This window comes from Melanotaenia boesemani, chromosome 17 (genome assembly GCF_017639745.1).
Source record: "Melanotaenia boesemani isolate fMelBoe1 chromosome 17, fMelBoe1.pri, whole genome shotgun sequence".
NCBI classification, from domain to species: domain Eukaryota; kingdom Metazoa; phylum Chordata; class Actinopteri; order Atheriniformes; family Melanotaeniidae; genus Melanotaenia; species Melanotaenia boesemani.
Window position 1 is genome coordinate 9,102,460 of NC_055698.1, and position 71,488 is coordinate 9,173,947.

General features: G+C 39.4%; 4 protein-coding genes across 15 annotated transcripts; 2 read left to right on the top strand and 2 right to left on the bottom strand.

The window, feature by feature from the left end:
• Positions 1-12,240: 12,240 nt before the first annotated feature.
• Positions 12,241-14,811, bottom strand: LOC121656285. Of its 2 annotated transcripts, XM_042011317.1 has the most exons (5): positions 14,393-14,811; positions 14,242-14,258; positions 14,028-14,142; positions 13,765-13,938; positions 12,241-13,214 (listed from the first exon to the last, which is right to left on the bottom strand). In XM_042011317.1, the coding sequence occupies exons 1-5, from the start codon at positions 14,402-14,404 to the stop codon at positions 12,588-12,590; spliced, it is 945 nt and encodes a 314-aa protein (XP_041867251.1). In that variant the 5' UTR covers positions 14,405-14,811; the 3' UTR covers positions 12,241-12,587. The 2 variants fall into 2 exon arrangements, with proteins under 2 accessions (XP_041867251.1, XP_041867252.1); XM_042011318.1 differs by lacking the exon at positions 14,242-14,258 and having other exon boundaries at positions 14,028-14,144.
• A 5,460-nt stretch (positions 14,812-20,271) lies between these two features.
• On the bottom strand, positions 20,272-36,230 carry LOC121656283. Of its 10 annotated transcripts, XR_006013380.1 has the most exons (9): positions 36,044-36,230; positions 35,196-35,240; positions 32,969-33,006; positions 32,771-32,866; positions 31,889-32,175; positions 31,668-31,798; positions 31,378-31,462; positions 26,256-26,408; positions 24,232-26,149 (listed from the first exon to the last, which is right to left on the bottom strand). XR_006013380.1 is itself a non-coding variant. In XM_042011315.1 (8 exons), the coding sequence occupies exons 4-8, from the start codon at positions 23,288-23,290 to the stop codon at positions 21,160-21,162; spliced, it is 981 nt and encodes a 326-aa protein (XP_041867249.1). In that variant the 5' UTR covers positions 23,291-25,315; positions 25,413-25,509; positions 25,982-26,149; positions 26,256-26,407; the 3' UTR covers positions 20,272-21,159. The 10 variants fall into 10 exon arrangements, 9 of the variants coding, with proteins under 9 accessions (XP_041867249.1, XP_041867247.1, XP_041867248.1 ...); XM_042011315.1 differs by lacking the exons at positions 31,378-31,462; positions 31,668-31,798; positions 31,889-32,175; ... (2 more) ...; positions 35,196-35,240; positions 36,044-36,230 and adding exons at positions 20,272-21,825; positions 22,643-22,819; positions 22,933-23,047; positions 23,125-23,144 and having other exon boundaries at positions 23,288-25,315; positions 25,413-25,509; positions 25,982-26,149; positions 26,256-26,407; XM_042011313.1 differs by lacking the exons at positions 31,378-31,462; positions 31,668-31,798; positions 31,889-32,175; ... (2 more) ...; positions 35,196-35,240; positions 36,044-36,230 and adding exons at positions 20,272-21,825; positions 22,643-22,819; positions 22,933-23,047; positions 23,125-23,144 and having other exon boundaries at positions 23,288-25,315; positions 25,413-25,509; positions 25,958-26,149; positions 26,256-26,407.
• A 6,186-nt stretch (positions 36,231-42,416) lies between these two features.
• Positions 42,417-46,369, top strand: rpl14 (ribosomal protein L14). Its single transcript, XM_041967120.1, has 6 exons — positions 42,417-42,562; positions 43,108-43,209; positions 43,296-43,390; positions 45,260-45,359; positions 45,976-46,029; positions 46,274-46,369. Exons 1-6 carry the CDS (start codon positions 42,560-42,562, stop codon positions 46,331-46,333), a joined length of 414 nt encoding a protein of 137 aa, XP_041823054.1. The 5' UTR covers positions 42,417-42,559; the 3' UTR covers positions 46,334-46,369.
• A 1,834-nt stretch (positions 46,370-48,203) lies between these two features.
• LOC121656930 (SNF-related serine/threonine-protein kinase-like) lies at positions 48,204-67,241 on the top strand. Of its 2 annotated transcripts, none has more exons than XM_042012166.1 (8): positions 48,204-48,447; positions 51,332-51,704; positions 52,011-52,229; positions 53,737-53,983; positions 60,069-60,210; positions 62,266-62,478; positions 62,656-62,790; positions 64,564-67,241. In XM_042012166.1, the coding sequence occupies exons 2-8, from the start codon at positions 51,582-51,584 to the stop codon at positions 65,864-65,866; spliced, it is 2,382 nt and encodes a 793-aa protein (XP_041868100.1). In that variant the 5' UTR covers positions 48,204-48,447; positions 51,332-51,581; the 3' UTR covers positions 65,867-67,241. The 2 variants fall into 2 exon arrangements, with proteins under 2 accessions (XP_041868100.1, XP_041868101.1); XM_042012167.1 differs by having other exon boundaries at positions 51,467-51,704.
• The last annotated feature ends 4,247 nt before the right edge of the window (positions 67,242-71,488 follow it).

Sequence of the window (71,488 nt, forward strand, 5' to 3'; positions counted from 1 at the left end):
TTAGCATCGTGCTATAAAACTTACAGAGTCTTAGAAATATTTCAAAGACTAGATTTTCCTTAACTTTTAAAGACACTAAGATGACTTTGCATGCTTTGACTTGATTATGGTTGGATTCCCGTAACAGCAATTTTACCCTGGACCCTAGACAGACTGAATTCTGCTGCCAGGGTTTTTAACCAGAATGAGGAAGCACAACCACTTTATCCTCATTTTAGCATCATTAAACGGTCTGCCAGTACATTTTAGGATTGAATTTAGGTTTTATTCCTTTCTTTAAAGCAGTCAAAGTTTTTTTTGTCCCTGTTATTTTTCTGATTTGTTAATACTATATGCTCCTGTATGCACCTTTCTTCAGGAGGAGGTCTTCTATTTTTCAGAAACTTGGCAAAAAACATAGAGGTACTGAGCTTTTATAATTCAGGTCCCCTACCTTTAAGAAGCTTCTTATGGCGAGCTTTTACTGCCGATCTGTTTCTTAATTTTTCAGTTACATTGTCTTATTTAACCTTCTTTAACTCACTGTTGGGTTACTGGAATTGTGTTATTTTTTTGGTCCTGTAAAGCACTTTGTGACACATGTTTGGAAAAGTGCCCTATAAATAAAGATTATTGTCATTATTATATTCCAGACTCCAGCCCATACACAGCACATGAACAGCCCAGTCTTTGGTTTTGGAACAAAAAGTCATCACAGAGAATCCAGATTTATTACTTTGTCAGGCCCAGCAGGACTTTTCCGTTTAAGGTGGCGAGGAGAGGTCAAGCTGGGGCAAACCTTTAGAGTGTGACGTAACATTTAAGACTGTGAGTTTCTGTGAGTGTGTACCGTGCGACTGTGATGGGATGACCGGTACCAAAACCCTGCTGACAGGGTCTGGAACATTCCCTTTTAAAAGTCAAGTCATTTTTCTCAGAACAGCAGGAAAAACTCAAGTGGAAGAGGAGGGGAAGGAGGAAAGGAGGTGTGTGTTTGTGTGTCTTTCTGTTCATGTGTGTGGATGACAGTGTCTACTCTGCAGGGATGTCTGAACTTCTAATATCTGTTGAACTGGCAGTCCTCCAAACCCTGACACATCTGTCCAAAAAAACAGGAGAAAAAAAAGAAGGGAGGAGAGGAAGTTCATGTAACAGAAAGACACAGTGTGTTTTTTTATGTGCGTTCCAGTATATCCTCCTGAAAGTGTTTGGAAAAGCCTACAATACCTACAGTCCTGTGATTGCTTCATACAATAACAATAACACACTGTACTGTACGAAGCAAGCCAAGCATGATGGATCTGCGACCATGTGCATACACCCACAAGTGCTCAGTATCTGTGGTGACCAGGGTTTGGTAAACAGTAGCGTTGATAACCCTGGAGTTAACCTGGCCAGTCTGATTGGCTTATCTCTTCAAGATGGTTTCAGAAACCCAGTTTGCTAGCCAAAAAAAATATTGGAGGGAACATGCTGATCAGCTCAATGGCAAGAAAACATGTTGTGCTGAGACATGGCAAAGGAGTGAATGTGTGATGAATGTGACATATTGAGGTCTGCCGACTGTTTTTACTTGCTAGTCCTTGTCAATCCCCCTGAATATAGTGTTTATACACTAAATTATCCTTTATAAACTAAACTCAGCTTGTTTCTTATTTCTTGTTAGTTTAATCCTTTAATGCTAAATTCATCATATTTGATGCATTAAGTTTCTAAAACCTATTGCATCATCTTAAGGTAAAAACTTTGTTCAAAACCCTCTTGTATACAATTTGATACTTGTTATCTGCCCCCTAGTGGATACTTTGTTACACTACAATAATTCTTACTAACTATATGTAGGTGTTGTGTTTTAACCAACCTTCTTGCAGTCGTTTTAAGGAGCAGGTCCCAAAATGCCTTTTCCTTTTCATGTTAAGAAACCTGTTGTCAAGGGGTAAGAACAGACACTTTTTACTTCTCTGACCAGAAAGAAAAGCCTATGGTTATCTTCAGATAGGCACAAACACTGCAGCAAGGCTCAACTTTTACCTGGAAATAATATTTTAATTTTTAAAAATTATAGCTGGTTCTATTATTTTACTAATATATTTCTGGTATATCATAAGCAGTTGTATTATTCTTGGTATACTTGTGTGGATTTTATTGTTATATACCATCACTCTGTGGCTGTAGCTGAGGTGAAAGCACAAGACAAAATCCCCCAAGTGGGACGATGAAATTAATCTTGAATCAAAAAAAAATTTTTTCTTTTTTTTTGTGATATGTTTTAGAATGTTTTTTCTTTGATTGAATTTAATTTAAAATCACTTTGTGATGTTTCTCTAAGAGATGCTTTATCAATAAATTGTAGTTACATACTTCCCCTGTGTTTGAATAAAGAACAGTATACTCCTCTCATTATACACCCTGATCAAACAGGCTTTATAAAGGGCAGATATTCCACTGTTAACATGCGGAGACTAATTAATATAATAGATTATTCTACCATCAATAACCTGGAAACAATAATCGTTTCTTTAGATGCAGAGAATGCTTTTGATCGTGTTAACTGGAAATATTTACTAGCTACTCTAAACAGATTCGGCTTTGGCCCATCTTTCATTAACTGGATTAAAATCTTATACAGTTCTCCTAATGCGAGTGTTAGAACAAACGACCAGACCTCTCCAAGTTTTAATCTACAAAGGGGTACCAGACAAGGTTGTCCACTATCTCCCTCACTTTTTGCTATATTTATTGAACCGCTAGCCGCTGCAATTAGACAAAATAAAGCTATTAAAGGCATTTAGTCCAAAAATATATTTCATAAAATAAGTCTTTATGCTGATGACGTTTTACTATTCCTCCAGAACTCACAAACCTCTCTATCTGAAACAATCTCACTAATTAATAAATTCTCATCACTGTCGGACTACTCCGTTAACTGGTCTAAGAGTACAGTTCTACCCATCAACTGTAGCTTTCAAAATCTACCCAGCATCACCTTAAAATCAGGTAACATTAGATACCTGGGTGTAAATATTCCCTCCAGGCTCTCAGAACTAACAAAACTTAATCACACTCACCTTCTTAAGACTATAGAAGATGATCTTGCTCACTGGAAATCTCTACCCATTTCACTCATGGGGAGAGTCGCCACCATAAAAATGATGGTTCTACCCAAAATCAACTATTTGTTTTCTATGATTCCTATGAAACCCCCCTCTACCTGGTTTAAATCGCTAGAATCACACATCTCCCGATTTCTCTGGAAAAATAAACCATCCCGGATCAGTTTAAAAACTTTACAGAAGCCGAAAGATAGAGGAGGATTAGACTTGCCTAACTTTCAACATTACTTCCTAGCTAATAGATTGCAATATGTCCTAAAATGGCTCAAACCTAGTCCACTAGATGACCTGTGGATAGACATAGAACAAACATTTTGTGACAATTTGGAAATTTCTGATCTTCCTTTTTTCAGCTTAAGTATAAAAAAGCAAAAGTGCTTTAAAAGTGTCAACATCAGCACTTCTCTGACAGCCTGGTGGGAATTTCTCAATAAAACCAACTCCTCAATAATACCATGTAAACTCACACCCATCTGGAACAATCCTGATATTCTACTAAACAAAAATATGCTAAACTTTAACCAATGGATTAACCAAGGAATTAAATACTTTGAACATATTATCCATAATAGAAACATGTTATCTTTTAATACACTCTCATCACAATATGGGATTAACAGCAACAGATTCTTAGAATATCAACAGCTCAAAACCGTAATACACACAAATTCCCTCTTCACCGAACAGATCTGGAACTTCCTCCAATAGTAGCAGATTTTATGGACCTCTGTACCCCCAAATTACTTTCAAAAATATACAGATTAATGTTAAAAATAGATGACTCAAATTCCCTACCTACTTCAAAATGGGAGATAGATTTATCCATCAATCCTAGTCAACCATTTTGGTTACAAATATGTCTTAATGCCTTTAATATGACAGACAGCCCAAATTTACAACTCATACAATACAAAGTCCTCCATAGAACGCATTATACAGGACAAAGGATGTTCAAGATGGGTCTTAATCACTCCGATATCTGCACACAGTGCACAGGTAACACAGCAGATGATTACTTACACGCTTTATGGCTTTGTGCACCTGTCCAGAAGTTCTGGAATAAGGTCTGTGAGGATTTATCAACATGGGTTAGATGTAACATTCCGGGTGCCCCGGGGTCTGGGGGCTGCCTCCCTCCAGCTCGGTGGGCCCTTCCTGGGCCTCGGGGGGGCTTGGTTGCCCTGGGCATGCCATCGGGGTCGGGCTGATCCGATGCCGGGCAGGTACCCTTGGGATTACAATGTGTCCGTTGGGTCTAAGGGAGGGGTAGGGGGTAGGGGGAAGGGGGGCGGCGGGAGTCCTGGTGGGCAGTGGGGATGGAGTCTGCTCTCCTTCTCGCTCTCTCCCCTCCCGCCGGGGGCTCCTTCGGGGAGGATGGGGGCGCTGTGCCTTGGACCCGACCAGGATGCGTGTGTGCGGCCTGGGGCTCTCTGGTCCCCTGGTGTGGTGGCGTGGGCTGCCGGGGGTGGGTGGGCGTCCGGGGCACTCGTGCGCTGGGCTCTTGGCGGGGCCGGGCCTTTGCCCCTCTTCCCTCGGGTGGTCTTGGGGGGGCGGGGGCGCCTACAGCAGCCAGCTGGGGAGTTGGCTGCCTGGGACGGGGATCTCTCTCCCAGTTGTGCCCCTCCTCGGGCCCGGCTGGGACGGGGATCTCTCTCCCAGTTGTGCCCCTCCCCGAGCCCCTCTCCTCCCCCGCCACCCCACATCACACACACTACACATAGGGCACTGTGGGGCGGGTGGAGGCGGTGGGTTTGGCTGGGGGGTCCCCATTGCGGGATCCCCCGGTGGACCCCTGTGACTGCCTGCCCCACTAGATTTTAATCACAACCTAGACATTAATATACATTTAGGGCCTCGGGGGGATGGGCACATGGGCTATGGGTGGGCGGAAAGGAGCCACCGAGGTGGCCCTTCCTCCATCCCCTCCCTTTGTGACCTCTCTCCCCCCGATTTTATTTACATGTTAGACACTACCACATTTAACAGTACTGCACTACACACATAACACACACTCACACACACTGAGGGAGTCCTGAGGGGGTCCTGCTGCCTGGCAGCAGTGGGACCCATCACCATCTCATGGCTCCTTCCAGTTTTTAATTGCATTATAAATAGCCCATACTCATGCACACACAACTCAGGCTGGGGGGCAGGGGGGCCGGGGTCTTCCTACGCCCTCGTGTCCCGGGATGCACTCAGGGCTGCGGGGGGTGGAGGTTCGGTGCCTGCCTGGAGTCCTGTGTGGGGTGCTGCTGGGCGCCATCTGCCCTGGGGGCTGCCCTCGGTGCCGCATCGGGGGGCTGGTGAGACCCCAGGGAGAATGTATGTGGTTGTGTGGGTGTGTGTATGTGGAGAGGGTCGGGTCTGGGGCCCACCAGGCCCTAGACTCCCTGGGCTGCCCCTGGGGGGGGGGTGAATGGGTAAGGGTTGGGGTAAAGAGGGTTTTTTTTTTTTTTTTTTTGGGGGGGGGGGACCTGCGGACATGTTCTTGTCCCTGGGGTGCCTAGCCTTGGTGTTGGGTTGGCGTGGCCCACGATGGTTTTGCCTGGGGCGGTCGGGCCCCGTCGGGTTCCTGGGTGGGGCTTTGCTGGGGGGAAAGGGTGGCCCTTGGGCCTGTGGGGCGCCTGCCCTCCGGCGCAGCGCCCGGCGCCCGCTGGGCCTGCTCGCCATCACCCTGGGCTGCCCGGTGCCCCTGCCCCGTCGCGCCGTGGGTTCCGGTCTGGGGACCCCTCTGCTCTGGTCCGGGTGGGCCGCTGCTCTGTCTGCCTTGGCTGTCCCGGGCTTGGTACTCTGTGGATCTGCTTGGCCTTTGGGGCCTCGGGCTCCCCCCGTCCCCCGCTGATGCTTCGGGGTGCGGCGTGATCGCGGCCCCCTTGCGGGTACACATTTCCTCCCTGTTGCATGGCCACACATGCATATTAACACGTGCATGCTCACAAACGTGCTCGTCTCTCCATCCGCTTCTCACTAGATGTAGCTGATGTTTGTGTGTTGGTACGTTCATCTGCAGGTACGTTTGATGACTATTGTAATTTTTTATATTATCATCATTCTATCTTTCTTTCGGTATCATGTAGTACTGTGGTAGTTTATGTTGTTGTTTTTTTTGTGATATGTTCTGGGCAGCATAGACAACTGTTATTTCCACATTTTAATCCTGTCCTTTTCTCCCTTTTTTTTCTCTCTCTCTCTCTCTCTGTCTTCCTCTATCTCCCTGTAAGGTTCGGCACTGACATATAAGACTAAAGAAAATAAGATTACAATAAACATAATAAAAATATCAAGGGCAGCCATGTATATAACATGTCTCCCTTGGTAGAGCAAATCTGTCAAGCAAAATATGGCACACAGACCACCGTTCTGTATGTTAGGATGCTGGACAGGACAGGGTTAAAAAAGAGCAAAAAAGAAAAAAAGAAAAAAAAAAAAGAATAAAGAACAGTATGCTGTGCAGTGGCTGTAATACATTTCATAGATTTCTGTAATATATATATATATATATATATATATTTTAGCAGGAGATGTTTCCTGCACTAGTGAAAAGTCATTATCCTGCTTTCGGGGCTGGAGATGTTTTTATTGGAAGGAAGGTCCTGGTGGCAAGCTCTGGTGCTGCTTTAATGAGAGGTGTGCTTTGGACTGAGAATGTAGGGGAAAGGCCACAATGTCCGTTTTTACAAAAAGGTCAGCTTTAAAACTGCAAGAGTGTGTGTGTGTGTGTGTGTGTGTGTGTGTGTGTGTGTGTGTGTGTGTGTGTGTGTGTGTGTGTGTGTGTGTGTGTTTACTGGCTTGACCGCCAACACAATCAGCCATACCTTGAAGTATACAGACACCATCTATTTGACACGAATCATGTTATACAGCTTTAAAAGAGACAACTTACAAATTAAGCCTTAGCTGTAAAATGAAACTACCCACAGATCTTTTTATCTGACAGTACATATGCGCTGCAGAGGCAACTGCACAAATGAATACATCTAAAAGTGATTTTACTGGCACAGTTACATTATGAGCTGTTGTGGAGATGCATAGCTCTGTGCTCTTGGCAGGCTGGTGCATGCTGCCACTAAGACACACACAAACGTAGTCTTGTTTCCATCACTTTAGAGAATATTGACATTCATTTCCTAGAAAATTAGCCTTTAACATTCTCCACAGCTACCACTTGTAATCACCTTATTCTTACCTAAACCCCGAACTAATCTCACCCTAACCCTAAACCGAGTGGCTAACCTAAAACAGGATGAGTTGCAATCTCCATCATATGATGTGACCCTATGAGGAGGTTTATGCCCCTAAAACATGAGCAATGCAAGCAAAGTGAGCAGTTTTGACAAAAGAGTGCCCCTAAATATAGCCATTACAGTGTTATTATCACAGCAGGGGTAGTGCTCCGTTATCTCTCACCCCTCACTCCCATTGTTTTACTACTCCAGCAGATGACAGCTTCAGTGAGGCTGGGGCCCTTTTGCTCTGTGTTTGGCCTGTTATATAAGACTCAAGTGATGCTTGTTAGTTTGCTGCTTTTAAAAATAAGCCTTACAGTTTATAAATGATTTAATGTCATGTTTTATTAGTGGAGGAGAAAGAGGAGGAAGTCTTCCCATTTTGCACTACAATCAAAATCCCTGAGTTGATTTTCTATTTCACTGTTTCACAGACAAGAATAGAGTTGGCAATTATGCTCTGGAAACTATCAGCGAGGACCAACAGCTGATTACACAACCCTGGTCTTAGTTTTCATGAGAGACAGTCTAAGAAACACCTGGGCTCTGACTGTTTGAGAAGACCCAACTCTTTCCACACATGCCTACACACCAAGGGGGAGCGCTGCGCTGCATTTCCTCTCTTTGTTACAGAGCAGTGGCATGAAAATGTTCAATAGGAGTCACCTATTCAAAACTAGCCACACTGAACACCATGATTGGAAGCACTAGTCCGGTGGTCCCTCAAACCCCCTACTGCGTCAACTGGCCTCGGACTGCCTGGCAAGTCTGGGTAACTCATTCACAAAAGCTATTGTTAGCCAAGCCGAATGTGTGTGGCAAGCACTGGCCTGATTCAAAATGTCCCCACAACAACAAATAACTTAGTATGCAACTTTTTTTTTCTCAGAAGAGACACTGTTCTCAGTGATTCAGGGTTTATACCCAAACAGGGTTTTTTGTTTTTGAGAGGGACTGGTACATAACTGGTAAAGCTTAGCATTAGCACTGCTAATGGTGCTGAGAGAACACAAACAGCAGCTATTTCTAAAAGAGCAGGATTTGATTATGATGGCTTAACTTTTCAACAGGCTTTTAGAGAGCTGAAGTAAAGACCCAAATCCTGCAGCTTCAGAGGTAATATGGTCAGTTTTGGAAGTTGTTGTAACAGGACTTTAAAATTTAAACACTACAAGAAGCTTTGGTTGTATTTGTTTGGAAAGTAGGTGATTTCTGTTATGCAATTCCAGTCTTCTACTCTTCTCTAAATTCCTTTTATGCATTTGAATCCACCAAAACTAAACATTTAATTAAAGAATGAACAGGTATTTCACTGCTTTTAATCATTCAAATACCCACATACATTTGTTCCACTGGCAAAAACATTTAAATGCATTACAGAGCGATTAAACAAAGCTTTTCTTAGATCAGGGCTGATTTTTCAAATAAGCATGACTCAGATTTTCCAGACATGAAACACCTCAGGCTACTTCAGTAAAAATATTACAGTCTAACTGTAACCAGCTGTGTGTTTGTGTGCACGCAAGCATGATGCAGAATTCATTATCTCTGTTTGAGAGTTCAACCAGGGCGTCTGACTCCAGGTCCTTATGTCTCAGCAAAGCGGTGAGGATTGTCCGTTCACACACAGATTAGAGGCGCAAATTAAATGAGGTTTAAAGAGAAATTCACATTCCATCTCTTTGACGTCACCAAGTGGCAGTGTTTTCATCAGAATGGGCTGAGAGGTCAGACAGGATTTCCCTCTCCGGTAGCAGTTAGCTACACAAATATAGACCTGAAAACAAACATGTTGTTGGGGAGAAGGCCACAGGAAAAGCCAGACAAAGCACCTGTGACGTAGCAGCTGAAAATAAATCGCATTTCCCATCACTCACCAGACGTTAAAGCTTTCCTCAAGAAGGGCATTTTGTTTGGTTCTCAAGGTTTTGGATTCAGAAATGTCATCTCTGGCAACACAAGCAGTCAACACACTGGTGCAGACAGGCCTGAGGTTAATGCTTATTCTGTTCTTATAAAGCTTTTCCTCTCACCACTTAGTAAAAGAATCTATATAAGCCTGTTCACATGGTTTTATGTCACTGTTTTAGGGAAGGTTATTTATTTCAACATTGTACCCCCTCTTCAGTAAAACCTCATGACTGGACGCTTATTTTCTCTTCATATTGTTTCTGGACCACAGCATATTTCCTGTCTCTGGTGTCAAAGAAAACTGGCATTTCATGGATGAAACCAGTAGATGTAGTCAGCTGAAGAGGAGCATGGCCACACAAACAAAAGAGACAGTGTATATAAACACTCAGTTACTTAAGGCAAACTATTGCACCTAAAAGTTTAAATAGAGGCCAAAAGATAACTTCTAAATGTACTAAATGTACAGCTTACAGCTGCTTTGAAGTGTATGAGGTGCTCCTATAAATAATATCTGGATCCAAAAAGTTTAGGATCTTTGCCAGATGAAACCAATCCCCTACTTATTAATACTTTACTAAATCTTTACTAAAGGAGGCCCTGCTGAACTCTGCCTTCATACGCTTTCTGTGTGCACATATTACATAAGTTCTACATGCCGTTCTTACTGCAGTAGAGGTCCAAAGAGATTTCAATAGTTTCCATGTTTTTGATTCCTTGTGTTTCTGTGGGATTTTTTTAAATAGTTGTTTATTTTCTGTGATTTGTACCATCCCAATTCCCCCCAAAATTGGATGATGTGTATAATAAAAATGAAGATAAAATTACAATAATCTAAAAATCTCATAAACCTGTATTTTATTCCCAATAGAACATAAACAACGTATCAGATGTTGAAAGTGAGACATTTTATTTAATTATTTATCCTTTATTTAACCAGATAAAAAACCTCATTGAGATTAGAAATCTTAGGGATGTGACATGGCCAAGAAAGGCAGCACATCCACAAGTACACAGTTCACCACATAACAAACAGAGATCAACTTTTAAAACATAACAAGTAAACAAACGTAGCCGCCAACATCAGGTAAATTAAATACAGCGTGGGTTGAATACTACAAGGAGGTTTAAAAACAGCCACATTTACCAGGGGATTTTCCTTCTGGAGTTCTTAGATTCAACTTAAACTCCCCCAGAGAGATCAATTTTGTTAATTTAAAATCAGTTGAAAGTTATTCCAAGTGGAAGGAGCTGCATATTTAAAAGCTTTTTTCCCCCCAAGTTCTGTTCTCTCTCTAAGGACTGCCATCTGTGGACCAGAAAAAGAGCAAAAATGGTACAGAGGGTCTAGTCTTTTAACCAGAGGCATTAAAAATAACAGATCCAGCAGAGATTAAAAGAAGAAAAAAGAAAAAAAGTAGCTGATGTCAAATATTCTCTTGTTTTAAAAGAGAAATTGGATTTATTCCTAAAACAGAAATGCATCCTTACTTTCAGCATATATGCTTTTCAATGTGTGTCTCGAATGACAGATTCTGATAAATGGTAATACCTAAATACTTCACCAATATTTCACCATTTCATGGAAAATATTAGCTCTTTTTGAATTGAATGGAAAGAACACATTTTTAAAAATGAAAATGGGGCAACAAAAGGCTGAAAACGTAATTGGTACAAATCAAAAACAACTACAGGACTGTTTGACAGATAATTAGGCTAATCAGTAACAGGAAAGTAACATGAGCATTTCAGAGAGGCAGAACCTTTCAGATGTAAAGATGAGCAGAGGGTCACTATCAGAAATCACTATCTGTGAACACAGGTCCTGTGAAATCTCCAAATGCAGATTAAAGCTCTGTTATGCGAAAGAAGTCATAAGACAACACAGTCCAGAAACACTTGTGTCTTCTCTGGACCAAAGCATCTTTCATTTTGGAAACCATGGATGCTGCATCCTGCAGAATAAAGAGAAAAGGGACCATTCAGCTTGTTTTCAGGGAAGTCCAAACGTCTGCATCTCTGATGGTATGGGGTTGCATCAGTGTCTACGGTGTGGACATTTTCCACATCTGTGAAGCTCCATCTATGCAGAAAAGTACATGGAGGTTTTATAGCAGCATCTGCTCCCATCCAGACATCTTTTTCAGGGAAAGTTTAGCAGATTTCAGCAAGACACTGCTAAACCACATACTGCATCCATCACCAACAGCATGACCTCACAAGAGTCCAGGTGCTGAACTGACCTGTCTGCAGACCAGAACTTCCACCAATAGAAAAGATTTGAGCAGGACTATTAAATCTTGCATTAAACTAGAATGGGACTACATGCCTCTTCTAAAACTCCAGCAACTGGTCTCAGTTGTTAAAAGAAGAGGAGAAGCCACACAATGGTAAACAACACTTGTTCCAACATTTTACACATGTGTTGCTGCCATCAAATTAAAAAAGGGTTTCATATTTTCCATGAATCAGTAAAACATTTGTATTTGTTGTTTGTGTTCAATTGTGAATAAAATATGTGTTAATATGATTTGCATCATTGCATTCTGTTTTTATTCACATCTTATACAGCGTCCCAACTTTCCAACTTTTTGGGATTAAGGGTGTACTTATACCACCTTTGTTTCAGTTGTTGACACTGTTGGTGATTATATATATATATATATATATTTATATATATATATATTTATATATATATAATCTGATTATGCTGAAAGTTAAAATGTGGTTAAATGTGGTTGTGCTGCCATCTAGTGGTAAATGTGTGTACCAGGAAGCATAGAAAAAGTGCAATATGAAGGCACTAAGGATTTTGGATAATACAATTTAAATAAACAATTTTTAGGTTACTGAAATAATCTTTTTTTATCATTAAAAATATGATCAACACAGACATTTCAAAATCTTCATGGTCACACGCAAGTCACTGGATGTGTTGTAAGTAAAAACAACAAAAACAACAACAAAAAAAATAATAAAAACAAGATAAAAACAGACCCATAACAAGGAGCTGTGAGGCAAGTTGAAGCACGTTTATTTGTGTTTCACATTTCATGTAAAAGCCAATCCAAAGTGCTTTACATAAAACAATAAAAGCTTTACAGATGGTGCAAATAAAGCATTAAAAATTAGTAAATGGCAGCAATAAAAAGTAAAATTCACAATAAAATCAGAATAAAATCATATTAAAATCCAAAATTACATTTTAAAGATTAATCTGTAGCATGAACAGACTAAGATGATGAAACATGTTAAGTTGAATTTTATTCTAACAGTGAAATCCTCACTGATAATGAATCAGATTTAAACAGACATAATACCAGCTTGTGTTAAAGCATAATCTCTTTTTGGAAGACTATCACTGTGCTGTGTAGAATCCACCTTTCCAAGTTCGAAAGTTAACCATTTTTAGCACATGATTCAGCTTATCAAGAACACTTTCACTAGCTTTCTGCCTGTTCTCAGGTGTCCACTTCTCTGATGTTGGTTTAGATCGATTTTTAACTTCTTCCTCATTTGTAAACATGTTGCTCAGACTCTCAACCTCAGCACAGTTACCATAGGGCCACTCCTTTTTGACATCTGTGCTCAAACCAAACATATTCCCACATGATTTACAAGGATCAATTGGTTGTTCACTCTGGATGTTATAGGCCTGGCATGCCACATCTTTGGGTAGTTGGAAGGTTCCATCAAAGTATTCCTTCTTTCCTTTATCTTTCTCATGGCCCCGCTCAGGATAGTAGGTCATCACTGCACCAGCTACGTAATCATCCCAGAAGCTCAAGCAGGAGGCAGCAATCACAACTTGCCCAGCATTAGGACCAGTGGTGGACATGGAGACTCCATAGCGGCTGACTGATCTGTTGGATTTTGAAACGCAGAGGGTGGTGGAGACCAGAAACTGTGGATCCAGAGTTTGAACAAGAGATTGTAAACTGGTCTTAATCTGGTTTTCATTCTCTGGTTTCTTCTGCAGGACGATCTAGAAGCAGTGAACAGATGTTCAGTGTTTGAAGGAGAGTTGGTGATTTTACTCCAGGACTAGAATGAACACATTACTTTACAGGAGTCGCAGTTCAATGACAGTTTACAGAAAATGTTTACTTCACTACATCTCAGTGGAAACATGGATATTTATACTTAATAACAATTATGTTACAGCTTTTTTATATATATATACATATATATAAATACACATTTATGTTTGCTGACCAAACTTTTAAAGAGCTTTTTACATTTTATTATTTAACATTTCATTTAAACCTAATAACGCTGTATAGGTTTACTGTGTGGTATGTCATGATCCAGTCTAGTGAAATTACTATCAAGATATTGATTGGTTTGTCAGAAAGATTGTACAAATTACAGGGGAAGAAACTTCATTTCCTTTCCACCAAATTTATGATATTAGAAATGACTGTGGAAAGTTCGTACACCTGTTTTTGTTTAGATTTTAAAATTACATCGTGGTATGTTTTATGGTCATTATTTAACGAAGTTGCCATTTTCAAATGTTTTACTCTGATTCTTACCATATCCAGAACAAAAGAGAATGGGCTTCGTCTTGGAAGGTGAGTCAGATAGCAGTCAAAAGCTCGGCTGTATTTCTCCTTTAAGGCGTTTAACATATCTGGATCAGGGATAATGTCTTTAGGAGAAAACGAGACTGGGTTGATTTTTCCTAGAAATAAAATGCTGTGAAGCATCTGTTGAGTAAAAACACATTTGAGCTGTCAAAACAAAACTAGTTAGCCAAGATTAGAGGATAATTTTAAAAACCTTTAATTTAACTCACCTCATCCACCAGGTCTTTACTTCCAGGAGTTTTATTACACCAATCAACCATCTGGATAATGATCTTTAGCGCGTTTGTTGTGAAAGGCGCTTGAGATTTCAGAAATTCTTCTTTTCTAAAGCAGAAAAACAATAATACATAAATCCTATAACCCTCAAACACATCATAACTCTGACGTTGCCCATTTTTGGACGCTCAGAATCAGCAGACTCACCTCTTTTGATCATCAGCCTATATGATCGATCATAGAAAAGAGACAAAGGTGAACATATAAGTCAACATTTCATTAACATAAAAATGAAGATCTTAAAGCTGAAAATATCAAACAGAGGCTGAAAGGACGCCATCAGAAATCTGTGACTCACCCTTGCTGCCATGATTGCTGCTAAGAACGAAACTAAAAAGCAGTGAAACCTGTTAGCAGAGACAAAGCCTGAAACAAGTTGTCACGTGTTTTGCAGTAAAACTGACTACCGTGGGCTGAATTCCTTTATCGTTGAACTTGGGCTTTTCTTTGTCAGTCAAAGCAAACAGACTCAAAGGATGACGCCCATTAAACTTATAACTTCTTTTAAATACAAAACTAAGCCGTTTATGGAAATATATTCATATCTAAATGGTTTTCACGCCATTGCAACACACACCTTTATCGTGTTATATCTTTTAGAATATAATTTCATTTTTATAAATGAGACGTTTCTTGCTGACAATTGTAGCTAAACTAAATTCCTTTATGTAAAAGTCTGATTGAAGATATCTCAGTGGTTATATTATAATGTTATTATTTGCTTACCAGTAATGTTATTGTTTTCTTGTCTTTAAATACATCAATCATTAAGATAAGTGCCAAGCAGCAACCTTTGGCAATGGTCAGAGTGGAAAGAAATTTAAACTTGTGGGCTTCACTAAAAATGCTAGCAACTAAGAAAGAAGAAAAATCTCTTTACTGTAAGCACTTTATTGTGTCAGTCTGAACAAGTTTGATTATGAAAAAAAAAATGGGTTAGTCGTACACTCATTAAATCACAAGAATTTAAGACCTCCTGATTTAATCATTGCTGTCTCACACAACCACGTTTTCCTGCTGTCCTTGTTGTCAGAATACTTCAGTCTTCAACAGTTCACGGTAAGCAAATTAGAAATCCAGAGAGCACAACATAAGTCGTATCATGTTACATGCAGCTTTGACATATTGATATACAGTGGAAATATATTGATATCAGCATTAGAAACAAGTCAAAAGGAAAACATGAAGTAAAAAGTTGCTCTGATCAGTGTTTCATAATCATGATTCCAAGCCTTTTAAAGCATGTCCTTTATTTTGGGATACACCAGCATCTGTAAAGAGAACACCATGAAACATAATGAAAGGCATTACATCATCAGCCAAAACATAATTTATGTCAAAACCTGCATGGAAATTATATTTCTGCATCCCATGAACATAAGCGTCAAAAGCTGAGATAAATATCCACCTATTTTTGTGACTTCAGATTTTCCAAGAATGTTGACTTTTTTGATTCTGCCAGTTTTCGATGCTCTTGCTCCAAACTCTTCCCCACAGCTCCCTTCTTCACTTCCGCCCAGTCCCCCTCAGTCTACACAGAAAAAGTATAACAAAAAGAAGACATTAGCTATTAGATGCTGCTAGTAGGGAATCCACTCACTTCTCAGTAAATGACAAACATCCCACCATATCTTTGAAAGCCTCTCCATTGTAGTAGCTCTTGGATGCTGGGTATTCCAGTTCCTTCCCTTTAAACAGATTATCCAGGCTGGAAGCCACCAAATGCAGCTCCTCTCCATCATAGCCGTACACATTTTTGTCCTCACATGTCATTAGCACAAGCTGCTTACATGGGCATGATGTGCCTTCCACTACGCCTAAGACCACCATGTTTACACTGTTGGGGAGGTAAAATTTCCCCCAGCCATTAACCTCATCTGGTTTCTCACTGTAAATAGTATCATCAAGCTCTATGAATTTTAAAACAGCATCACATGGGTTTTGTAAGGCTAAACGTTTGTATTTATGTGAGGACACAAACTTTGACACCTTGCCCAGGTACTCTTCACCTGCAACACAGTCAGACAAGACAGAAAATATCAACGTGCAACAAAGTGTGACAGGTTTGACATTTTATGTGAGGTAAAGATGTGTTATTAACCTTCTGTCATCCTGCACCTCCCCAGATCCTGCATAACGAGTGGATCACGCACACTGGAGAATATAAAGGGGGGACAGAAATAAAGAATGTGAACAGCATTTATGTGAGGTTGCAATACATCTCCACACATGGTCCATAATTGTGACAAGGATCAGCTTCAAAATACAAAATGGCTAATTTCCTTTCTTTTAATCTGAGCCTCCATTAAAACAAAGGTGAAAAAGTCTCAGGTACATACCTCATGAATACAGAAGCCATCCTGGTTCTTTGTCACCTACATAAAAACATCCACATACTTTAAGCAATTTAAGAAAGCACTTAATTTCACTACTTCTGATTAATGTTATTAAGAATATTAACTTTAAAGTATTGGTACACATAATAACATAGACTTTATTATGAGTCTCACACCCTATTGTTTCTATTACAGATCAATAAAGCCGTTCATGTTTGCATAGACAAATAACTGCTTAAAGTTGCTCAAATTACTTCTAAGTTACCTGCAGGCCTGAAAAAGACAGTTCTTAACCTAAATTTAAAAACTACAGTACCAGTCAAAGGTTTGGACACACTGTCCCATTAAATCCAACAGGTAAACGTGTCCAAACTTTTCACTGGTAGCGGTCTTAAACAAGTTATTGTCTTTTTTTTTTAATGGAGACTTTAGCAGCCCCTACAGGAGATTTGAAAATGAAACTAACATGACCGTGACAAAGCAGGGCTGCTGTTTTTCATGATAACGTGACAATAATAACAGACCTACCCAGCACATAAACGTAGATTAATTAAACCAACTCTGTTTAACAAGTTAACCTGGTAGCTGCGTCAACCAATGAGTTAATATAATGTTAGGGTACATACCAGAGGTTTTTTCGGAGGCCTTTATCAAGAAAAGATAAATTCACGCGGATCAGGCGGTTCATACGTTTATGAAATAAGTCTAGTTGTCTGCAGTTAGCGTTCAAACACACACACACCGTCCTGTTAACACTCTGTTTATCTTCAGCTACGCTGAATCTACATTTTGTCTGACGTTTAGCCACTCCCCTCCGTGCTGCATTCACGTACTTATGTTTTATCCTGTTTCCTGCTAGGAAAATGATGTGCACATCAAGAATATCCACCAAAACAAGAAAAACTCCATCGTCACAAATGATGAAAGGAAACTTATGTTGCCCATAGATGAGTGAGCTGTCTTGCCCTTTATTTAATACCGTAAACGCATCAGTGGGATACTCTTGGGGCAAGCTTTAGTTTTCTAGCTACTATTAATAATAATAACAATTAAAAGCTCTCAGGTATTTATTATCTATTCATTCAAGCGTTTAAACACGGCATTCAGATAAACTAGAAAACAAAAGAAAATAAAAAAGAAAGAATTTTTTTAAAGTTATCAAATCTGTCATGGTTGCTGCCTGCACTTCACTAATCAGGCTCATCTGCTCCATCTGGAGCCTTGTCCCCTGTTGGAGCTTCTTGCTTGCTGCTTATTTGGATACGACCTCTGTTTCGGACTGACTATTGAACCCTGCCTGCCCCAATAAGTATCTGCCTCCCGCCTCAATGTTATGACCATTGCCTGCCCGACCCTCGCCTTTCTGTGGATTGTGGACCACCACTGTTTCCTCCTGGGATCCCCCGGTTCTGGATTCCTTGCCCTCCAATACTGACAGGACTCTACTGCCCCCTCCCTGCGTAACCACTACAATACTGCATCTGCATCCCTATTGTTCAATAAACCCTGTTTTTGGTCTTGCCTTTATTCTAGTGTGTGTGTGGCTGATTTCCCAGGTCTTCTAGAGTGAACCATTACACAAATCCAAATATTTCAATTTATTTCTCCAGATTTTTAAATTAAAGTCTTTGTCTTATTTGTGATTTCTACTGTATGTGTGGTATTCCTATATAAGTAGGCCAACCTTAACTGGAAATGAATAATGGTCATAATAGCTATTTATTTTCACTAAGTCTGAAAAATGAATTTGAAGTTTACCAGTTAGCCTCCAAATACTGAAACTTCATGGCACTGGTGTTAAAGGTTCGATAAAGTCTAGGAAATTACAGTTTCTGGGAATTAATAATAAATCAAAAAACAAAAGTAATGACTGCTAATGAAAAAGAAAAAGTTTACAGCCCATTGTGCTATTTTCACAAGTTTCATATGGCTCCCCATGTTTTATTTATCCATTCTCTGTACAACTTAATCCATGACAGGTTGCGGGTAAACTGGAGCCTATCATTTTAGCAGGTGAGAGACAGGGTACACCCTGGACAGGTCACCAGTCCATTGCAGGGCCAACACAGAGAGACAAACAACCAACCACTCCTAGGGAGAATTGAGTGTGACAATTAACCTAATATGCATGTCTGTGGATGGTGGGAGGAAGCCGAAGAACCTGGAGAGAACCTACGCATACACGGGAGAACATGCAAACTTCACACAGAAAGGCCACTGCATTCCAGGTTTGAACATCCCCCCAACGGATGCTTGAACCAGGGACTTCCTTGCTGTGAGGTTGCGGTACTAACCACCACACCATCGTGCAGCCCAATCCTTTTTTCTTTTTTTTTTCAATTTAGCAATTTGGGATTCGGTGTCTTGCTCAGGGACACCTCGACATGAGCTCGACAGGCCGAGGATCGAACCCTCAGGCTACAAGATGACCACTCCCCCTTAATGAGCTTTAATATATAAGTTGCATTTATAAAACTCATTCTGATGAGTAAAGACAGAATAATTATAAAGTAGGAAACAACATTTCAACCCTACCTCTTTGTATGTAGGCTCCAGGAGGAGGGATGTATTTTGTTTATAGCTTGCCAAGATTAGCATCCCCTGATTTATTATGCCAGTATGTAAGTTACATGTATGACTTGCACTGATGACTCCAAACACACTTAATATGATGTAGGAAAAAGAATTTTATCCAAACGTGTCTTTCAGCACAAGGAGGTGGAGGCATTATTTGGCAGTGTAAATTTGAAGGTTGCCTAGAACTGTTTGTGTGATAAGGGAACCTAATGACCACCTACATACCTTGTAAGTAGATATCATAATAAAGTCAAACGCTCCACAATTCACTCAATAACAACATACACACACACACAAACACACACACATTATATATTATATTATATGAGGCAATTTTGTTCTACAAGAGTCTTGGAAAATACAAAGTGGACTCAACTAAGGCACAAAAATTGGAAATAAGACAAAAAGGGTCAAGATGTATATCTTGAAGGCTAGTGTAATTTAGGCCTGTTACTTGGCTTATAAACTTTTGCCCTTTGCTAATTTGTTGGTTTTTCTATTCTCTACCTACATATATCGACCTGTTTATTACATTTAAAGTTTAGTTTGGCACAAGTATTATTTTCTAAGCTGAATATTTATTTAGAATTCCATGTTTGTTATGACTTAAATTGCTCTGGTCTGATTATTTTTATTTTATTTTATTTTACTGATTAGCTCACATGGTATCATACTGGCACGAATAAAGTTTTCTTATTTTGTAAAGTATCTTTTCAGGAGAATATTTGTACCATATCAAAGGGCTAGGAGGAGCATCAAAACAAAAGTGGGTTGTGCTGCAGAAGATGATAATGCCATTTTTATAGATTTTCATTTGAGTCCTACAGGAGCACATACTGGTTAGACAAAAACCAGAGATACAATTTGCAGACGGTTTTTCTGGGCAGGGATGACCAAAAACATCGACCAAGCAGGTAATAAAATCCAATATATTCCCATAAAAGCCTGTAAAAAAAAAAAGAAAAAAGAAAAAAGAACGAAAACGAGAGATGTGAAGTAACTGGTGTTTATTATGTTTTTAATGATTATATGTATTTTATGTATTTATTTTATATTGTTTTTTCATGGTGCTTGTGATATGATGCTAGTGGTGTTCAGAATATTCCTGCACACCCCAGAAGTGAACAAGTAAAGTGCTGCACTCGTCAGAAGCTCTTTTTTCCCTTTATTGATGCCAATGACCACTAAACTAGACACAGAACTATAGAACGGATGTCAAGATCAGTTTAACTTGGGGATATAAAACACATCAAGGTCAAACACGTAGTTTAAAAACATACTTTTTATTTGATAAAAAAAAAAGATCATCTTTCCATTGATGTTGTACATGTTACATAAATGGGTTACACAAACTGCCCCATTTACAGTCAAAACAAAAAAAAGTACAATAACAAAATAAAAATAAACAATAAATTAAAGCACTCGGAGACTCGCAGACCTCCACCAAGTCATTGTAATTTGTTTATTTTATTTTATTTATTCATTTGTTTTTTTTTTTTTTTGTCAATGATTGTGAGCATTATTTTTTTAGCTAGAAGCTCTATGGATCTCCCCACAGTAAAAAATCCTCCAAAAAGTTCCTTGATCCAGGTGGTGATCCGGATCCCCTCCAAAATCTAATCACTTGTTCCTTATTTCATTTAAAAACATTCATAATAATTCATCCATAACTTTTTGAGTTACAGACAGACAGACAAACTAACTCCGCCAAATACACGACCTCCGTCTTGGTGGAGGTAAATACCAGACAATTTGCCAATGTATGTACAAGATGCCTGAAACAACTTAAAAATTGCAGGTCCTTATGTAGCATATTCAATGATGATGGAGCAAAAATGGAGAAAGCCTTTTTCCTGAACTCTGTATGAACTGATGAACCTGAACTGAGACCCCAGACTATAACTTCAGTGACATATAATCCAATAGAGGGCAATGAACCAGAAATAGATCATGTGAAAATGTCTGTTTTCTGTGAGAACATGTTTATTTTCACTTTACTGGTGCTCCACCTTCATTAGCTGACTGTTCATAACATCAAAGCAAAAGAGGAAGAATATACGTGCTGCAGCAATGTGCAACAGTAGAATCTGTTTTTAATATTAAACCATTTATTCCTATCAGACCTTTAAAATAAAACAATGAACCTGTAAGTCTATCCATCTACTTCTTCAGTGGTTGTAGAAACAATGGTTTTAGCTCTTTGTGGGGTGTAGAAATTATTGTCCCATTCAAAGCCGACATTTTTCAGTAAATTCTTGAGATCTTTTAAAACACATTCTTTGGCTCTCTGCCTGCCCTCTTCAGTAAACAAGTTGGATCTTGGTTGTACTTGATCTCTAACTTGCTTTTCATTTTTGAGCAATTTGCTCACACTTTCAACCTCAGCACAGTTACCATAGGCCCACTTCTGTGTGCTCTCTGTGTGCAAGCCAAACAGATTTCCACATGATCTACACGGATTCATTCGCTCTCCACTACTGATGTTAACTGCCTGGCATGTGACATTCGAAGGAAGCTGGAAGGTTCCATCAAAGTATGGCTTCTTCTCTTTACTGGGATAGTAGGTCATCACTGCATCAGCTACATAATCATCCCAGGTGCTGCATAAACAGGAAGCAGCAACCATGATTTTCCCTGCAGGACGACCAAACGTGGACATGGAGACCCCGTAGTACCGGACTGAACTTGAAGTACGAGAGATGCACAATGTGGTGGAAAACAAAATCTTTGATTTTGTCTTGTCCATCAGCTTTCGTGTAAGAGCTTTGATTTGAACTATTATCCCCGCTTCATTCTCTTGCTGGATCAGGTGGACAATCTGCAAGTAAATGATGAGAAATAACAGGTTTATCTCTAAAACATGTGCTGTTGGTTCAGCTGTTGAAAACTTAACCAGGTTTTCCCCCCACAAAATTTGTACTTGGTTGAATCTATTTAACTAAGAAATTAAAGCAATAAGGAAATAAAAAGTTACAGGCAACCTCAAATTTAAAAGGTGACAAACTTCCTGGTTCGGTGTTTGAAAAAAAAAAAAAAAAAAAAAAGTGTCATCCTGTTTGAGTCAGTGAATCAGGAAGACACACACACAGACACACACTCATACACACACCGACGCTGCTGAAGTAGGAAGTACTCTACAACCGCAGCACAGACCTTCAAAGGGCTTTTCTTGCGAGATATATGCAGAATGTAAAAAGGTTTAGCAAACAGCACAGATGTGATCGTACACGTGACTGTCGGGCTTTGTTGAGATTTATCTCTCCTCTTCCTGGTTGCAGTCTTTTTTGACCCCTCATTTTGACATAATTTGGCTATTAGGGAAATCTGTCTGAGGACCTATAAACAGGCTTACAGTCAGTAATAGTGTAAGAATTCCCCAAGTATTCTAAAATTTGGGAAACACATTTTGTCTGAATTAATATTTTCCAATTAAAAATAAAATTGAAAATCTGCCATGGAGATATAAAAATGACTTAAATAATCAAACAACAGCCATGTTATTACCTACTTCATGCTCTCCATTTGTGAAATACAACAAATAGAGAATCACAATATAAAGATCATTTAAACTTAAGGAGAAGGTGTGTACAACTTAATAAGGAAGAAACATATTGTTTAACATATTAAAATCCTACCATGTCCAGCACACATGACAGTGGACTCCGTCGGGGTAGTTGAGAGGAATAGCGAATGAAAGGCTCGGGGTAGCGGTCATTCAAGTGTTCATATATCTCATCGTCATCATCTAAAAGACTTTTCAGGGAGCATGGTGGAAAGATGATGTGTCCCAAAAAGAAGATGCTGTGAAGAATCTGTAAAGTTCAATAACACATAAAGTCTATCATTTTCTGTCTTGTAAAATAAGTATCATCTGCTCTAAATAGCAGTAAATAACAGCAACATGTCTTGTGTTTATTAGACATACCTCGTCCACTAACATTGACGTGTCTTCTCGGGTCCGGTTACTCAGTTCCACCATTTTCTCAATAAGTAGGTAAGCATTCCTTCTGAAAACCTCTTCATCTTCTAGATAGTCCTCTCTAGAATCCATTATTTAAAGAGAATTAAAAAGCAGAAAACAACAACAATCTCACGTTCAGTAAATTAGTTGACTTACGTCATGTCCTGTTCGGCAGCCTGATGAAGTTGGAATAAACATGAATAATGAGTTTTTAAAGTATATCATTCAAGACTGAGCAATAGAATTAGAAATGCAGAAATAATCATTAAGATCTATTAAAAGATAATGTGAAAAATCAAGTGCATGAGCCGCCACTCACCATTGTGGATTTCCAGTAAATGAAACTGAGCAAAAACTTTGCACTTCCCTTTTAGTCAAATTAGCTCTCTGCTGTCCTTTAGGTGATGTTAACCAAGACTTAGATAACAGAAAGTTTAACAGCTACTTTGGAATATAAGCTCTACCTACATGCAACTGACTTATTTAAAATAAAACACATCCATAAAATGGACGGTGACAGATTTACTGTATATCACTTCACAAGTTTGCTCTCGACTGAACCGATCAGGAAGTGATGAGTCAAGTTTGCTAGGCGTGGCGACAACTCATGAACACACACAAGATGCCAGCTGCTAAACGTCGGGGAGGAGTGTAGAAACATGTTGTTTACCAAGAGCACAAAGTACTTTGGAAAATTCTCAAAGCTACTAACATGAATGCAAAGTACAGCGACTCTTTACAAGATTATCTACTTTAGAGAGTAAGTGTGATAACAGAAGTTCAAAAACAGACTTTTCTTTTAATTGTAGTTTTCATGTCACAGACAAAGTAACACAGGATTTAATGATGGCTGCAGTTTATTTAAAGCAGGTCTGGCCTACACCGATACTCAGCTTACCTGGAGTCAGCATCTAAAACACTGGTGTATTAATTAAGATATATTGTGTCTGACTGGGTAAAAGGTGGGATTTGCAAATGTATGATACCTTTAAAAAGAGAAATCTTTCTGTCAGGAAATAACTGTTTACTACAAATACAGCAGCCAGTGGCTTTTAAAATAGGTTTCATTTATTAATTTGTTCATTTTCTACACCACTTATTCCAATTCAGGGTCGCAGGGTTGGTGAGTTTAAACCGGATTAAATATTGTTTGTAAATTTTGCAGCTGATTGAGATTTTTTTAAAAAGTTGAATATATGGTGAAAAAAGTTTGAAACTTAAATGTAACGTAACTGTTCACTCACCACAGACAGATGCTCAGGGATGGATTAACAGTAAGTTTAATAAAATAATAAACAGAAAAAATATTGTTAAAGGTAAAAACAAAACCAGGTTTTACTCCAGAGCAGATGTGAATTGTCCTTGTTTAACACTAAGAATAATGTTTATTACGTTTCTCTGGTTTAAAAGCCATATGACATAGCATAGCCTAATTTATTGTTCATCATTGCACCCACAAGTGGAATCTATTTAATAACTTGTAAGAAAAATGCAATAATATTAACAGTATTAGAATATATGAGTCAAACAGTGACACAATTGCAGTTGACTGATATAACTCTTATAGAGTGCAAAACATACATATGGAAATAATAAAAATCACATGTAAATCTTTAATGATCGGCAATATACAAATTTAAGTGTGACAGCAATACAATGTTTACACGATAAAGTTAAATTATAACTACATAAAAAACAACAGTTTAAGTACAATGAGAGATGTAGTACTTAAAGTACAATTAGATCAGTAAGTATATAATAATGAAACTGAAATAATGCTAGGATATCCAAACAATACCAAGGCATAAACACACACGCACACACACGTACATATGTATAGCCACTAAGTGGTATAGAAAATGGATGGATGGAGGTTTCATGGTTCCTGTGTTGGGTTTGGTCTGTTCTTTTGGTTTGTATCTTGGTTTATAGTCTGGCGTTTGTCATGTTTTAGTTCTGTCATGATTTTGGTTTATAATTCTGGTTTTTGTCATGTTTAGTTTCTGTTTAGATCATGGTTTGGGTATTTGGTTTTGTCATGTTAAGTTAAGTTTTCCTGTTTTCCCTCGTGTGCTTTGTCTTTTCTGTTCCTGGCTCGTTAGTTCACCTCGTTTGATTTTTCATTCACTTAACCTGCTCCTAATTACTCCCTCTGTGCATATATACACCATGGTTTTCAGTTTTCCCTTGTCAGATCTTCATGGTTTCTCCCTGCTGTGTGTGGTTCCCTGTTCCCCGTTTACCTGCACCGATCTGCCTCCTGACCTTAACTGCCTGCACTTGGGTCCTCACCTCTGCCAACACATAACGGGAGGTTGATATATTTCACTCTCACCTGCTAAAAGGTCTGTTGATAAAAAAAATAAAAATTAATACATTGACATTTTATGTTATGTCCACGTGTGCACACATACATACACGTGACCGATGACATTTTCATTTACCCGCTGGTCAGTAAATTCCAACATTCTCAGCTTTATTTTACCACAGGAGAAAACAGCCGGAACAGATCCTTACATTGATCCAATCATCATGGAAGATCTGGAATAAAAGTGTAAAGGGATTAATCATAGAGAATGTAATTACATGTCCATGTAAAAGTTACCTTGACCTGATCCTCAGAAAATACAACCAGAACCCTCAACAGCCTCCATGATCCTACAGAAGATTGTTATTATGAAAACCAGACATTACTCAGCTAGAGTCACTCTAGAAACTATTTGTTCAATTATTTATTAGTACACATTTTCAGAGTATAGACAGGAAAATAATTCAGCTGATTATCTGTGATGAAAATAAGAGCTTGTAACGGATAAAATCTATTTTATCTTTACAATAACTATAAATTCTTTTAGGATTGTCTTTCCAGGACATGGTTTTAGACAAAGGAAAACTTTTTTTTCACATTAACAAGTAGAATGTGAGATCAGTAACTCTCCAAAACTGATATTTTCTTATTGTGTTAAAAAAAAGAACATTAAGTTCTTACAGAAGGACAGGTTTACTTCATCACATTTTCATCTTATTTCTGGTTCTGGTCTACATGCAGATCCACTGTAGACTGAGTCATGGCTGAGATATTTGTGGTATTTTCCAGCACAATCTTTGTGCAGCCAGCCCTTGAACATCTCGTACTGGTTAGTCTGCTGTCGGTCATAAAAACACAGAATGGAATAGTATGCTAAGCTTAGCAACAAACCTCAAAGCAATACAACACCTTACACATGCAATAACAATTATCAACATTACTGTTACACATGATGGTACATGACTTCTCATCAACATACCCTGGAAATGCATCGCATTGGCTGTGTGGCATCTAAGCTGCCTCTGGATCACACTATTACTTGCAGTGATAAATTTGGGGTAGAGAGGACACCCAAACCCAGAAGACAACAGGCTTGTTCATCTGCATCTTACTTAATGAGAGAATGATGCATCTGAAAAAGAAGAATAGATCTCTCAGTCGTGAACATGGGTTTATGATCCAACCTGTCAGTCTGAACGTTGATAATCTTTTACTGATCTAAAGGTCAAATGTAGGAAGAGCAACCACAGCTCTTCTCCGCATGCATGTGTGCCTTATGCTTTCTCCAGATTCAGAAAATTTCTCCTCCTCCCTGAACCGCTGTTTCACAATGTGAGCTTGATGAATCCTGGCACTGTTATCTTGGAATATGGCCGTGCCATCAGGGAATAAATAATCCATTGATGGATTAAAATGTTCATTCACTGTATCCAGTCAGCTGACCTCATTCTTTGGGCACATAATGTTGCTGAACCCACACCTGAACCTTGACCCGATCCGCTGCAGCAACCCCAGATCATAGCACTGCCCCCACAGGTTTGTACAGTGGGCATGATGGCTGCATCCCTTCATCTGCCTCTCTTCTTACCCTGATGCTCCCATCACTCTGGAACAGGATAAATCTGGACTCATCAGACCACACGAAACTTCTTCCATTGCTCCAGAGTCCAATCTTTGTGCTCCCTAACAAATGTTATGTTAATATCCTGTGTCACAGTAATATTAATATATTATTATACATTGTAAATTAATATCATTATTCACAATGAAGTTGGTACACCCCTTTTCAGTTGCTAACCTCCGTAGCACTAGAGGCAGGGTTTCAGAAAACAAAAAGCAGAAGCAGTCAATTCCAACCCCAGGCCTTCCAGCTAAGCATCATATTAATCGAGTGTATCATTCCAACACCACCCCATCTCACCTGCACACCCTCCCATCACATCTGAGAGCTTGACCCGCCATAGCCAGTTTTATTTTGAATATTTGTTCTAACCTCATTGTGTTTTTAACTTCAAAAAATCTTTTGTCGTGAAAGCACTTTGTGCTACTTGTTAAGTGAAAAGTGCTTTATAAATAAAATTTGATTAGAATTTAATGGTAAAGTTGGCACAATGAGTGTAGTGGACAATAAATGGAGAGAAACCCACTAATACCGCTACTTGTTCTCTATGTTATACTGGGAGTAGAAGTGAAACTGGATAATTGCTTAATAACTGGTCTTAGATAATCTTAATTCAATCACTTGTAACCATTAATACATTTTTTATATCACTTATTCCAGTTCAGGGTCCAGGTGAAGCTGGAGCCCAGCAATTAGCAGGAAGTTCCAGCCAAGTAGCCTTATTACTGTAAATTATTGGGCTAACTAAACGGTAGTTGGTAACCGTGGCAAAAGAAACTCAGACACCGGGCTACAGGCCTGCCAGATCAGAGCAGCCTGCAGGCTTATTGAACATGTAGGAAACTATCTGTGGACTTTGACTGTTTAAAACAACATGTCGCATCATCCTCTGGACACACACAAGCTGTTAAGAGCTGCACCCGCCCTCTGAAATGCTACGTAATATAACTGCAGCCGACTGAGCTGCAGGTTCTGTGTCAGAGCAGTTACCTTGGCAACACATCACAACAAAATAGTCCACTCAGCCGCTTCTTGTAAAAAACTTATGATTTTACTGGTAAAAACAACAACAATAACACATTAATAATATATTTAATATTTTTTTCTTTCTTAATGGACCATGGTATAAGCGAGATAATGCCCGACGAGGTAACCATTATCATAAATTAATGGACGACGCGGAGGCGTAAACCGTCTGACGCATTATTGTTGGGCATTATCCCTTACTTATACAAGTATTTCATATTTTACAAGTATATCTCATGATGTCTTTTGTGTATGTTCATGACACAATTTGATAGGTGTAAGCATAGTGTGAGGTATGTTTGATACCCAAAGCCAGACTGATCTGAGAAATGAAACACCTGCCTGCTATATTTCTATTTTCTAATGTGTGCCAAGCAGAGACACACCTTAAAATTTTGTTATGCTTGCATAACGACAATAAAGATCTTGAATCTTGAAGAACAAACGGAAAGTAGAGTAGAAGCTGTTGTTCTGAGTTTCCAACTGTTTCATCTGCCCAGCAAAGGAGTGTAAGATAAGGGTATGAAATACGGAGCTCACGTTGCAGAGGGAGTAATTCCCTACATGCAGATGTGTGAACTGATGTGTGTGACCTTTCTCTGGTACCAGATTAAAACACTTTGACTTGCCTCATTTTTGTCATTATTTCCTTGATTTCTTACTGGACATCTGTAAAGAGAAAGAGAGAAAAAAATCCACACAATAGATACAGTACATAGTTTGCAGTATATTAATTTTACTTTTATGGTTTTAATTATTGAACGTGCACACAAACACAGTTTTCTGAAGTGTATGTGAGGCATTAAATCATAAAGCAGAAAAAGTTTTGAATCCAACATTAGACATATAATGATGTTGTTGATCCTCTAAAATAAACATCCAGTGTGACCATCTCTCTCACGTCAATGCAGAGACTTCAACACACTTTTCTTCTATTTAGGGCAGATTTTTATAACAATGATCTGTCCCCTGGTTTTGCTAATAAAAACACAAGTAAAGTGCTTTAAATACCAGCAGCACTAATGTTGAGTAAGACTAAAATGAGAATTACACTTGTTTTAAAGTTCATGAACAGGCCTGTCTGTCTTATTCAGAAACTATTTATCATTTAAAGGAAATTTCATGCTCAAAAGGACCCGAGGCAAAGGATTTTTAAAAACAGTGCAACATTTTTTTCCACATAAAATATTTTACTTTTACAAACATGTACAGACATTGTTTTTCTTTTTTTATATATCGCTTAAAAATGCTATATAATTGTATATTTAACAAAAATTGCAGTAGAACCTTCCTTTTCCCGTTCATCACTCAGGCAAACTCAGTAATTATAATGCATGTATATTTAGAGAATTATTTATTTTTCAGTGGGTGGCAGTGTATTGGATAACTGACTTATGTGACTAAATGGCCAATTTGCCAACATACCATCTCGCTCATGCACAAGAAAACAGCTTTTAAATAGAGGTCCTCTACAGTGAACACTGAGCATCAAAGGATTAATGTGAGTTTTCTATGGTCTTATTTTATGCATTAGTTTTAATATTTTTATTCATTTGGTGTACTTGTTTATTTCTCCAAGACCTTAGCCTTTTATTTTTAGTTTTGCAATTATTTTTTATCTCCCTTTGATGTTTCATCCTCACAAATATGACATAAGATCTCAACATATTTCTTCTCTTGACTCATTTATCTTGTATTTCTCTCAGTTCGAAGCAAAGCTGAGGTGCTTCAGGCTTGGAGGTTTTTGGTGATTAACAGGCACGATTTTAATGCCATTCAATTATAGTTTCAGATTTCAGATTTTCTGTTTTCTTAATTGTGACAATTAGTTTGCATTTAAAAATGTGATGCAAATAGCCTTTTTTGAAAAGTAATATCTCACTTTCAAGGGGTTGCTGTTGTTAGCAGGCAGAACTTTAAGGTTTGGCAGACCAGGGGCAAATTCTTGTGAGGGTCTAACAGCTACTCAGACCAAACCAACAGAAGAGAAACATTTCAACAAATTTCTTAGCTTTGTGTGCAAATGCTGTACTGTGTATTTTTATACCACACCACTTTTGCATCAGTTTGTGACAATTTTCAACACTAAAGAGCATTCATGTGTCCACGTCATAGCACACATGGATGGGTGGTCAGTGTACCCTCCCATTGATCAGTTTTTTTCAGACTTGTTAGATAACTTTCTGCTGGGCATTATTTGCAAAGCTTTAAAACCTGATGCTTTTTTTTATTTTTACTGCTTTTTGGAAGCTATTTTGGAATTACCTGACAGAAATTTAAATTGCTGATCTGTGGGAGAATACATTGCCAAGCTACCATGTATGCAGTGACATGCTGCAACACAGCAGATCTTCAGTTGAGAAAATAGAGGAAAGTTTTTTTTTTTTTTTAAATAATGCAAATAATTATCTGCAATACCATGTTTGCTCCAACCACCATCAAATGTTTGAGGGCTGAGTTGTTTGACAAGGCAAACCTTTTCACTTCTGTGGCCTGGTTCTGAGTACCTGTTAGTTTTGCTGCCCCCAAGTATTACTCCCTACTTCTTTTAATTGTAATTAACTTATTTAACATTCACAGGCTGGTGGTGGTGGTAAGATAACGTGTAGCCACAGTTTCCCTGAGGCAGACTCTCGGAAACAGGGATGCCAATCAGCACAAACACCTTCTCTGACCACCATCAAACATGCATTCATATTCATAAACCCGTGGTACTGACAGTGGAGGCAAACTGGATAAAGTGTCTTCCCCAAGGATGCAACGGTAGAATGACTGGGATGGAGTTTGAGCCTCCTCAACCCTCCAGTTAACTACTCTACGTCCTGGACCACTGCTCATTATTGTAGCTGTATAAGGGCACATTCACACCAGGATAGTCTGGGGGATTCTGTTTGACTGGGAGAATTAGGAAAATGTTTGGTTTGCTTTCACACTTCACTTCACTCAGGCTGACCAAACTGCCTGCACGAGTTACAACAACTGCTTGATAAGGACAATATTACCTGAAACAACCACTGACCAATAAGAAAAGAAAATCCAGCTCAACAACTGGCCAGGACCTAAAACAGCTCCTTCATCACAAGTAAACACTGGAGTAATGAGTCTAAGAGTTTCTGTTTTTACTTTGGTGTTAAAGTCTAATGCAGTTTGTCAGCATCCCTACTGAACCATTTTTATTTTAAAATGTGTTACTATTTGATGTTTTATTGTGTTTTAGATCTTTCATTAGTGACTATTTTATCCACTTCCTCTTCTTGTTTCACTGGACGGACCACAGGTCACTTCTCTGAGTGCAGATGAGCGTTCTCATCACTCCAAACAAACCGTATTAACCAGCAGACTGGGGTTCGTTTAAAGAGGACCAAACAGCTCCAGTGTGAATGCGCCCTATAAGCACATTAAGAGGAACAGATGTGTGTATTCACAGAATACATATTGATGAAAAGCTACACACTGCTGAACATCTTTAGCTTCCTCCTTTCTGCGCAAATCGAGCCAGGACGTTGTCGGGGAGGGAGTTGCCGTACTGCTGATGACACCTGGAGAGGAGGGAGAATGATTGCGGTCACTCAGCAGGTTCAGCATAGAAACACTGATTTGTTTTCTCTGATAACAACTAGAAGTATCAACGTTACGTTTGAATGAGAACGCTGCTGCTTTGAGACAAACAGCTACGAGCTCTCCAAGTAAGACCCAGTAACATTTACATATCACTTTCAACCTGGCATTGTTTGCGAATAATACCTCTGTTTCTCGCTGCTGATTCTGAGATTCTCCAACAGTCTTGATTTGCTCTTTGACACCAGATTGTGATGCTCTTGATCCAACCTCTTCCCCACAGGACCTTGCCTCACCTTCTCCCAGTCCTCCCTGGTCTAAACATGACAGAAAATACCAAAAATGGTCATTGTTCCCACATGATCCTTCATCAATTATATGCCACTGCATGTCAGACAACAACTCACCATATGTTTGAAGGCCTCCCCTTTGTAAAAGCTCCGGGATGCTGGGTAGTCGATCCCCTTATCGAGCAGGTCATTGAGACTCTCAGCAACCAAGTGCAGCTCCTCCTCCTCATCATAGCCATAAATCTTCTTGTCCTCACATGTCATCAGAACAAGCTGGTCACATGGGTATGGGGTGCCCTCCACATAACCGATAACCTGCATCTTCACCGTCGTGGGAAGATAGAACTTCCCCCACCGGTCCACTGAAGATGGAATGTGCCTGTACATGGTGTCCTCCAGATGTCCTATTATGAAGGTAAAAATGTGCCAAATTGAACAAACTTGTACATTTGATGTGAAAACTTGTAGAATACAATGTGAGAAGTTGCGTATCAAAAATCTGAACTTGAATGTCACTCTGATTGGCTCAACTACTGATGACCCACGTTGGACTCACAACCATTCACTCTGATTGGTTAAGCCCCGAACCCCCCTCCCTCTGCTCTCACATCTTCAGACACAAGTTAGTTTTGGCACAAATATCTCGCAAGGAATGAGCCAAAAGTCAGGCCACAGTTTTATTGTGACTCGCGAGAGCACATTTGTGACTTGCAGCAGCAGATTCAGGAAGTTGTAATCGCTAAGTTGAGGTTGTAAAGCAAAATGAACACTTGAAAAAAAATTTAATTACAAGTAAACTATGGAAGATTATTTGTCAGATGGACTATTTTTTTCTCTGTAACTTCAAATTCAGTTCACGTGTGTGTGAGTTTTCTTTACAGCAGAAAATTTTGACATACAAGTTCAGATTTTTGATACGCAACTTCTCACATTGTATTCTACAAGTTTTCACATCAAATCTACAAGTTTGGTCATTTTGGCACATTTTTACCGCCATACCTATTGTCAGTTTAGCACCAGCTGGACTCTTTAGTTGTCTTGTCTGGCGTCTGAACTTTGAAACATTCTTTGACACCCAATTCAGGTACGATGTACCTACAGACAGAAAAGTTAAAGAAAAAGAAAAAAAAAATGTTATTTTATTTATTTATTTATTTTTAAGGGAGAGGAACAGAGAACAGATAAGGTGAAGCTTACCTGTTATCCCATTGCACCGAGGGAACTCTGCACATGACCTAAAAGACAAAATACATTCGTACAGTTAATAAAAAAAGTTTCAACTTTGTCGTTTATATTTATTTGCTCCTGTACATATTTTATGATGATCCATTAAGTTTCAATGGACAATTAATGTTGCTTTGCATCTGAGTCATGTCTTTCTGAATCCCACAGCACCACTTATTCTGTTTGTGTTCAACAGCTATGAGCTTGAACAAAAGCGCTGCTGTCTCCTTAAACTCTGCGGTCAGTAGTGATGTTCTCATTACTGTGGATTGTCTGCTGCAGGTCTTAAACGAACAAGATGCCAATGTTTACTTGTTTTTGTTCTGAAATGTCATACAAGAATATCATCTGTAGTTACTTGTTTCATCCTGCGCCTTCTTCTCTCTTCTGGTTTGGTGGAAACGGTGAGTTGAACGTCATCCAGATCCAACCGGTTTTTTTCAGTTCCTGGGATTGGCAAAACATCTTCATATGGGTCATCCTTCACTTATCTGCAACCTTGAAACTCCACATTTCCATGAATCCACTTCAGCTGAAACATTCTGCTTTCACATCCTTGTATTTTTATTTTTTTAATCCAAGCTGGGAAATTCTTTCTCTGCATTAAACCCATCCTAGTTACTAGGAGTAGTGGTCTGCCAGATTCCAGCGCCCAGGACGCAGTTGGGGGGAGTTGAGGGTCTCGCTCAGGGGCCCACAGTGGTTTACCTTGGTTACCAGCCCAGGGACTTGAACCCAAGATCTCCAGATCCAAGCCCACCTCTGTAACCACAAGGCTACCACTCCCCTCTCCTAATGGCAATTTCTGCGTTTCAGATTTTAAATTTTTACACTTCCTCTTGCACCGAGGTTGCTCCTGGAGTCTTATGGGCCTTACGCATCGCTTGTATTTGGATGCAACCAATGCCAGAAACGGCACAAAGAGATCTGAGTTTATCAGTCCTATAAATCACATTGCACATGTCATTGCTAATCCACCCACTTAATCCAATTCAGGATCATATGGGGTGGGGTGAGTGGGTGGGGAACCTGAGCCTCTCTCAGCTACTTTTGAGGTACACATTGATAGAAAGTACAACTGTTTAAAATACTATAAGAATATAAGTAAATAAGATGTGTTACAGTCCAAACAATAAAAAAAAGATAACTTAAAATCAATACACACACACATCAGTAGTATTAGACAAATAACCATACACACAGATAAGTGAATAATATTAATCAAAGATGCCTATCTATATATAGACATTTAAAAGTTTGTGTAAGGCTGCACAATGTACTTCCTAGTTTCATTTGTGTGCTATGCGCGTCTGTGTATGCATGTTATTCAACTGTGGTCTGGCTTGTGGCGAAAAAAAAAAAGAAAAGAAAATGGAGAAATGCTAGATAACAGGCTGCAGCTTGTACATCCTGTACACAAACGGAAAGCTGCAGGTGGCCACAGTGTGGAGAGCTGCCTCATCTAGACTCAGATCAAACAAAGTGAAGTGAAAATAAAAGTCGCTTCTTGAACAGCGTACTGTCTCCTGCCCTCCTGAGATTCACAGGTTGATCTGATATTTGTGACATTTCCTCCATAAGGATGCTTTTCAGCTTCTTTTTAGGATTTCAGAAGTATTTTCTGCAGCCATTCCCAGTAAATCCTTGATATATCTTGAGACGTCTTTCCGTATGGGAGTGCCTTCAAAGGAAATGTAACCAGATGACTTGCAAATAAAATGCTGGGACACGTCAAATGACTCAGAGAACAAATGACTTCTTTCATTTTGACAAACGCTTGACAATCCTGTCTAAAATAGGGTGGGGAAAAAGCACACTTGGACACACTTACCCATTGTGAGTAAGTATATCCAAAATTTTGACTGGTATTGTATATATTGAATAGAATTTAAAACATTTATTGGTCACCACTGCTGACTTCCTTTTTTTCCAAGCAAAGTACTGAAACTTTCCATAGTGTATAATTAAAATCTGTTGTTTCACATTTAACCAAATTGATTAAACTGATAAGTTTCTCTATGAGTAACCTTTACTCACTCACATCTGCCACCACCCTTCCATGGCGGTGGCAGATGATTCAGACTAAGATATGAACCACTCCCCACATAATGAAAGCATTTGCATAACTCAAAAACAACTAAAGGAAGTGAGAATAAACCACGGGGGTTTTTGTGCACTGTAAAACTGGTAAACTACTCACATGTTACTCTTCTGAAGACACGTCTCCATTTTGATCCTCTGTAACCTGAAACATTAAAGATTCACCAACTGTAAGAAAAAGACAATTTAACACTTTGATCTAATATAACATGTTTCTCTGTCCTATAAATGTCTCAACTTCATATCAACAAAGACAAAATGCCAAGAAATAAATGAATAATGGTATTTATTACATTTATTACATTACTCAATTTTATTTTTTATTTTTTTTAAGGTATCGTTTTATTTGCGTAGTGACTAATTGTCACGAGGTGTTCCTCAAATGTAGTTTCAGGTGTCTCCTATTTAAGTTTAGTTAATTTCTATTTAATGTGTATTTGCTTCGCAAAAACTCATTTTAATGTTATTTCTATAATGTACATTGATTACAGATTAAAAAATAGAAAAAAATATTTCGTTACATATTCTTATTAATAAGAAACGTAAAGAGTGTCCACTGTATGTTTTCCTTGTCTTTTCTTTGTAAACGCGTGTTTTTTTTCACTGCGACACCGAAGCGCAAACAAGAAACCCGCAGAGGACATTCTGTCTGCGTTTCCTCAGAGAAAGAGAGCCGACGTCTTTTCCGGGGTTTTCCGCCTTTGTTCTTTCCTAATATAATCTGAAATGCGAACAAAACGATCACCTTTACTCTTGTAATAATGACCAGCATTATTATTATATTACCAACATGAGAAACACGTCGAGTACCTACTGTTTATAGTAAATTTGTAAAGTATTAAGTTTGGACACAAACAGGCGATTAAATAGACATAAATAAATACAATTTAAAACATATTCAGTCATGAATGCTTTTTAAATAAATAGAAATTAAAAACAGCCAATTACCAAAGCAACTGGTTGTCCCTCGTTGTCTGTCGAAAACTGTGGCGCAGTCTTGTTTTCGGATTAACTTCCGTGTTCGTGTTCTCGTTATATTTTCCGCTTGCGCCACTCCCATGTGCTGTGTTGCCTTCACTGACTTGTTCAGAGGAACTTTTTAAAACCATGACGTGTGTAGCCAACAGAAAGTGCTTTGCCCTCCCAGTCCTCATCTTTACGGCTTCTATTTATAAATGATTTTATAACAAAGCTTTGCAGGTCCTAGTCTGAATAAGAAATAATTTCTAGTTAAGATCCAAGTAGGCTATAGCAGTTTATAATTGGGGTTCATTTCAACATTTTACCAATACTTTCAAGCCAATTAAACTATTTGAAGCAGAAGTTTACATGAGGTAGCCTGGTGCATGGTTTCTACCAGAGCTACTTAATTTGGTTCTATAAGGGCTGCGCTCCAACAGGGTTTCAATGTATTCTTGCTAAAACTCACCTAAATCAAATTAAATGACTCTGTCAGCCTGTCAAGTTTCTCACAATGGCTCGTTCATTTGAGTTAGGTGTGTTGGACCAGGGATATACATTGAAAACTTGCTGGGTCGCAGCCTTGGCATCGAATTGTGTAGCCCTGGTTTATACCTAATCGACGATGTATAAAGATTACTTTATCACAGTTGTGGGGAACCCTGGTCCTCAAGGGCTGCTGTCCTGCACGTTTACCATTTGTCCCTGCTTTAACACACCTCATTCAAATCAAATCCACCCAACAGCCAATCCAGTTCTGCATGGTGACTCATTAATTTGAATCAGGTGTGTTGGAGCAGGGACACATGGAAAACTTGCAGGACGAGGGCCAAGATTCCCCACCACTGCTTTATCAAATTTTACATGTCATTAACATTTAGTCTCTTTATAGTCCATAGGCCAGAGCCCAAAATTTCACTTGCTGGTACCACAAAACTTGTGATTTCTCAAAAGATCCATGTCTGTAGATGATATTTTGGTATGATGTTTCTATGATAGATAGATGACTCCTCTGATGACAATGTGTTATCAGGTGTTTACTGCATATATCAAAATTATCAGCTCGTCATCATCTACAATCATATGCATTAAAATCTTATTACATTACCATTTCTTAAGTGAAACTAACTTCTCATGAACATTTTTACTGTAGTTAACATCACCATAAGCAAATGTATTTATTTTATATTAGTTTTTCATGGTGCTTGTGATTTGACGCTGGTGGCGTTCAGAATATTCCTGCATAGCCCAGAAGTGAACAAATAAAGTGCTGCACCCGTCAGAAGCTCTTTTCTCTCTTAACTGATGCCAAGGGCGGCTACACTAGACACAGAACTATAGAACGGGTATCAAGCTCAGTTTAACTTGGGGTCACAGGGAAATAAAACACATCAAGGCCAAACATGTAGTTTAAAAATACACTTTTTATTTTAATTAAACATGTAAAAAAAAAAAAAAAAAATGAGAGTCGGGTCTGTGTTTGAATAGAAAAGTGTCTTCCTGTTTGAGTCAGTGAATCAGTCAGGATGACGCACACACACACACACAGACACATTCCAGTCTGTTGCAGTAGGAAGAACTCATGTGACTGTTGGGGCTTTGTTGAGATCTGACAGTATTTACATACTTGTACTTTTCCTCCTACTTGTTTTCCCTAACAGCCAAATTAGGGGAAACTGAGGACAGTATAAATATTTATCTACATCTATATATCTTTAGCTGAATCTAAACCAGGAAATGCACTAGAAAATGTAGTTCTCTGATAGGGGGTGGGCAACTTCATGAGCTGAAAACTAGCCTATGGTAGAGCTGACAGTCAGTAAGATTTAACATGCCAAAATATTCCCGTTCATGAATCTTTTCTAAAATCATAAATAAGTTTAGTCACCTTGAGTAGTACTGACATCTGGTCTGGTCCATAGACTATAATAGAAAATTTTTCAGGTGATGTTTTAGAAACAGCACATGATGGCCAGAAAGAAAAACAGAAATGCAATTTGTAGACAGTTCTACTGGCCAGGGATGACCAAAGACATTGACAAATGGGTAAGAAAATACAATATATTCTCATAAAAATCAGTAAAAAAAAACTAGAGATGGGAAGTAATTGGTGTTCATTATATGTTTTTGATTATTTGATCAAGCCAAAGGTCTTAGTACCAAGGTTTAACTAGCTTAACCGTTTAACCATTTCTTAACTTCTCATGAGCATATCTACTGTGGTTAACATCACCATAAGCAAATGTATTTATTTTATATTATTTTTCATGGTGCTTGTGATATGATGCTGGTGGCGTTCAGAATATTCCTGCACAACCCAGAAGTGAACAAACAAAGTGCTGCACCCGTCAGAAGCTCTTTTTTCCCATTATTGATGCCACTGGCCGCTACACTAGACACAGAACTATAGAACGGGTATCAAGCTCAGTTTAACTTGGGGTCACAGGGAAATAAAACACATCAAGGCCAAACATGTAGTTTAAAAATATACTTTTTATTTAGTAAAAAAATGCATTTACAATTTCTCAGCAATATAAACAGGATGTTGAGAGAACAGGTGAGGTGGCACACCTGAGAATTCATGTAGAAAGGGTTACTGGCTGCAGTAATAAGTACGTGATTTTAAATGTAGTAGTATTGATCTGGATGAAAACATCACTTTCTTCTATTAGATTGTGATGATTGTTGTTTGTCTGCCGACCATTAGGACTGTTCACTCTGTTCAGACGTTTCAGAGTAGATCTGCCATCAGATCCAAATCCAAAGTCTTTTTTTATATATATATTTTATTATTATTGTCATAAATAAATATGCATCTGTCTTGTTCTTTTATATTTCCCAGAACATATTAATTTATCATAAATAAATCCACACAGATAATATATTTGATTTTGCAATCAGAACAATAAATGTTAAATGAACATATAATGATAAGTATGATGGTGCAGACAACAGTTTGTAGACTTGCAGGTTTTAATCCATCTGTTTGTAAAATGGCTGCAGATACATTTATTGATCGGTAGCTTTTAAATCCATGACAGATGTAGGAACTTAAACCAAACTCATGATAAGTTTAAATTAAGGTTTATTTTTATAAATTATCATGCAAAGGAGGGAATAAATAAATAGATTAATAAAGAAATAAATAAAGAAATAAAAAAAAACTAAACAGAAATAGCTTGTGTATAAATCCACTGGACAACTCAGTGACTGTGTCAGCATGCAGAGTATAAGGAGTCAGGATTGAGCAGTGATGAGTGTGATCGTGCAAATATGACCACGCCCACCCCCCTCCCTCACAGGTACATGTGATCCCTCCCCACATACACACCTATGTCCTGCTCATCCTGACACATGTACACACACGCAGACATACACACACTCACATACAAACTCACACCCACACCAACCTCTCAGTCACACCCTTAACCATACCTTCTTACCTTCATACCCTTACACCCCTCCTGCCCCCTTACCATACCCTGAGTCCCAGGGGGCAACCAGACACCAGGGCATGCACCAGCCCACCCCAGAATGGTGTAATGAAGGTAATCACAGGGGACCAGAGGGAATGAAATTCAGCTAACTGGTTCTTTGAGGACGCAGACATTGACTCATTACTGAAAGAGGTTCCTAAATTGCTGAGTCCCTAGATTATTTTTGGTTTTCCAGTTCACAAGGATAGTTTTCTTTGCAATGCATAAGACCGTGAGGATCAAGCATGTAGAGTTAATTACCATGTTAATTTCACCCAAGTCACCTAGTAGGCACAGTGTGGGTTTTGCAGGAATATTACATTTCAACCACATTGACATATCTCATCTGAAGCCAGAACCTGCAGACAGGTGTGCAGGACCACAAGGCATGGAAGTAGTTGTCAATCTTGTTATCCATGCAGTGTGAGCAAATATTTGATTGTGACAGACCCATCCTGAACATCTTTTGTCCTGTATAATGACTACTATGAAGAATTTTGAATTGTATTAGTTGCATGTTTGAATTCTTGGTCTTTGCAAAGGTGTTTAAACATATTTGTGACCTTTCATTATGATTAAAGTTACTGGATAAGTCAGCCTCCCATTTTGAAGTTGGGAGACAGACTGAGTCTTCTGGTTGAGAAAATAGTCTATATATTTTTGATAAAGAGATCTCTTTCTTATTCAGACTGGGACTGAGAGGACCAAAGAGCGTGTTTGAAAAGATCTCAAGTATTTCATGAAAACTGTCCATTTTGAATGGGACAATAATTTCTGCACCCCACAAAGAGCTAAAACCATTATTTCTACAGCCACTGAAGAGGTAAATGGATAGACTTAGATTTACAGGTCATGTATTCAGCAGAGTTAGTTTGTCTGTCTGTAAATCAAAAAAGTTATGGATGAATTTTTTTGAATGTTTTATTAGAGTTTGGGGGTGACCCAGACCTGGATCAAGGAATTCTTTGGATGATTCTTTACTAAGAGAAAATCCATAGAGCTTCTAGCTAAAAATAATGCTTAAAAATCATTGACAAAAAATAAATAAAGAAAGAAAGAAATAACAAAAAAAGAAAAGAAATTACAATGACTTGGCTGAGGTCTGCAAGTCTCCAAGTGGTTCTAGTTAATGTTTTTAATTTCTTATTATTATTATTTATTTATTTATTTAATTTTATTTTACTTTTACTGTTAATGGGACAATTTGTGTAACCCATTTTTTTACACTTTTAATCAAATAAAAAGTGTATTTTTAAACTACACATTTGACCTTGATGTGTGACCCCAAGTTAAACTGAGCTTGATACCTGTTCTATAGTTCTGTGTCTAGTGTAGCGGCCAGTGGCTTCAATAAAGGGAGAAAAGAGCTTCTGATGGATGCAGCACTTTGTTTTTAATTTATTTTGCACTATCTGGTTTTCTTTACCCAATGTTGCTGCTACTTGTGCCTTTTTCATTATTTATATTTCTTGTTTTTATTCCTTTTATATAGCATAATATACTTTTTTATATATAGTGTAGCAAAGCAGAGACCTTTTTTTATTTAAAGATGTATGTTAAATGTTTATTGTCTGCACCTTGGGTCTGAGTGAAACGCAATTTCGATCCTCTGTATGTCTTGTACATGCTGCAGAATTGACAAATAAAGGGACTTTGACTATTACTTTGATTTGTTCACTTCTGGGCTGTGCAGGAATATTCTGAATGCCACCAGCTTCAAATCACAAGCACCATGAAAAACTAATATAAAATAAATACATTTGCTTATGGTGATGTTAACTATAATAGATATGCTCATGAGAAGTTAGCTGCACTTAAGAGATGGTAATGTAATAAGATTTTAATGCATACAATTGTAGATGATGACAAGCTGATAATTCTGATATATGCAGTAAACACCTGATAACACATTGTCATCAGAGGAGGCATCTATCTATCATAGAAACATCATACCAAAATATCATCTACAGACATGGATCTTTTAAGAAATCACAAGTTTTGTGGTACCAGCAAGTGAAATTTTGGGCTCTGGCCTATGGACTATAAAGACACTAAATGTTAATGATATGTAAAATTTGATAAAGCAGTGGTGAGGAATCTTGGCCCTCGTCCTACAAGTTTTCCATGTGTCCCTGCTCCAATACACCTGATTCAAATTAATGAGTCACCATGCAGAACTCGATTGGCTGTTGGATGGATTTGATTTGAATGAGGTGTGTTAAAGCAGGGACACATGGTAAACGTGCAGGACCGCAGCCCAAGAGGACCAGGGTTTCCCACAACTGTGATAAAGTAATCTTCATACATCGTCGATTAGGTATAAACCAGGGTTACACAATTCGGTGCCAAGGCTGTGATTCAGCAAATTTTCAATGTATATCCCTGCTCCAACACACCTGACTCTAATTATTAAGTCACTGTGAGAAACTTTATAGGCTAATAGACCAATTTAATTTGATTTAGGTGTTATAGCAAGAATACATTGAAAACCTGTTGGAACGTAGCCTTCATAGAACAGAATTATGTAGCTCTGGTAAAAACCATGCACCAGGCTGCCTCATGTAAACTTCTGCTTCAAATAGTTTAATTGGCTTGAAAGTATTGGTAAAATGTTGAAATCAACCCCAATTATAAACTGCCATAGCCTACTTGGATCTTAACTAGAATTTCTTTCTTATTCAGACTAGGACCTGCAAAGCTTTGTTATAAAATCATTTATAAATGGAAGTCGTACAGATGAGGACTGGGAGGGCAAGGCACTTTCTGTGGGCTAGTACACACATCATGATACAGATATAGTTCCCCTGAAGGCAACACTTAGGCGGAAAATAACCCGAAAACACAACTGCGGAACATTTTTTGACAGACAGCGAGGGCCAACCATTGATATCAATACTATTATTGTAGATATATGGTCTGGCCCATAGACATTCACCTCTTTTACGGTGCGCATGTGCACCGTGAAAGCGGAAGTCGTATGTGCGCCAAGCGGAAGCTGTAAAGTCCTTTTTGCTCCCGGACTGCCATCATGGTGAGTTCGCCATGAAAGCTGTTGATTGTGAAGTCGAATTTCTAGTTATTAATCTGACTACAATACAACAAATACCTCATCTGTCGCTAAATTTTTCATAAACGTACACGCTGTCAGTTTAAACAGAGTCACGTACGTCCATATAGGGGTTTGCCGACGAGTAGGTCTTGTCGGTTAACTGGCCGCGCACAACGTGGTCTATGAGGCGGTGTAGGCCAAAATCCTGCGCGACTGTCACTTCCAGACGATGTTTACTGTATCAGTCGTTTTCAGTAGCATGCCATCATCGTAGCTTTTACTATCGCCGTCCTATGTTTTGTTCTAATGTGTCTACGGCCCGTTTTGCGTTAGGAACATGCTACATGACGTTAGCTAGTAGCTGCTATATTTATACCCGCTACAAGTTGTTTCTTAGCCCCCAACACCGAGGTCTAATGTTATCAGTTTTAAATAAAATTTATATTTTAAATGACGATTGTACCACTATCATCACAACACGCCCCTCTCATTTTGTAATCAATAATCTGATGTGTTCCCCTGTTCAGGTGTTCACACGTTTCGTTGAGATCGGCCGTGTTGCCTACATCTCTTTCGGACCCTACGCTGGCAAGCTGGTGGCCATTGTAGATGTTATTGACCAAAATAGGGTGAGTAGTCTTACAAAAATTTTGGGGCTCAGCAGTGGTCATGGTTTCCAATTGATGATGATGACTGAGATTATGTGTCTTTCCAGGCTCTTGTTGATGGTCCTTGCACAGGAGTGAGGAGGCAGTCCATGCCCTTCAAGTGCATGCAGCTCACAGACTACGTCATCAAAGTGCCCCACAGGTGATTGTAAAAATATCGAATCTGAACAGGATACATTTATGACATGAAACTAAAAATCATCTTTTTATTTCACTGTACAGGATTGTACATGATAGTGTCATTGCGCCTTGCATGTCCTTAAGAGTATTAATTGTCACTATGCTCCAATACATCATGTATTAAAACTGTTCAGCTGACCTAATTTAAGTTGTCATCAACAAACTGGCCAAATGTTTATATGATTCTCGTGTCATGATTGTTAGCTATTATAATTCAAAAGTGGTTATTTCTAATCATGCAAAAGGTTGGCTAAACCAGGACTGCAGCAGTTTGATGAATATGATCTTCACACGATGGTTAGATTAGTTGACTTGCTATTGGCATCGCACAAATGAAGTTGGCTGTAATACCTCCAGATTCAGGCTGTTCAACTTTTTTTTTTCAGTTAAGTTCTGTAGTTGTTCTCTGTCAACCGCCTGCAGAGAATGATGATAATTTGCTCTCTACAACATCAGGAGGATCAGACCCTACCTGACAGAATACACGGCACAGCTCCTGGTCCAGGCTCTGGTCATTTCACACATTGACTACTCCAACTCCTTACTGGCTGGCCTGCCTGCATGCTCAGTTAAACCTCTGCAGATGATCCAGAATTCAGCAGCACGTCTGTTTCTTCAACCAGCCCAGAAGAGCTCATGTCACTCTGCTGCTAGTCGCACTTCGCTGTCTTCCAGTTGCAGCACGCATCAAATTCAAAGCTCTGCTTCTGGCTTACAAAAGAATAACCCAAACGGCTCTGGTTTACCTTCACTCCTTAATCCAGAGCTACACTCCCTCTTGACAGTTACGCTCTGCCAGTTAAAGACGCCTAGTGCTCCCACCACAACATAGGGTAGCTAAAATCTTTTCCTCTGTTCCCCCAGAGGTGGAACAATCTACCGATTTCTATCCGATCTGCAGCGTCCTTATCCACTTTTACGAGCAAACTAAAGACTCGGCTGTTTAAGGAGCATTTCCACACTTAGCTAAACTCTTCTACTGGTTGGAATGAGTTAGAAAGATCTGTCCAGCTCTTTGGCTCAACTCAGCACTGAATAAGCTGCGTGTACTTGCACCCAAGGTTATATTGTGCGATGAAATCTTGAGCTTGTATTTAAACAAGGGCGAATTATAGGGAGGGGGGAAGGGGAACAAAGAGAGGAAAAAAATGCACTGCCTCTAGCACTATAAGACAGCACCTGTGTCCAACTGGACTCGTCTGACTACAACATAACTATGATGCCCCCTGCTTGATTTCTTGTTTGTGTTCAAGTTGCTTTAGAGAAAAGTGTCTGCTAAATGACTGGAATAGAATTTGTGGTTCTTAATTTGATTTACTAGTGGATTTAAGATGTTGGCTCACCATTATGATAGTAAATGGAGAGTCAAAGTTTAAGCTGGAGTTGTCTGTTCAGTAAACTTAACAGAGATATCTGTTAAGTGTTTGTGGGTTAAATCCATTTAGAATAAAAGTTGTTGCATCGTGGTTCACACCTATTCTGTATGTATTGGATCAATGTCATTAGGCTTTTTACCATGAAAAAGAAGTCTAGTAGCTTAAGTGGGATGTGAGGTTTTTTTTAAAGAGGATGTTCAACAACAGAAGCTCCAACAGCCTCACACCAATAACTAAAGTTATTTTATATTTCCTTCTATGTTAATGTTCTCAGACCATTTTTGGACTAAACTGAGTTTAGAAGTGTTTTGTTGGCTGGTGCAGTTTGGCTGTTAAACCTTTTTTGTTTCCACATGTTGCCACTGATTGTGAAACTTAATATTTAATGCTTTACTTCTGAAAAATGTCTTCAAAGATGCAAATACTTAGTACTTTCTGTTTGTGATGTTTCACAGTGCCCGCCAGAAGTTTGTGAGGAAAGCCTGGGAGAAGGCCCAAATCAACGAGAAGTGGTCAGAGAGCAGCTGGGCCAAGAAGATCGAGGCAAGACAGAAGGTAAAGGCTTGATTACAGCTTCTGGTTTCCAATAAATAAGCTTTTTCTTCATTCGCGTTGGACGAGTGAGTGTAACATTGATTTGAGATTTATCCGTACTAGAGCTGTTTTATTCTTGACCAAGCCAAAGTGGTTGTTTTGACATGAACTGAACTACTGCTGTGTATTTATGGAAATGTAATGTGGCGTTTAAAAGCCTTCTGTGGGTAGAGATGGTGTTTAATTTCCATGTCAAACACAATTTGGCTCCTTTGTAAAAAAAAAAAAATCATGTTTCCTAACATGGTAACAAATGGACTGCATTTTATTTGTCCAGCAACTTAAAGCTACAAAGAAATTTTTATTGCAGGATTTTTTAAAATAATTAAATTAATTGCTGAACAGAAGAGAACTGATGATGTCTTGTAAATGTGATAATGGAATAAACCTTTTAGATTTATGATCAGTCTGTCGTTACTACCTGTACTACATTTAGATGGTTTTCTCCACCTTTTTAGTTGCACATTAATGCAACTGTTCATCATTTCTATGACAGCTTTCAGAACTTGTCTTGAGTTAAAAAATGAACCTCCCGGGTTTATTGCTGACTTTATTTTTTGTCTGATTATCTTTATAGCGGGCCAAGATGTCTGACTTCGACCGTTTCAAGGTGATGAAGGCCAAGAGGATGGTAAGTGCAACAGAAAAGCCAATCATTTCACTCAGAGAATTTATTTATGCAAGACACATGGCTAAGCAAAATATGTTGAGCTTTATTTTGTTTGATTAGAGCACAAACATCTGTAAAAGTGTGGAGGTAGATCCTGCTATCTGTCACGATCTATGTGGAAGGTTTGACCTCAGACGACTTCAGGAGTTGTTGGGTCAGATTTTATTGCCACAGTAGTAATTTATGCACTTCTTTCTTCCTGCAGAGAAACAAGATCATCAAGCATGAGGTGAAGAAGCTCCAGAAGGAAGCGGCTAAGAAATGAACAGTTTTCACAAAATAAATTTCCTCTTTGATCAGTCTTCTGTCTCCTTTATCTGTTCCACATCATTTTCTGTATCTCAAAAATCAGCACATACATCAGTGCTACAGCATACTCCAGTTTGTTCAGAGAGAAATGCTTTTTTGTGGTACGTTACCATGGTAACGCATTTGAGGCTTATTGAGAGTAAATAAAAATCAGAAATGATCTTTGCTGCTTCTTACCTGCACTTGTTCCTCGTTTGGACCTGGCATGGGCAGAAATGATGGAACAAGCTCAATATTATTAGTTTTATCTACAAATGAAATGACTGAGCTTTGTTTTTAGGTTTTTAGAAAGTATTTTTGGTACTAAGTCGGATAAAATTAATTTGCTAACTCTAAAATGTTTACATAGCAGTTTAAAGCCATAACATAATTTTCCAATAAGCAAAGGGCATTAAGCTAGTGTTTGTAGATGTCTTAGTTCATCAACACAGTATTCAATTTGTTTAATTCCTGATTTACTCCGAATGAATGTGATCTGAACAAAAATATATCCAAAATTTGATGGAGCACCTTCACATGTTCCATATGATCACACATTTGACTGTGGCGTGTCCATTTTGATATTAACCACTAGATGGCAGCCTTGGCTAATAATGCAGCGTTTTCCCTTTGTCGGAAAACAAGATGACAGGTTTTATACATAAGAGGTGTGTATGTCTAAACTCTTTGTTTAGACATACACTAAAGAGATTAGACATATAAAAATATGAAGGGTTGTACACTCATAATTGTGGCAAAACAGAAATGAGTTATAGCCAACTTAAAGGGTGTTAATTAAAAAGATTTTGTGGAGTGCCTTCAGCTTTGATCTGATTGAAATAAACCGTATTGGTGGAAAAATATTACCAGCTAAACAGGTTCCTTTTCATATCTCAGAGCAGAGCTGGTAAATATTGCATAACAGCACATTTGAACATTGGCCAGGTGGTTTAGTGCAGAGAACAGGGACACAGAGCAATGCCAACACACACACACGCACACACCCTCTGTCTCTACCACAACGAACAGCCTGGAAAACGTGGCTGAGAAAGAAGGAGTGTTGAGCTAACCGCAAAGTAGACTGTCGTTATTTTTTCCTTTAAGAACAAACGCTCTTAATGATCCATTGTTCTCAATAAGACTGAAAAATAGTTTTTCCTCTGCTCTCTTCTAAAGTATATTTATAGTGAATCTTCACATATAAACACGGCTTAGGTGATAATAAATAAATATATCTGTGTTATCATGAACCTGAAAACACGCCGTTCTCTAAGCGTAGTTCTGACGTCAGAGATGCGCAGTGAACATGGAGCGTCATTCACAGACACCAGACCGGAAACTGTATACAATTTCCATTCAAAATACAAGCTTAGTGGATATCCGATTTAATCTATGAATGGATCATTTTAATCATCTGGTGGCATGCATAGACATTGGAAATAAATGATAGAATAGACCACTTTCCACAGAATCTTAGTCTCCTGAAGGGGAGACAAAGCTACCTCTCTTATTCAGTGACTTTAGCTCTACTTTTAAAGTGACACTATTTAACTTTCTGACCTTAGATTATGTGTATGACTTGTTTTTATGAAATTAAATGTACGTCTCTGGAGCTGTTGTTACCAGTAGCATCTTGAGGCTGAGATAATTCACAAACCTTTCCGGGATGTATTTTTTTAGGGCAGGGTTTTGATTTACAGCACCGCATAATCAACAAGATAATAATTAGATTTACTCAATATTATTTACTAAATAAAAAAGAAAATAAGATTAGTTTATGAAAAAACTGATGTTTCAATTGATGCAGGCTTTTATTTTGAAAGTTCACAGACCCTCTTCCGGTTACCTGTGTTTACTTGGCGCAGCTGATAGCGCCAGAGCGAGAGGAGAAGACAGGGCTTGAGTTGACGGTGAGACAGATTACCACGGGGACTCGGAATTATTTGCAGCCGGTTTACTGCCAGCGTTTGGCGCGTTGATGTGAACGACCGATGCATTTTTAGCCCCGGTAAATTCAGCAAAAGGCCCACGCACGCTCCCGCAGCTTAAAATGGAACAAACAGGACGCCTCGCGCTACTCTCGATTCAGTGGTAAGTCAGACTCGTGTAGGACATGCATGCGTGCAGGTTGGTGGTGTGGCCCTCTTGTAATTGTGTGAAGTTGGCTTGGATTTATTTGATTTTTATTTTAATATTCCTAAAATGCATCATGCCACAGTTTTCGCCGGTGTGCTGTTGGCGCAGCCTGCTCTTCTCTGCGACGTCTTGCTATATCGGATGCAGCCAGCAGGCATGTTGACAGCAGAGGGAGGCTGTGGGGGGGTCCCATATGGACAGTTGCACGATGCTGTGAAATAGCAACTGATACATTAAAGGATGGCCATTTAACAGCTTGAACACAGAGGTTTCTTAATTTTCCAGTTGCTGTTTTTAATGATACATTCATCATATAGATGATGCTGTTTGGCATCCATCTGGGAACATAAAGTGTTTTTATGAAAGTAAGTTTAACTGTTTGATGGAACTTTATAATCCTGCATTAGGGCATATACAAGATGAAATAGTAGACCTGCAAAGCTCTTTCAGTGTTTGCCTGTGAACTAAACTGGGCATCTTTGCTACACTGATATCAAAATCAAATATACCAGGAAACTGATTTGACCTTTTAGCAGTTCTTATCATGAATCTCTCAAAAGTTATATGAGCAGAGCAGCTATTAAAACAGGTCCTTGACCTCATATGTGTACTTGTGTGCCTCTGCTTGTCCACACACACACACAACTATCTCATAAATCAATACATAACCAGCTACGCCAAAGAGTTATGCAAGCAGCATCATTGCATGGATGACTGGTACACAAATGCTCTGTATGTTGTGTTCACAAAGACTGGAGAGAACTGGCTTGGTAATTAAACTAGCCAGCTTTCGTCTCAGTTTGTAATTTTATCCATTGCCTGCTTTAAACTGATCAAGCGATTAGACGCTCCCGCTTGAGGTACAGTAGAGGTCTAGATTTAGATGAGCAGATCAGCCAGTCGTAGATGATTACCAGGTTTGAATGAGGCCAAGTCAGCAGCTCAAAGACGCACCAGCAGCAAGCACTGATCTCATCTGGTCTGCCCTGTCATCAGAGCTGTGTGTGTGAGCTTGTGTCCTTTCATCGCCTCAATTTCTGGAAACATCAACACCTTAATGTTGTCACTGTCAAAGAGGTGTAGGGTTCAGCGGGGTTTATATTACTTTTGCATATGTGTGAGTCTGAGCTTGAGAGTGAGGAGAAAGAGGGACATGTCAGCCTCAGATAGTAGAAAATATGATGCTTTTCTTACAAGTACAGTCCTCTAACTTTGGATCCAACAAAAAGCCTTTTGATGCTTTCATAGTTTAATTTAATAAGCAACAACTTCCAAGAGATTATAGATTAACTTGGTCTTTCTGTTTGTATCTAATTATGCTTCTAGGTGTGCTCCTGGCAACCATTATTTAGTTTAGTGTTTGTAGAATCAGATGGGAGGGCACACCTATGTGAGGATCACCTCCATGGAATGTTCTTTGCCTGTACATTGTGTGTTTTGGGCCGTTGCTGTGCTCTTGGCACGCAGGTAGATTCTTGGAAGTGGAATGGCATCCCTACCCTGCAGGCGTTGTTTCACAATCAGGGTTGTGAAGCAACGTACTGTATGACGGGAGCACATGGATGAGCATAGTGGAGGGTCATATGTGAACAAAGCAGCACTGAGATGAATCAGTAGAGTAGAGTTTAGTCATCCTTTATGAACAAAACTTGTTCAAATTGTGTGATGTGTTAATGAAAAGATCAAAATATAGCAGAAAGCCATTGAAGGTTGAAGTTTAAATAATCTAAAATATAGTTCACAAACAAGTAGACGGAAAAAAAATTAAATGTCTCAGTAATTTAAACAAGAACATGTTTGAGGATTATTTATAAAACTATTTTTTTAGTCAAAATTGTAACATAGCAGAGCTAAAACAAAAAAAATATTTAGGAATACATTTAAAAAAATCAAAGCCTGGTTGTTTTTAAACAAACTTTCTTCGTTGAGGCTTTATTACAAATAAATATTACTTAATCATCAAGGTTAGAAATGAAAATGTTAAGGAAAAGACACAAAACAATTTGTTGTACAGCTTTATAGTAAAAACCCAGGTTTGAATATTGAAAGATGGGCTGATTTACTTGTCTCCCATGAAGGATGGTCTTATTCCTTTTCTTATTTAGAGTAGTGAACAAACTCATCATAGATGCCACTTAAATACTTCCAGGTCGAGCAAAAATGGACCATAGCACCGGGACAAACTTGTTTGGTAAAATAAAAAACAGTTCCTGAACTCATAGGTGTTTTAACACAATATGACTTCTCAGACAAACCGTTGCCATAGATACCAGTATTATCACCATAATACAGTGTAAAAAGTAGAGTAATCATTTTTTCACAACAGTCATGTTTTGGGTTGTACTCTTTTATCTTTTTAGTTTCTTGTCTTAATCTTTTCATACTGACAAAAATAGATGAAAAAGCCTCAATTTTACAATTACTTCTAAAATGATCTTATCGTGTCATCTCAAAATGTGTGAAAATAGGCTGTCTGGTTAGCCCACCACCTTGATTAGAAATAAGATTTTTAGTGGATTTTTTGTTCCTTTCAGATCAGCAGCACGTTTTCAAATATTCTGATTAATACCTGCAAATAAACTGAATGGCAGCCTTCTCAGCTGTTCAGGGTTCAACCAAACTAAGACTTTGACCATGGAAAATGTTACACATATGAAATATCAGTGTGTTATTGTTCTTCATGTTAGCTTCTCTTTACATGTGCAACATTAATATTTTCCACAAGAACCAGCAGCTACAGGGCTTGAGGATTTCTTCTAAAGTTCTTCATTGCAGAGACAATTGTTACATTTTGGAATAAATTTTTTTTTTTTTTCATATTTACTATTTTCTTTTACAGATCAGATCATGAGAAGATGGGACTGAATTGAGCTGAACTCTTGCAGCACAGTAGGACCATTAACCAGCCGGAGATCTAACTATAAACTCCCAAAGTGACCTCAAAAAGTGGCACAGCTACGCCTGTAATCAACAGGAGTTCCACTACAAACTTCATCTAACTTCAAGCTTCTCAGGGGGTGATGGAGAACTGATGACTGAAGACCATCAGGCGACAGAAGGTCGATCCTCTCACCTGCCTGCCAGCGGACATGGCAGGGCTCAAACGTCATCATGATGGGAAGATTGCTGGGCTGTACGACCTGGATAAGACACTTGGCCGTGGTCACTTTGCTGTAGTCAAACTGGCTCGTCATGTGTTTACTGGGGAAAAGGTATGCACAAGCGCAGTGTTTTGGTGCCAAGGCCTAAATGTCTTCATAGTCAAACAATCAGTTTCAACACTCTAATTCTTGGAAACAGACTTGGAAAAGTCTGATTGGATTTATTTGCCAACAGATTGGGTTGTTCTTGGGTTCTGTGAAGGAATGTGATTAGAAACTCATGATGGTTTTATAGTTGTCTCTGGAGACGCCTCAAACGTGACTTGGCTAAATACTTGTAATACTTTTTGCTCGACAGACATCTAAACGATTTCAGATGTCTGCTAAAGTTTAATTTAAGCTTCATCTCTCTTCCAGGTTGCAGTAAAAGTGATAGACAAAACAAAGCTAGACCCAGTGGCCCGGGGTCACCTTTTCCAGGAAGTGCGATGCATGAAAATGGTGCAGCATCCCAATGTGGTGCGCCTTTACGAGGTCATTGACACAGCCACCAAGCTCTACCTCATCCTGGAGCTGGGCGATGGTGGAGACATGTACGACTGCATCATGAAGCATGAAGGAGGCCTCAGTGAAGAGGTGAGAGGGGCGCAAGCAATAACATGAACAAAGAGCCTACCATCTTTTTAACGGGCAGATAAATGTGGATATTTGTAGCAGTGCAGGGTTGCTCTGTTTTAACGCCATCTGACCTTGGACTTGCCTCAAGATAAGGAAAGAGAAAGGAATCAATAAGGGTATAATATTAATACTGATTATCCTGGGATAGGATGGGAACTGTTCTCCTAGGAACAAACTTATTAATTTTGTAGTGGAGGAAAGTATGACGAAAAGCATTGAAGGACAGTTCAAAGGTAGTTATGAGCACATCAGTACATTGTGTGTACTGATGACTTGAAGTTAATGAATCCCAGGCACCAGGCGGGAAGTTTGTGACATTGAAAGCTACTATATTACAAGTTAAGGGAGTTACAGGAATACAATGTTCTCAAATTCTGCAATGTTAACAGGCTTTTTACTTCCTTTATATGTTCAATTACTGGTACAGAGTGATATTTCCATTAACTTCGGTTCTACTCTGGAGTTAGTTTGTAAGCTCAACAGAAGAGTTTGTGTAGTATGCGTAACTGACTCCTTAGTGAAAATAATCTTTAGTTCAGCATAAATCTTTTTGATTACAGACCATCTATGCAGATTTTAAAATCCTCCTGTATCTAAAAAAAAAAAAAAAAAAAAAAGATTTAACTTTCAGATTTGTCTCTATTTTTTTTCAAAGCCAACTTTCCACCGATTGGCTGGCTTCCAAATGTCTGCAGCTGCACCTGTACACCCTGCACCTTGTTGGTTCGCTGCTCTCAGAGCAGATATACAGAATTCTCTGAATGAGTGACATTAACTGGTCAGGATGTTGGAGAAAATCAGAATATACTCAGACTGGCTTACAACTCATTTTTGCTGACATTGATCACTTTTGCACATTTACTTACTTATCTGAAACTTTTACCTTGTTTATGGAATAACATCCTGAGGCGTATGTAGCTTGATGATGGTGTAGCTTAGCTTAAGAAAATACTGAAAACGGGGCCTACAGGTAGTCTACTTCTGAATAAAGATGACAAAAAGCACCTCTAAACTACATAATATAAAAATATTTTTAATGTCTGTACTGTTTGTACAAAAACTGAGTTGTTAATAACTTCTTTTGCTCAGTTACCATTCAGCCATTCGTGATTCTGTTTCCCACTGTAGAACATACACAGTTAACATCCCTTTTAAGTTGCCACGACAAATTTACTAAGCTTGTTTACTATTAGTTATTTGGCAACTTTAACAGTTATTTGGAGTCTAATATTCAAGAATTTTCTAGTCCAAGTCTAAAAGTCATGATCCTAAAAAGTGGGTTTTTCATTTTCTAGCTAGCTTACTAGCAATAGCATGATTGGTTTGCTGTTTGCTTTTGAGTAAGTAGAAAGCAGGTCTAGCGAGTATGCTGTCAAGTGAGCCATAGCGAATGATTAAGTGACAGACAAACTAATGATAGTAATAAAATTGACTTCTCCTATTTCTGCTTTTTCTCTTCTCCAAGGTGGCCAAGTGTTATTTTGCCCAAATTGTCCACGCCATTTCCTACTGTCATCGGCTGCATGTAGTTCACAGGGACCTGAAGCCTGAAAATGTGGTGTTTTTCGAGAAGCAAGGTGTAGTCAAGCTCACAGATTTTGGATTTAGCAATCGCTTTCAGCCTGGGAAAAACCTGAACACCTCCTGTGGCTCGCTGGCCTACTCAGCTCCTGAAATACTGCTGGGGGACGAGTACGATGCTCCCGCTGTGGGTAAGTCTGAAAAACTGACAGAGACTGGGTTCTGGGTCACACAGTGGGGAGATGTCTACTCTATTTTGACTTGGGCAGCTCTTACAGCTTCATTTTCAGTCTGTCAAGTGCAATCCCAGCAGCAGAGCATGGTATACTACAGTTCTGTCCTCTTGTGCATACCAGTCTGGTTAACTGATGCTTTCACATTCACACGCTCTTAAAACTGATGTGGCTTAGCAATAAAGTATTGTATGACCTACAGTACTTTATGGCTATTCTATAACAATAAAGTATTATATGACCTACAGTACTTTATGGCTGGATCCTGCAGACAACTTGGCACACTTGCAGCATTATCACCCAGCTGATGTAAGGAGATGAGCTGTTCAAAGTCCAGAACAAGCAAGAATACCAGGTAGCATGGAAATAAGGTGATCTACAGCACTGCAGTCTTACAGCGGCAGCATATTCTTATCCTCAGTTTACTTTTACTGACAAACCTGGCCCGTTTAGTAAAATCTGATATCAGATGGGGCTGAAATTGGTTTCCTCGGCCTCCTCAGCACTCTTTTCTTCTGTAATTGGTGCACACAAGCAGCCTCACCATCAGTGTCTCCACCACCCCTCCATCTCTCTCAGAGATAGCAGTACTTGGATATCAAATAAAATTGTAATGGGGGAAAGAAAATCAAAACAGAAGCATGAAGATTGGGGAGGAGAAGCATAAAAAAAAGAAGAGGAAAATCAGACAGCAAGAAAAAGGAATCAGCAGTCCTTCTGTCTACCCAGAGGCCACTGCGTCAGAGGAAAAGCAGGGGGAGAAAATGCAGAGAGGGAGCATTTTCAGTTTTTCTGACTGAGTGGATTTGCTGTGGCTATTTCCATCTGCCTGTCCTCGCTCGCTCTCCTTTGTACCAGGCAGCTTCCATATTTTCAAAGTGAAGTAATCACAGTCCTGTTTGACTGCATGTGTGCTTTTGTATGATTGTGTGAGGTCTGTCCAAGCTCTTGTTTGTGGACATTTTCAGTGCATGTGTGCATGTATTTTGTTCTCTGGAGCTATTGCACTGCCTCAGTGTTATTGTTCATTCAGCTGAGATGATGATGTTTTGATTGCTGGGATTATCCACCCAGCCGGGATGTAATATCGTGCGATTGTATCTGCAGTGCAGAATGATGTGGAGCAGGCTAAATGGAGCCCAGCCATCCTGATGTTCTGGACTTGAGAGTTACCTGGCATGAGGTTATACCGTATATGTGCTGACAGGCTGTAGGGTGTGGAGCTCTCTGGTTGCGTGCCAGGTGGCGGTCAGCCCAGTTTGTTGGAGAGATAAAGAGGATGTCCTCTCTCAGCTATCAAAAGCTGGACCTGTTTAGAATTTGTTGGTCTTTAAGGAAGTGCTGAAGATTGAGATGTGAATCAGTCCTTAAGATGGCACAGAAGTCATTTATCAGAGCCCCGAACACTCCGAACTTTAAATAAAGCTCAGAAAAAACTACATGTAGTGTTTGGTTCTTTGTACTCAAGCTTGAACTGAATTTAAGTGTTTTCATAATGAAAAATAACTCACTTCAATAAAGATAATCCATGCTAAATCCACTTAAAAATGACGTTTATTATTTATGAAAATTGCTGATAATTTTCCTGATGATCAACTTTTCCTTAAATCCATTTATTTTCTCAATTTATAGAGTAAGATCCAGAAATGTGTCCAGAATTTGAAGGAGATATATTAATAAGGTGATATGAAGCAGATAAATTCCAAGTTGAACTGAACTGAACACAACCAGGCTTGGACTTGCTCTAATATGCCAAATGGGTCAGGAGTGAGTGTTTTCATCATGCAGTGTGACTTTATTTTTCTCTCTTTTTCTGTTAATGTTCTTCATTGTGGGCTCCCTTCTTTTGTCTTGTATACATAGAAGTAGGCCTGTCGCGATAAGCAATAAGTCAATTAATTGAACGATAAGAAAATAAGAGCACGATAAGTTTGCCGGCCGCGATAATTTTTATTAGTCCCCCCTTTACCATAAACTGTGTATGACAATAGGTTTCACTATGGCGTATTTCGACTCAACGCTCTGGTTTGTTGCGGAGTGATCTCTCTGGTGTCATACTTGACTGCAGCATGTTGCAGCACGAGCCGGTAAGCCGCATTTGTTTTGCAGGGCTGCCAACACGCAATGGCCGTGAGACTTGCGCATTTAAGTGGCTTCTCACGCTCTCGCGCTAAACCTCCGATTCTCATGCTGAAATATGTAAATAAGTCGAATGGAGAAATAATAGATGCAAGCACCTCCTCTTTTATCATTTCGCTGCTCCCCACATGTAAGCAGAACACACACATCTAGCTTACGACGTCAGTACAAAGCCCCCACTTCCTGGTCTACCGTAATAACCCCTGTAATCCGCAGGCACATTACGCAAATAGAGTCAGCCTATATACTAGTGTTGTGCGATGTGTCTAACTTTGTGTGTGCGATCCAGCAGCTCAGTGCGCGTGAGAGTGAGCGTGAGCGCAGAGGGAGGAGAAGAAGAGCTTATGAGGAACGAGAGTAGCAGAAGAAGAAAAGGTGTGAAGAGAAGAGACGGAGCGGTTAGGCAGAACAGTCAGGAAAAACAATAACGGTGCGTTATAATAAAGCCGTTTCTCAGCACAACCGCTGTTTCCTTTTTTTTATGGTGCTCCACGCCGTGAGCGGCGAGAGAAGAGAGTAATTGGGAGTTAACCCCGAAGCCAACTCCACTTCGGCCCTGGAGAGGACGGATCTCCCCCGTGTCCTCCGACTACTATCGGCGGATAAGAAGCGGGAATGGTTAACACTAGCGTATTTGACAAAATACACATTAAGAGCAATGCCGGCTAATCGAGAGGTTTGGGAGGATTCCCAGTGGGCTGCATTACTTTTGGGCCGGCGTCCCGGCTTATGTGAAAAAGGCGCTTTTATTTATTTAGTTTATTGATCTTTGAAAATGTGTACTTGCATTATTATTATTGTATTAGTTGAGAATGGTCTCAAAATGACACATTAGCGCTTTGCGCAATATTATCGTTTATCGCGATAATTTCTGAGAAAATTTATCGTACAGCTAAATTTGTTATCGTGACAGGCCTACATAGAAGTTAAGAATAGATTTCTTCATCTTTAAGAAACACAAGCTGCATTTGGGAAATAATAACTTATGCAATATATTTATATATATCCAGGGTACATGTGTATATAATGAAAATACACAAATAGAAGTTTTTTTATTTTTTGTTTGTTTTGTTTTTTTTTAGCAAATCATGTTGCATAATGATAAACAGGACAGGATGCTGAGCTTGGCCCACTCAGCTACAGGGTTAAGTGTGTCAAGACACAAGGGACTGCTTATTGGTTTTCTCAGGAAAACAACTGTGTTAAAATATGACTTGCAGGGTTACAAAAAGAGGATGTTTACACTCCCAGCTGTCACCACTAAGTAGTCAGTGTCGTCAGTGCAAGTGATGCGACCATGCGAGTGATGCGAACAGCGTTATCCAGAGATGTGTCAGCCATCTGGTTTATAAATAAAGTTATCCAGGAAGGAAGTTTGGCGGGCGGCTGACGCAAGTGATGAAGGAGGCAGGGTGGCGGTTGCTAGGATACGCTGGCGAGGGGGTAAAGCGGCGAGGGGGACTGCAGCAGCATTGCTCTCTCCACCAGCAGCATGAAGCACTGCCTCACAACCTCAGAGTAATAAATACTCAGAACACACAGTAAACCAACACGTTTACTTTAACAGATTGAATTTTCCAGCTTGGCCTGGAAAATTGAAGTGATGCAAAGAAATATTAAATCAAAGATGAGGATGATGAGGATGGTAAATCCACTGAAACTCTATGATGGATTGATGGACAGAAATAAATGCACACATTTTGACAAGCTAATAATTGGTACATGTTCTTTTTCTGTCTTTGCAGAAAACAGTTTCCACAGCAGCTTATTTGCAAACTAAGAAAAAAAAGCCCATTTTGCTTGATTAAACTATTATCTTTGCTAAGCAACAGCAGCAACCCCACAGCTTTAATGCTACAATGGATCAAATTAATGCTCACAGCAAACAATGTCATTTACAGAGACAAACTCATAGGCACTCTCCCCGTGACCCTGCTGTTTCCTTCATCTCCACAGAGGAATACTGCATGTCTTAGCTCTTGGTTTTGTTTTTTTTACAGCTTAAACTTGACTGTTTTCATCTATTCACAGCAAAACATCCAGCTGCAGGCATTTTTAACAATATTTGTGCAGAGCTCAGATAAATTGTCCAAACAGAGATAGTCAGTTTTGAACACAGTGAGCTGTTTAGCTGATGAGCTGCAGATATATTTCCAAGGAATATAAACAGAAAAGAAACGAGAGTGAAATATTAGATATGTGAATTTCTTTTATTAGGAACAGCCAAATAAAGAAAAAATATCAGATTTTTAAAAGACTTAAAGTTAAGGAAGAAAAAAACACTGTTCATTATCAGCTTTTTTTTTTAAAAAATGTTATATCTCCATAAATTTCTTGCTAACATTTAACCAAACCAATTGTGTCAGTGAAACCCTGGAATTGTTTTGTGGCTACAACATGAGCTTAAATCAAGATCAATCCACCTCTTTGCTTCATAGTTCTCCACAATCTTTGCTCACAAATGCTTTTACTTTGCAAGCTTCTAATGTTGCATTTGGCAGGTTTTCTCCTGCTGACTTATTTATCTAAGTTATATTTGTGCAGGTGTCACTGCACAGGAAGAGTGCATCACTACTGCAGAGTTGGCTAACTCTTACTAAAAGTCTTCTGTAGTCAAATAGGAGCATTGATTTGCTTTTCTGGTAATCCTCCCAGCAGTTCTCTTGTAAAGTGCTTTTGATGCTCCAAACCTTATCTGGACCTTCACCATTTCTGTTAATAGCCATTTCTTAATGACAGTATAACTACCAGTAAATGCTTTCCTGTCTTCTTATAAACCCTCCCCTGCTTTAATGTGCATCAATTGCCTAAATTTATTGAGCGATAAAGAGCAGATTAGCAGAGTCATTGGTTTTTTTTAAGGCACATATTTATAAAGCTTTTATATTTGGATTTGAATCAGTTAATCTTGTGCTCACCTCACTACTTACAGCATTAGAAAACCTCTTCATGCCATTGTATTATCCAATAAGTGTGCATCAATATTGTTTGTTCCATTGTTGCTAACAATCTAAAAGTCAATTGTTCCCGGTCAGGTGGCAGTTGATGCATCATTTACTTCCAGAATCAGATTAACATAGAAGTTATTGGTTGGGGATAATTTTAAAAAAGACTCCAATCTGCTCTTTAGTCCTTCTAGGAGAAAATGAGGCAGATATGAATAACTGGAACCTCACCACACTCTTTAGAAACACAGCTAAATAGGAAGAGGGGCTAGCTAGCAGCCTCAGATCACATTTTATTTGAATTATAAGACATCTAAAGAGTTAGCGTAAGCGTTAAAGTTGGTGATGTAGTTTGATCACACTGGTTCTTTAAAGCACAAATGCTGCGTCACTTTTACTGAGGACAGGTCAAAACTCTGACTAATGGGACACCAAATGTGCTCTGTCTCTCTGTTCATAGCCAGTATATGAATGCTGGATGTGTGTCAGTGGAGCAACCGGCTGACCAGGGCAGCAGTGAAAGCCCTGAGCAAGAATATGCTTCTTTTCGGACCAAAAGTGCTGTTCCCTAAAATTACCATTTGTGTGAAGCTTTGAGGAATGAACACGTTAACCCAGTTTTCTGGGAAGGCGCTTTTTAAGCGGGAATGCATGCATGCGTGTTTCTGTGCGGGCATGGCGCTGCCCGCAGGAAGGCAGGCCGTGCAGAGCCTCATCCTTGGTTAGACAGATGTGTCCTAAGCTTGCACATGTTTATGGAAATGGCCCTGATAGAATGTGATTCATGCTTCATTTGAACTCAGGCGGAGACGGCTCATGTTCTTTCTTTTTTTTTTTTCCATTTTAAAATGTAGGTCACTAAGCAGTGAGGACACTCGTGGTTCATTTAGTAGAACAGTCATATTTTTTACATTTTTCCCCCACTTTTTGTTTGATCTGACAGTATTCTGTCTCTACAGATATCTGGAGTTTGGGGGTGATCCTCTTCATGCTGGTTTGCGGTCAGCCCCCCTTTCAGGAGGCTAACGACAGCGAGACGCTCACTATGATCATGGACTGCAAATACACAGTGCCTCCGCACATCTCCCATGCATGCAGAGAGTGAGTAATACCCAAGCACACAAACCCACACGGATGGACGGAGTACTCTGCAGGTACTGCATATTTCATGTTTATAGATGTGTGAAGAAAAGAGAGCAAAGAGAGAGAGGGTGCGGTCTCCCTTCTGCTGCTCTCCGTTGTCCTGCTTTCACTCAGTGCTGCAGTGAGCTGCTCCACCAGAGATATGGTGCTGTGTTAAGTGTATCTAATGCACCCTTCACAACCGGCCCTCTATTTTTAACATTGTGGGGGTTTAACCATGCATCGAAGCAGAGCAGGAACAAATATTTGCTGAATACATTTTGAATGGCTGCAGCTCTGAGAACACTTATTGTGTTTGTTCAGGACTTCATTAGCCCATGTTGACTTTTACACAATACTTCAAACATTGGCGCATGTCCGGGTTCATGTGTTGTTTGTTTGAAACCTGTATACAAGTCGATTTCCCATGCGACCTTGAGGAAACAGCACTTCCCCCTGTTTGTGAGAACCATTTAAACCAGTGAACATCTGCAAACAGTTCTGGATTTATTTAGGCTCTTAGGTTTAGTTTTATAATTAACTTTGTCCTATCAGCTCAGCTTTTGTTGAGACAAAAAGAAATTATCTGCAAATAGAGGTTTAAGGGTATTAAAAACTATCTGGTTTAAGCCATCACAACAGACCCAGGACAATAAAATGACACCTACATTAGCTGTTTATTAATAGCAAATGCTCTCACAATCACTGGCTCATTCATTAGCTGTGTGGCTACAAAATCCTTTTCATCCATGTGCAGATGATGGCCATTATGATAATGCTGTTTTTCTCCATTGTCACAGCCATTACCACTGTGCATTATTATATCTAAATAAAGGAAACGCTTTATTTAGATACTAAATCAAAAGTACATCTAAATATACAGACAAGGCTTTCATTTATTTTGTAATGCTTTGTGGCAGCGAAGCCCCAAATTACTCCTACTTATGTCAAATATTTATATCTAGTTTATATTCATTTCTAAAAATATTTTTTCCACAAGTGACCCCATAAAAAAGTGTAAATTGTAGGACTTTGTTTTAAAGATGTTGATGATAAATGTTAAATAAGTCTATTTATTAAAAATGTCTGTGTTATTTATATGAGGTTGGAGAGCTTCCTTGCCATCACTTAAATTCCCTCTACAGATTTATCATTGGCTTAAACTTTGGTGGGAGTTTGGAAAATGTTGGAATTGCCTTTCGCTTATCTTTCTATTGGAGGGTTGGCGTGCTTCCCAAAGCATTATTTTCTGCAGACTGTTGGATCTTTTTCTGCAGAATCTTAATATAGCTTCCTTTCCAAGCATCATCCAAGTTCTAAGAATTAGCAGCAAGGCTATCTGGATGATTTGATTGATTTTTGATACCAACATTTCAAAGCAGCTATTTCAGTGGACAGTGCATAGTACTGGTCTGCATGAAGGCCAATCAAGAAGGACTCCACTTCAACTATAATCACTTGGAAAGAAGTGGAAAACTTTTAGTTACATGTGATTTTAATAAGATGGAAATTGAGGTGCTTGGGATCAGGGAAGCGCTTTTGTTTGGCAAAGGAAAGTAGAAGAAATGATCCCAAAGAACGCCACAACAATTGGGGTGATGGGAAAGGGATGCTTTGGGGGGGATTTTCAGCCACTGAGACAGGAAAACATGAAAAGATGACCAGAAACATGCAGCAGGTTTTTGGGATGTGGCAGCCAGAGTCCTGACCTGAAAATATGATAAAAACTAAAAAACTACAGCGACAACATAGAGGTTTTCCACTCTCAAACACCAGGAGATAACTGAGAAAAAGTTCAAACTTGGGCTTAATAAGTTAAATCGGACTTTATTTTTTTACAGTTATCCCCATATCCTCTCTTACTGATCTGTATTTACCCCCCAAAAATGCATCTTTTACAATTTTGCCAGCTCATGAACACGATATTCATCACCACACAAATGAATGGTTTATCTATTTTAAATTTTCTTTAAGCAATAACCAAATGTTTCTTCATTTTGGCCACAGTAATAATCTCCACTATTACCCCTCCAGCTTGATAGGTCATATGCTGCAGAGGGACCCCAAGAAACGAGCGACCTTGGAGCAGATCGAAGGGCATGAATGGCTTCAAGGTGTTGACCCCTCCCCAGCTACCAAGCTGTCGACCCCTCTGGTGTCCCATCGTAGCGTGTCTGAGGAGGAGCATGGCTCCATCATCCAACGCTTGGTGTTGGGAGGCATTGCAGACAGAGACACCATTACTGAGTATGTGTCCTACTCTAGCACTCACAAACAAATGCATTAATCCTGAACTGTTGCCATGTTAAATTCAGTCTCTACTGCTATCCCACCTTTTTGGCTCATGCTCAGGTTTGGTGCTGATCTACCATAGGTGTTGATATCTTAGTGGGATTAAGGCTGATACTGTTACCATTGTCTCAGGGCTCTGGAGTCAAACCAGTACAATCACATCACAGCCACCTATTTCCTGCTGGCGGAGAGGATGCTGAGGGAGAGGCAAGAAAAGGAGCAGCACAGCCAGACACGATCGCCCAGCCCCAGCAAGGCCCAGTTCAGGTAAACACACACCCAAACACATCACACACAAATTCACAAATATTTCCTGAGACAGACAGATTGCTGCCTCTGCATTGCTGCATACTGTCAGTCTCTAGAAAGCAAGTCTGACAGAAGATGGACAGACAAGGCCCTTTAGTTGAGCAGGGGATGAAGGACAGACTGAGAGGTTGCAGATCAGCAACCCTGTCAGGGATGTTTACTAGAAATATCTTGAAACATATGGCGAAACTATGAAAAAATGCATTTTCTCCCCCAAGAAAATCTAATAACATCCTTGTGATAAGTGTTGCTCTAAATTCAACCACTCAAGCTGAACATCTTTATCTTAATGCTTTTTAATAGAATAAACAGGATAAGCCTGTTTTCTTGCAAGGAGTTCTCATATATGCAGTAAATGATAAACTACCATCATCAGCCAGTTTGTGCAGCTTAGCGTAACGGGTGGAAACAAAGGTTGGCACCTAGCCTGCCCATGTCCAGTGGAAAATATTGCAAAGCATTTTATTTACATGCACTAAATACTCTGAGGAAAATGTTTGCTTCCAAAATACTTTTAGTTTTCCATTTTCTTAGTAGGAGCTCTCATGCGTGTCCAGTAAATGCTGGTGTTAAGAATAAGGGTGGACGGCAGCAAGGACCTCACAGAAATGATGGTTTAATAACAAAATGAAATTGGTCAAGTTTAGAAAATGAGCTGTGATGGTGCAGAGTGGCTGTAGTCCTTCCAAAATCTAGATGGCCTGGTGGTTAAATGCTGGGTTGAATCCAAGTAAAAAAAAAAATCGCATGGTCTGATTGAAAGGGGAGAGACAAAGAGAGAGACAAAAAACAGGAAAAAAACTAAACTGATCTTTTAGATGAATGTACAATACCGCTGGTAAGCAGACAAACTGGCGCTGAATGAAGAGCAGTTTCAGACTTTATGGTGGAGACAATCAGGAACAGCTGTGTCCAATAATCATCCACACAGGAGAGCTAGGAGGGGGGAGGAGGGGCGAGGCAAAACAAAAAACTGACAGATCCTAATATGCTAGGCTACACCCAACAGCTAGTTAGCATAGCTTAGGGTTGAGTGGACACAAAGGTTACCACATAGCCCTACTATGTCCTGTTGAAAATATTGCTAACTATTTTAGCTTAGCATTTATCTAAATGATAGATATTCTCTAATAGAAGATATAGTATGACTGTTTCTAAAATATGGTTTGTTTGTTGTTGTTTTTTAATTTTCTTACAAGGAGTTGTCATGCGTACATGTAGTAAATGCTAAACTACACCCAGTTATCATAGATAAGTGCAAAGCTAAACAAAGATTAGAACTTAGCTTGACTCTATGAAAAAAGATTGTCAGTCAAAACACCCAAAGATTAGATATCTACATTCATGCTGTTGTATTAATTAAACAGTCAGTGAAGAGTTACTACTAGAAACATTTAGCCTATCATTATTATTTTTTTACGTGTTTTTTTTTTATTGCCCTTATACTGTATTATTGCCATTATTTGATAGTCATTACATTACAGATATCCTTTTAGCTCTGCATAGCTGGACTATCCTGTTTCTCCTTCCTTCAGTCTTTATGCTGCACTGACTTTATGCAGTATATGTTATTAATATGTTTAAGAGGGGATAGGTTATTTAATTTATTTTGGAATGAACAAAAGCATAAAAGTAATTGTTCTTGTAATATTTATCACTTACTATTACTTACATTAACATAAACAGTTAATTCAGTTAAAACCACTAAATATTATGTGTAACCCTTTACAGGCAATCTTGGCCCACTAGAGTGGATGTTCATCAGGATGTCAGCGATGGTCTAGGAGGTCCAGCTATGTCGCACCCAGGGGGCCCCCAATCCCCTGCTCGTAGTGCTGAGAGCCTCCACAAAGGTCCCAGACCCAAAACAGCTCTGCTGGACCTCAATCAGCGACAGGAGAACCACACTTCAGCTTCCAGTCAAGAGCAGCCTGCACGACAGAACCAGGAGAGGGGTCTAAGGCCTCTGGCAAAGCCCCACTCCAGTCCCCTCAGGCTGGGTTCTCTAGCTTCCGTGGGCCCTTGCAAGCCACGTAGTCCCAGTCTTTTTAGTGTGGAAGAGGATGAGGAAGAAGGGGCAGAGGACAAATGTTTGCCTCCCTCTACGCTGCCTACCCAAGTGGTACTTCGTTGCAAAACTGCCTCCTCATCGTCATCTACATCTTCCGGTAATCGCATGACATCACGTATGAGTGCCCCAGTTCTTAATCAGATCCACGAGGAAGATAAAGAGGATGAGGAAGAGGACGAAAGAAGAGAGTTGCATGGGCTTGGTCCGCCTAAACCCAGCCTCAGCCTCAATCTGAACTCTAGAATACCGTCACCTTTAACATTAATGTCATCACCTAAAGCTGCTGGTGTAACAGCACCTGTTGCCACTTTCACTCCCAGCTCAGAGACAAGTGATGAAGAGACAGAAAGTCACTTTAAATCTGACACCTTAACTGTTGGTGGACCAGAGGATGAGAGAGAAGGGAGGGAAGATGATGTAGAAAGAAGGGGGACAGGACAGGGCAGTCCCTCCAACTGTACTAGTCCAGGATCAGGGTCAGGCCAAGGTAAGGGAACAGCCAAAGCAGCTAGTGGGCTGGTGGAAAGCCTGAAGCTGATGAGCCTGTGCCTGAGCACTCAGTTCCACAACCTGACTGGAGGAGGAGGAGGAGGAGGCGTTGGTGGTGGTAGCGGCGGTGTTGGTGGGGACTCCCAGGACCGTCCCATGTGGAGGATGTGCATGGGTGGCTCTACAGGCAGCTTAGATAAAGTCTCACTCCTGGGTGGCCCTTCACCCAGGGCCAACCCTTACCACCAGCCCCCGCTGGGAGACACATTGGGAGATCCACTGCTGGATGGCCCCTGCTCGGGAACGTTGAGGCTGGGAGAGCTAGACCTTGCCAGGGAAAACCACAGGAACATGAAGAACCGTGTAATGCAGATGCCTCTGAACGAGAAAACTCTGTCTGTCAACATTCACCGAAGCCCCAAAGAGGGTCTTCTCTGCACCCCCACCCCACACAGCTGCTGCCAGGTCATATAGGCCCAAGCTGTGTCATCTTGTGCACCTCCACACTCCAACTCTCATAGTCACACATCTTTTTTTTCAGTTCTGTGAACACTGTCTCATGAGTTTACAGTTTGTTCATTTGTTTTGCTGTTTCTTTTTAATTAACACTAAATGGTGGAAAGCTAGGGGAAAGTCTAAATGCCAAAATTGCACAATAATAGACACAAAAAGTCTCAATGGGGGAGACTTGGTGTAATTATGTGAAGCACTTTGAGCTGATTAAGCAGAACACTTTGAGGTGGCATTTCATATATGAGAGGAGGCACATACTAGAGGTGCTTACAACTCTACTTCTACGCACTTATATTGTAAGTATACAATGTTCACACCTGTATCACTCAAATAAGCTGTTAAAGAGGGAAAGCAGATCAGTTTTAGTGTCATGTTACATATCCTTTTGTTCTACTCTGGTGTTTTTATGAGCTTAGTTTTTAAATTATTTTTGAGACAATAATTTTATCTTTTTTTTTATCTGAATGAAAGATTTAAGTTATGACTGTTTTCGTTCAAATGAGGACAAATACAGGGTGAAAACAGACAACTGCACTTGATGCATGATGGTGGCACACAAAATTTTGTAGTCCATCACTGTTTTATTTTTTTATCTTGAACATATACTGCAGAAAGAAAATGCACACTCACTTGTCAAATCTCTGTTGATCGAAAGCAGTTTGTAGATATGTGAATAGCTTAGCAGTACTCTGTACCTGTAGTATTAACAGTAAAGTCGTATTGCAGTATAGACCTGAATGCTTATCCTTAGAGACCATTGTTCTTCATTCCTACTGGATATTCAAGGTTTTGGTTGAACCCAGGGTTAAAGTGCTTGATGGTGTTAAAAGAACAGATTTTAAACCTCCACTCAACGTGCAATGGCAGCTTTATGAAATCAGAGTTTCCGCTCTATTTGTGTTCGGTGGAAACAAGATCAAACACCGGGTCGAACCAAAACCATGTACGTCCTGTAGCTTTCCAGGATCACAGTAGCCACTGTTGTAGCGTATTCCAAGACAACAATCAAGGGGTTTTAACAGAAAAGAAGAACACCACCCCTCTTTTCAAGTGTTGGTCTGTGTAACTGGATTTGTGACCCACCCATAGTGGAATATATAACTTGACAGTGCATGTGTTTTGCTGTAGCAACCTTATTTCTAACCCACCGAGGTGAAACCACCTGTTGTATCAAACTAAGTAACAGATTCAAATGGTCACTTTACTGTAACCTCACAGCAATACCAGCGACTACAAAATGTAAAACAATGGATGTGCCATAAAATCTGTCTTGAGCATATTGTACTGTATGTATGTATATGATAGAGATCTATTACAATAAAATTATGTGAATGAAGACTAGAGTCTGTTGACTTTTCTCAAGTGATAGTTGACATGAAACTGCTTTTTCTTTTATTATGTTTTTGATTATTGGTGAGCAGATCTACAGATTGCAGGGTGCCTGAGTGATGTTTGAAGGTTTGTGAACTCCTTGACATTTTATGTAATTCAGTAGCTGTAATAGTGCCTAAAGCATGTGAGCCCTGAGGCTGAGCAGGTAATATGAAGGTGAAGTTTGAAACCAGTTAAAATGAGGTGTGTGTGCTTTTTTTATTTAAAGAGCAGAGATGTATCAGTGTGTGCTTCACAACGAAACGTAAAGGTTATTGATCAACTTTAAAAGGTGGCAGCTCATCAGCCTTGAGCTGAGGAGGAAAAAGAGGTTTGGAAAGTGTTTCGCTCCATCCAAAACCTCCCCAGTTTACACATCAAAGTATCTTAGAGGAAGATACTGAACCCCACACTGCTACCTCAGTGACTGAGACTCAGGTTGAACTGAGGTTGTCCTTCAGTTGGAAGGTTGCTGGTTCTGATCCTCAACCTGTTCAATCTACATATCAAATAATCTTTGGTCAGGATACTGAACTTCACATTGCCCACCTATGTGTTCCCACCAATCCAAGCAAATGTAAAGTGAAGGAACCCTCTGCTTCCAGCAATCTACAATTGGATTGCATAGAAAATGAGCCTGTCCAAGTTCGTTGTTGGAATGGTTGGCCAACATATCCACCACTCCAAGATCAAAATGTCCTCAGCATCACAAAGGAAACGCTTGTCATTTTTAATGAACTAAAGGTCACGTTCACCATGGCTAATTTAGTCATAATGACTCCATCCAGAAAGTGGTAAACCACAGTGATGTTAATAAGCCTGCAGGGAGAAAGACACTGCTCTTTAAAAGAACATTTCTGCAGTTTGCTAAAGATCACTGGGACAAACCAAAAGGCCTGTGGAAAGATGTGTTGTGGAAAATCTGGATTATGTGTTTCTTTCTAAGTATGAGTGTCTCCCATCAAGTTAGTGGCACGAGCCTCCTCTGCTTCAAATATTCCTTTGTCCCTTTGTTCATTAAAGCCCTCAACAGCATATAAATGGAAATGTATGCATGTTGTTTATTATCACTAATCACTGGAATAGATTGGATGATGCTTAAACTATGTACAGAATTTGCATACACACAGAAAAAAGGGTTAATTTCCATTATCAAAGAAACTAATGTCAGATATGTACCCTGAAAGGTAACCCATAGAAATGAGTTTTTCCATGTTTTATATTAAACTAAATGAAGGATATATTTTTATATATTTTATTAATTACTTTAGAGCTAAATGCTGTTATTTTACTTTTTAGTTTATTTAAAAAAATGTTCAGATGATTTAATTGTAGTGCTACACTCACTGGCCACTTTATTAGGCACACATGTTTATTGTTTGTCAAGACAATCAGTCAACTACAGGCCCACGACTCATGCGTTTTGACATATAGACATGGTCAAGATGATTTGCTGAAGTTTAAATTGAGCATCAGAATGAGGAAGAAAGAGGATCTAAGTGACTCTGAATGAGGCATGGTTGTGGTACCAGACAGCTGATCTGGGTATTTCAGAATTGCTCATCTACTGGGATTTTTACACACAAGCACAGAGAATGATGGGGAAAAAGAGCAGCATTTGTCAGGACCAAAATGCCTTGTTGATGTAAGAGGTCAGAGGAGAATTAGCAGACTAGTTGGAAATGATAGAAAAGCAACAGGAACCATAAAAAGTTTTTGTTGCAACAAACAGCATCTCTGAACACACAACACATCCAGCCTTGAAGCAGATAGGCTACAGCAGCAGAGACCACACCGGGTGCCTCCTGTCAGCTAAGATCAGGAAACTGAGGCTACAATTCACACAGACTCACCAAACCTGGACTAGATGGGAAAATGTTGCTGGTCTGACGAGTCTCCATTTCACCTGCAACATTTAAATGGTTGGATCAGAATTTGATAGAAACAACATGAAAGACAGCAGACACTGTGATGTCAAAGGCAAAATTTATTTCGGGACATAAAAGGCTGTCTTGTTTTAACATTTTGGATTCAGCGAGTAAAAGTCCTAAGATGATCCACCATCATCTGAGAGATAAATCTGGCTTATGCTACGGAAAAATGGGCTAAATCTTCTCTAAACTGAAGCACATGACAGGACATAATTAGGTTATATTTGGTCATATTTGTTCAACACATTTTTACTTTTCTAAGTACTCAAGGTTATACCACCCTGCTATGGACTGGCGACCAATCCTGGGTAAACCAGGCCTCTCACCTGTTAATTGTTGGGACAGGGTCCAGCTTTCCCGCGATCCTGGATTGGACTGAGCAGTATAGAAAATGGATGGATGGATGTAAGGTTATGCCAACTTGATTAGCCAGCAAAAATGGAAGAAATTGTCTGTTGGGGCCACTCTAACCACTGCTGATGAAAATAGTTTTTTTCTTTTTGTTCCACCCATTCATGATTCATAGACATTCACTGATGTGAATTACCAAATAACCCAACATGCATCTTTTTTGGGCTCCATGGAACCCAGAGAAAACAGACACAAGCACAGAGAAAAGCTGCAAACTCCACAGACGAATTCCTCACTTAAGATTCAAACTAACAACCTTCTTGCTGTGCATCAACAGTGCAACCCACCACACCACTGTGTTGCCTATTTTGTTGTTTTTTCTCGCCATCTTGTGTACACTAATTACATAGATACTTCATTGTTATGATTTTTCATGCCAGAATTGTCACACTCAGTTATGTGTCACTTAACCTTTTCATTAAGCTCTCATGCTCCACTTCCCACACATAATTACTCCAGATAACAACTAACCTACATGCTAAGTGCATCTGATAAAGACATAATTTTAGTAACTACACTCTTAGTGGTAAAATGACATGCTATCCTGCCAACAAAAGCAAACAACCTGTCCTGTTGTATGTATGTGTGAGTGTTTCCTTTTCCTGAATGGTGTCCCTCGCATCTCCCTCAGATTCTGCAGGGAGTTTTAATCTCTCCAACATCTGGCCTAGTGTTCCACATCAGGCAGCTGGGAGGAAATCAGATCAGACCAGATGAGCTCTCGGGTTGTCGCGTGAACCTGTGTGACCCATACACACACCCATGCTCGCATTCAGACACATGATGCCAAGTGCAATCACGCCTCCACCCAAATAAGCATGGGTCGGTGAGGCCACGTGGGAGAACAGACAAAAAAAAAAAAAAATGTGCAGGAGACAAATCTGTCATGTGGGTTTCAAACAGTGAATAGATTACTGAGGATAATGTGTCAGAGAGACGATATCATGTGTGCAGCAAGGCACATGCTGGAACCAGATCTGGCCATCCACCTACATCTGTCTCACAGTAGCAACATAACACAGCCACATGATCTCACAGCATTGTCCAATGCAACCCTGGTTTGCCATTTCATTTAGTTTGCAATGTTGACTATCACATTTCTAAAACTGTCTTTATATGGAAAGGTATCAAGCACATAACCCATGTATTAGTGTTTTTAGTGTTTACACAGGATGATGTTTAGTATAGATGGGACCAGTCTGGCACAGTGGCAGGAAGACACCATCGACATTAACAGCAGCAGACAAGTTATCTGGTTCAGACATGTCAGTGTGCTTTAACAGTAAACTGACATTTATACAGCTGTTTCAAAACAGTTTTTTTTCTTTTTCAAAACACTATTTCAGATGACAGTATGAATAAACTTACTCCTTGGGATGCACAGCAGTAAACAATGAGTGGATCCCTCAGGCAGCAGCTGCATACAGTGGAAAGCACAATACCCACCCTACCAACAGCAAGCAGCTTGGAAATGAAGCATTTAGCAGCTAAGACACCAGATGTGTAGGTGTAAGAGGCCGAAATCACAGCTAAAAGATGATTAATGTTCCACTTACAATAAGCCAGATGAATGTTAATTGTTCTGTTTCTGCTGGGTTTGCAAATGAGTTTTTCCTACAATTTAATGAGCTTGTGCTGAGCTACACATGTGTGATTAATTTGGGGGCTGTATTAGGGTAGGGTTACAACCTTTAATGATATTTTTTCTTATACTCCACTTCTTGTCATTTTCTGTCTAAAATACTCAGTTTCAGCTCAGATTTAGTGATAAGCATGTTGGGAGTTAGCATGTAAGTGATGGCAACTAGCATGCTGTGGCCAGAAACCCTCTATAATCAGCAACTGCCTCAGCTTGAGTGCTAATGACCAA

Bases quoted from the DNA above. Each gene is read 5' to 3' on its own strand.
- LOC121656285 (XM_042011317.1), bottom strand. The intron at 13,939-14,027 runs GTGAGTTAAATT...TTTACTCAACAG, and splicing joins GTAAAGACCTGGTGGATGAG to ATGCTTCACAGCATTTTATT. The intron at 13,215-13,764 runs GTAAGAATCAGA...CACTGCTTCTAG, and splicing joins TCTCTTTTGTTCTGGATATG to ATCGTCCTGCAGAAGAAACC.
- LOC121656930 (XM_042012166.1), top strand. From the start codon at position 51,582: ATGGCAGGGCTCAAACGTCATCATGATGGGAAGATTGCTGGGCTGTAC. The intron at 52,230-53,736 runs GTGAGAGGGGCG...CTCTTCTCCAAG, and splicing joins AAGGAGGCCTCAGTGAAGAG to GTGGCCAAGTGTTATTTTGC. The intron at 53,984-60,068 runs GTAAGTCTGAAA...CTGTCTCTACAG, and splicing joins GTACGATGCTCCCGCTGTGG to ATATCTGGAGTTTGGGGGTG.
- LOC121656283 (XM_042011309.1), bottom strand. The intron at 23,048-23,124 runs GTAAGTCAACTA...AATGGATTCTAG, and splicing joins GCTGCCGAACAGGACATGAC to AGAGGACTATCTAGAAGATG. The intron at 21,826-22,642 runs GTAGGATTTTAA...ATTTACTTGCAG, and splicing joins TGTCATGTGTGCTGGACATG to ATTGTCCACCTGATCCAGCA.
- rpl14 (XM_041967120.1), top strand. The intron at 43,391-45,259 runs GTGATTGTAAAA...GATGTTTCACAG, and splicing joins GTCATCAAAGTGCCCCACAG to TGCCCGCCAGAAGTTTGTGA. The intron at 46,030-46,273 runs GTAAGTGCAACA...TTCTTCCTGCAG, and splicing joins TGATGAAGGCCAAGAGGATG to AGAAACAAGATCATCAAGCA.